General features: G+C 58.9%; 1 protein-coding gene across 1 annotated transcript; it reads right to left on the bottom strand.

The window, feature by feature from the left end:
• Positions 1 to 2,013: 2,013 nt before the first annotated feature.
• Positions 2,014 to 47,591, bottom strand: DGKZ (diacylglycerol kinase zeta). Its single transcript, XM_050897588.1, has 31 exons — positions 47,395 to 47,591; positions 25,705 to 25,813; positions 24,901 to 24,996; positions 23,972 to 24,049; positions 23,572 to 23,628; positions 21,320 to 21,388; positions 20,805 to 20,876; positions 20,378 to 20,494; positions 20,214 to 20,285; positions 19,828 to 19,923; positions 18,887 to 18,969; positions 18,282 to 18,342; positions 17,767 to 17,880; positions 17,214 to 17,354; positions 16,621 to 16,699; positions 16,268 to 16,323; positions 15,136 to 15,198; positions 14,814 to 14,887; positions 14,591 to 14,702; positions 14,079 to 14,278; positions 13,677 to 13,777; positions 13,464 to 13,543; positions 11,918 to 11,987; positions 9,963 to 10,003; positions 9,203 to 9,393; positions 8,618 to 8,649; positions 7,790 to 7,833; positions 7,286 to 7,406; positions 6,715 to 6,751; positions 6,323 to 6,422; positions 2,014 to 3,867 (listed from the first exon to the last, which is right to left on the bottom strand). Exons 1-31 carry the CDS (start codon positions 47,589 to 47,591, stop codon positions 3,751 to 3,753), a joined length of 2,880 nt encoding a protein of 959 aa, XP_050753545.1. The 3' UTR covers positions 2,014 to 3,750.
• Between the last annotated feature and the right edge of the window lie 13,236 nt (positions 47,592 to 60,827).

The raw sequence follows: 60,827 nt of genomic DNA on the forward strand, positions 1-60,827 counted from the left end.
CGGGAGGCCAGACAGACCTCTGGACCTCTGACACCCGGCTGAAAGGGAGAAAGAGGGGATGCCAAGGCCCCTCGGAGAGAAGGGCAGGGCTCTCCCCCGAAGGTAGACTGCCCCTTTCCTAACACCCCTCATCACAGCGGTCGCATTTTGGGACCGCTTCTCTCCCCCACCATAAATTTGACACCGGGGCGGCTGGAAAATTCTCATTGCCATGGTTACTGACGGTCTTCACGCCGAGACGTGGGCCAAATGCCAACGCACCAGGGTCTGGGCACTGAAGCGGAGCGGGCCCCCTCCTCCCAGTCGCACGTCCGCCTGGTCCCTGGGCTGCAGCCCAGGGAGGCCGGGACAATTTGGTGTGCCTTACACTCGCTACAGACCCCCACTGTTAGCTCTGGGCAGGAGCTGAAAGGCTGAAGGCGATGAAAGGGAGGCACGGGGGGGGTGTGGAAGGGACAACGCAGCCGGGGAAGGAGGCTGCTTCTCTGGGCGGAGAGGAGGCGGCAGGAGCGACAGGCAGGCTGCCAAGCTGCCCTCAGGAATCTGAGTTTAAGGTATGAGTATAGCTCCCCATCACCCACCGTGTCCATCTCCGGCTCCCTCACCAGCATGCCATCAGCCAGAGCGATTACCTCCCTTTTGCAAAGGAAACTCTGCAGGAGAGATGGCGTTGGCCGCAGTCATCCTTATGAGTCTGTGGCTGGAAGCAGAACCATCCCTAATCCCCTGCTTTTGTAATTGGAGAGCGGTCCTCCTGCCGGAGTGGCAGAGATAATCCCAGCCCTCAACGCTACAGCCCCAGTGCTCAGCACTGGAGGCAGGACCCCAGGACTCCCCTCTGGAGCTGGGAACCAACAGGAAGAGCCCCCGAGCAGGCTCGTCCCCTGCAGAGCAGCGTGGTTGGGGACAGCTCACCACAAAAAATGGCCAACAGAAATGTTTTGAAATCTGGAGGCTGGATGCCGCTGTGGTACCCACCGATAGCTGTGCAGCTGCAAAGGACATGGCAGGCCTGCTGCTGGGGCTCCTGCCTCAGGGAGGAACCGGAGCAGGGCAGGAACAGCAGGCTGCCAGCTCCTGATTCATGCTTCCAAGCCCTTCTGGATCACTTGGGATGGCTGTGCACTTTCTCCCTGCTCCACGTTACACTGAATATCAATGTACGCCACAGAACAGGGGAGAAGGTCCCTCAGGACAAAGACCCTGTATCCAGCAACTGTCCCAGAGGGATGCTGCGCAGGGAAGCGGGCAAGGACCTGGCCCAACAGGGAACTCCCAAGAGTACCCCCAGTTAGGACAGGGGCAGAGGCCGCAGGGTACAACCTCGCTTGCACCATGTGGGGCATCACTGGTGCAGCACCCACCACATTCTTGTGGATGCAGCGGGAGACGGGAACTAAAACATCCATATCTTTATTTCAATGGCAAGAAACAACAATATCCAAACAGTCCAAGTTGAAAAGCGACGGGAACGCAGGCTCGCGTCAGGCCCTGGGCCTGCTGGAGCTGGCACCCTCACAGAGTTACAAAAATACAGTCCTATGACAGCGTCTAGGAAACACAGACCCAGGTATTGCACAGAACCCCTGCCCTCCGTGGGCAGGGCGACCAACACCCCCTCCGCCTTCGCCGAAATACAAGCCAGGCTTGGAATTGCACAGCAACTCAGCTCACGTGCGCACAGAGGGGCCAGGCAGGGAGGGGGACAGTGTGTCTCTCAACTACCTGTACAAAAACTATAAGGGAAAATACAAAACAGGGGAGAAAGGGCGAAGCTGGGGCTGTAAACGCCTCTGGGCCGGGCTGGGCATCCCGGCTGGGGGGGCAGTGGTTTGGACCTCTGAGAAGATGACAGTGCCTTGTCTGTCAGTGGCCTGTGAGCAGTCCTGATGGGAACTCGGGGCACTACTGGAGCATCCCAGCTCTGAACACATTGGGAAGCTATCGCTATTAATTGCCAATACTGCCGCTGGCCCCTGGCACTCTGCACTACCCTGCGCCTCTGCTCCCCACCACAGCATCCCCCATCCTCCAAGGGAACTCTGCCCCCCGGTCAAAAAGCCTGAAGGGTATTCTGGTTCTCTGTGGTATCCTCAAACCCTTTTTTTGGTATTAGGAGGGATTCAAATGGTGCCACCCAGCAGTACCCAGCGGGCACAGCCGAGTGTGAGTGCAGGTGGGACCACACAGACCCCACGTGGCAGCAGCATCCTCTCCTGGGACCCAAGCTGCGAGCAGCAACCTGCTTCGCAACTGCCGCGCACCCAAAGGTGCCAAGCAGGTCTGCAAGGCCCAGAGCCATCAGCTCGCCTCCTCTGCTGGCACCTCCTGGTCCCAGATACGGTCAGTTCCGCAAAAGCCTTGCTGAAGGGCTGGCTTGATGCCTCTGCAGACGCTCAGCACCCACAGCATCCGCAGGGGAGATGGGTCGTGATGCCTCGTGCCCCATGGCAGGTGGTACGTGAAATGCCATCCCATTGCAGGCATGACTCGGGGCTGGGAGTCCTGATGCTTCCTATGCATCCAAATCCCTCTTTCTGCTAAAACTGGAGAGGGTGAACTGGTGGCCTGCCCAGGGAGCTTGTGTCTGGGCTGGGCGAGCTCCCAAGTTTTCCCTGCAAAGCCCTGCACCCAGTTTGGGAGATGGCAGGAGTCGGACTCAGGGGATGCATGTTGACAAGTTGGGGGGCACGGGGGGAATCCCTGAGAGCAGCAGTGACCCGAGCACTGCCCCTCCAGCCCAGTGCAACGTCTAGCATTGGGGGGGGGAAAAGCTAAAGCAGGGAAGGCAGCCGGATCCAAGTCAGCATTTGGGAAAATGCAACGGGCTCCACCGCAGCCACTGCCCAGGCCAAGTTCAGCTCTCCACCACAGCTACATGCTGCAGTGGGCTCACAAAGAAATGCCCAGCACACACCGGGTGTGCAGGCTGTCCCATCCAGCTCTGCGGAGGGAAGGATGATGGGAGGGCTCGGTAGCCTTCCTCCATGCCATCCCTGCTCTGGGCCACACTGCTGACTGGCTGAGCACTAAAGGCAACTAGGAGGGCAGCGGCTGCCCTGCTTCCAGCTGCGCTGGTCCCAGATGCTCTGAGGAAAGGCTGGGTGCGCCAGGGACTTCCCTCTTACCGCAGAAGGCCCTGGGAGGGCAACACAGAGACCCGAGGCAGCCCCAAACCGACAGGTGGGAGGAGGAGGCAGGGGCAGTAAGTCATGGTGCTTCCCTTGGGGCAAAGTCTGAGGCTCACGGGCTCTGCTGTCTGCCCGCACAGCCTGTGCCTCCCACGGCTGTGCCAGACAGGAGAGCTGGAACAGGACACGAACATAGCCAAGCATCTAAAGGAGGGGCACTGCTGGCAAGGAGAGGCAGCAAGCAACGACATCCCACAAGGATCATAGGTAGAAGCCTGCAGAGGGGGCACTGGCATCACTCCCGTGCACAAGGGTGACCAGGGGCTTCAGCCTGGCCTGCCCCAACAGGGCTGTGGGATGGATCCCATCCAGGGCGGGGAACGTGGTGGATGAGGGGCAAAGGGGGGGACACACAAAGAGCCAGGCTTCAAGTCCCAAATACCCACTGTCCTCATAAACAGAGTCCCAGCCCAGCCTGGGGCAGAGCTCTGCTGTCTCCATCTCCTCCAGGGACCAGGTTGACATCTAGGGAGGGCTGGGCCAGACTCACAGCTCTGCCAGTTGGCATTGTCCTCTTCTCGTCCTGCCTGAGCTGGCTTGGGCTAAGGCACGCCGAGCACTACACAGCTGTCTCCTGGTCCTCCCGCTGGATCATCTGGTAGTGCTGTCGGTTCTCGAGGTAGGCAGCTAAGTCGGGGTCGTTGGCTTTCTCAGCCCGGTGCTTGGGGGTGTCTCCCTGCATAGGGGAGGCAAAAGACGTCAGAGCGTCCAGCACTGCCTAAATGCTGCCTCGGCACCCAAAGGCACCCCCATTCCCCCACTGAAAAGGTGGCTGCAGCTGGGTCCAGCAGAGCCTGCAGCCAAGCCCCAAGGCGGGCAGTAGCCGAATGCCCATGTGCCAAAGCATGCTCCTGAGGAGCCTGACTTCGCCGCAGGGCTGGAAGCTGTCCCCTGAAGGCCCATCAGCCCTGTACACGGGCCAGGACAGAAACTGGCCCCGACTGTCACCAGCCCCCCAAGAGGAGACAAAGGTTGGTCCCCATGACCTGCTCTTCCTTGGCGCTGGGGAGGCAGACGGGAGAGGGTGAGGAATGAGGGGTATGTCTGGGGAATGCCCGGGAATACCAACCCCCCTTCCCTCTCGCAGCCTGCTAGCGCTCCCGCTCCCGGAGGAGGATCACATTTCACCAGCTTATTGCAGCCATCTGGACTGTGTCCACTAATGAACTCCCACACTCCATAAAAAGCAAATCTGTTAACAGCTCCCAGCTCCGTCTCCTCTCCCCTTTCCCTCCCCCTGGCTCCTCGCTCCTCCTTGCCAAGCGCCCGGGCTCTGCCGTGCCGCTGAGAAAGGCCGCGGAAACCTGGCGCTCTGCCGCTGCCATTGAAAACCGTCCCTGGAAGGGATGCCCGGCCTGCCCGGCTCGTCCCCTGGTGCACAGCGGAGCACGGGCGGCTGCGGCAGGGTGCCGGGGCCTCCAGGGCGACCCACAGATGTATTTCTCCAGCAGGAACAATGGTCAGACATGCGGAGCCGCCACTGGGCCTGGATGCGGCTGTGGACAAAAGCCGACCAGTATGAGGCTGCGGAGAGGTGCGATGCATCAAGAAACTCCCTCTTTCGCATGTGCACCCCAAGACTGGGCAGGCCCCGCGGTCCCACACACATCCCCCAGCATGCACACAGCCAGGGGGACGGAGACCGCTCTGTGCTTTGGTGCTGGCTCTCCTCGGGGGCCTCCTGCCCACAGCCCCTGAATACAAGTGCTCATTTAACAAAGTGGGGGGAAAAAACCAGAGGAGGAATTGTGTTTCTTTCCTGTCCCCCTGCAGAAGCCTCGCTGCAACGCTGCCGGCCCGCAGCCTGAAACCGGAGCTGCCAGGGCCCCTCTGCCCGGCCAGGCTGAGGCACGCCAACCGATAAGGCTTGGCCTCCCTCACTGCTGCAGGGTGTGGGATCAGCCCGCTCCAAACCCGTGCTACAGGTCTGACACTAGGGTTTCTAACAAGGTGGGTTCCTGCCTGTGCAGGCAGGCTGTGACCCACAGCCCATGCAAGGTCAGTGCAGCGGCGCAGAGGGGTCCCCAGACAGCTACAAACCCGGACATGCGTTTGCACAGGCACGTGCAAGCCCGGTTCCCCAGGGCAGCCCGTCATGCCTGAGCAGGGCTCCCTTTTTTGCTGGCAGGTTGGGGGCTGCTCCCCTCCTTCAGGCAGATGAGGGGGGCTGGGGGCAGAGAGGGGCCGTGCCCCCAGAGCTGCCCTCTCCCCCTGCCTCTCCCCAGTCACCATCTCACCTGGGCATCGCTGTCATATCCCATGGCTGCCAGCTGAGTCTCCAGCCAGGCCAGCCCCGCTCCGGGTGCTGTGCAAGGCCCAAGCCTTGGCCAGGACCAAGGAGGAGCGATGGGGAGCCAGAGATTGTCTGTACAGCAACTCCCTGGCAGCTGGCAAGGGGGCTGCGCATTGTCTGAGGCGGCCTCCAAGCTCCACCGGCCCCAGCAAGTTTGCACCCCCCAGCTGGGCTCCTGCCCTGTGTCCCAGACCCACAGACTGCACCTTCTTGGCTTGTTCCTACATGTCCTCCACTACAGCCCATTGCTACGAGCCTCCGCCAGATGGAGACGACCATGTCCCCTGCGCAGCACGCCCACCCCGGGAACCTCCTGTACATGGCCTCAAGTCCCCTTCCCGCGACTCCTCTGCCGGGGCTGGCACAACTCCCCGGCACCAAGGCACGTCTCAATTAACTCGGCATGCGAGGGAAAGGGCCTCCACTGCCTGCTCCTGCTCCCCGCGGGCCAGCTTCACTCGCTGAGAGGAGCTCCCAGCGCCCCCATCGCAGCCACCCGCAGGGGAGAGAGGGGGGAGCCCTGCAGCTGGGAGGGAGCTCATAGCGAGACTGTCCTTGCTCTGACCCCGGAGGGTGGGAAGGGGGAGACTGGGATGAGACATTCCAGCCCCTTGATTCTAATTTAATAAAACAACAGGGAGAGAAGCGCAGGGAGGAAAGAGATTTAACCCCTCTGCAGCTGGGCTCTGCTGGGCAAGCATGGGTGCTTTCATGTCAGCTCCTCTCTGGCTGGCAAAGACCCCAGCCAAAGCACCCTTGCCATGCTCTCCTGCTGGCCCCACTCCTGCCAGGCCCCCAGTCCCCCAGAAAGCCCCACTGCCAGCCCTCCCACCATCACCTGCAGGTCTGTCTTCATGAGCGAAGCCCCAGCCTCCACGATGTAGTGGCAGATAGTGCGCTGGCGTAAGGCTGCAGCCTGGTGCAAGCTGGTTTCACCACTGGGGAGGAGAAAGCGGGAGATGTGAGATGTCCCCCCTGAACGGGGACATGCAGCATGTGTGGGTGGCAGTGAGGGACAGCAATTCGGCTGCAGCAGAAGCTCATGGTGGATTGCATGCTTGTCCAGGCAGCCCTGGCAGAGGAGGGGGTGCTGCTCGGAGGCGGTCAGTCCAGAGTGGACTGGGAACCATGGCTGGTAATTAGAGCAAGGGTGGCTGATAAGTGCCCAGACAACTGGTCACCTCGCAGAGGGTCTGGCCAACAGGTAACGCAAGTCAGTCAGCAACTTACTTCTCCTCCTCTGTGGCATCGAGGATTTCTGAAGGGGCTGTGGAGAGAAAGACAGTGCAGGGCGAGTGAGACCTGGCTGCAGGGCAGAGACGGACCCACCTACTCCCCAGTCGCACTCTGCATCTTTCCATAGGGGCTGCTATTTCCATGCTGCCTGCAAAGGTCCTGGCTCCAAAGCACTCAGGCCAGCAACGGCATCTGAGCCCAGCTGAGACCAGGGAAGAAGAGTTGTTGTGGACTTATTATAGAGAAGTATCAAAATAAAAATAAAGCAGCCTGTATTTCAGTGGGAGCTGCCAAAACCAACAGGTCAGCTGCCCTGAAGGCAGAAGCAGGACACTGAGAAATGTTTCCCAGAGAAATGCTTGACCTTGCCAGGATGCAGCAACAGCCATGGGGGCACCCCAGTACTGGCAGACAGATGCCAGAGAAAGCCCATATGCCAGGAGGAGGATGTAGCAAACCCGGAGGGAAGGGATCTAAGCCCAGGAGCACCCCATCTGAGCAGAGGGTTGGGCTTTTTCGGCTGCCGCGCTCCTTTGCTAAGCGTGGCACTCTGGCCCCAGCTCACCGTTCTCGATGATGTATTTGACGATGTCCTTGCTCCCTGATTTGACAGCATGGTGGAGGACGGTCTGGCCTGAGGAGTCTCGCACCATCAGGTCTCTTCCAGCCCGGTGCAGCTCTTGGAACTACAGGATTGCCAGATTGCTCGGGATAAGTTGCCTTTCCCAGCTCCAAGGCCCAAGCCCTGGCATCACGTCCCTGGGGTGCCCAGCAGGTTGTGTGGATATTCAGGGCCTGGCAGGGAGCTTTGTCCAGCTCAGCCACGCCGCCAAGTCCCTTCCCTCCGTGTCCCCCAGGAGAGGAACAAGGCTTCTTGCCAGGAACCTGCCTGGTTTCCAGCCACTGCTCCTGGAGGAAGGCCCTCAACAGGAGCTGCTCCAGGGCAATCGCGGAGTGCGGCTGGCAGGGCTTCTCATAGCCCGAGGGGCGTGCCAGCCGAGCAGGCTGCCGGGCGAGCACCCGGAGCCAGCCCTGGCTGCACATCGCAGCAGGCAGCGGGAGTGCCTACCTTGCTGAAGTTGCCGCTCTTGGCAGCTTCTATCAGAAGGTCGTCTGCAAAGAAGGGAGATGGGTTGGGGTCAGAAAAGCCAAGCTGTAATCCCGTTTATCTAACCAGGGAGCCAAGGGTTGGGCACTAGAGGCTCAGCAGTCAGCTGGAGCTCCTCCAGGTGCTAACCCCTTGGTCAGACTGGTTTTACATGGCTCCCCCACCTTCAGGCATGTGAGGGACAAGCCAGGGGAAGGAGGGAGACCCCATGTAGCTGGGGGCACAGCCAGACCTCAGCCCCAGGGAGGTGTGCATGCAGGGGGGAGCAATCTCTGCCCATGGGCAGGATGACTTGCGATGGAAGCGGGGAGCAGGTCTCCTGGGTGTCAGCCAGCGGCTGAGACGCCTCTCACCCATGACTCACACTTCCAGGCACTAGGCTCCACTCAAGCTCCAGGAAACTCTTTCCATTTGCTCAGCTCCACGAGGCCCCTGACCTTGTGCTCCCACCTCCCAGGCTCCCTCTCAGCCGCCTGGCAGACACAGCCCCCCAACCCAGCCCACAGCACTCGGCTCCGCAGGTGGGGGATTAACCCCTTGGCCATGCCATTTCCCGCACAGCGGAATTGGGAAGGTGCCTGGCCAGGTCACTCCACAAATCACTGTCAGGTCTCTCCTGCCCACCTCTGGGGTCACCTGCCTGCGGGTGCTCTGCGCTCCCACCTAGCACACAGACAGCAGGGCTCCTGCCTGCACGTCAAGGAAAGGACAGGCCAAAAAAAAATGTGGCAGGGACCCAAAACAGAGTGACCTGCGAGGGGGTGAGACAGCGGGTGGGACAGGACTCACCTTTGTGCGGGAGGCAGTGCTCAGGCTCAGCGCTGGAAGGGAATAAGAAAAGGCATAACTAACCCCGCCAGTCCTGGCAGCAGATTGCCCAAAAGGGCACGCCATGGGTAGAGGGATGGCTGTGAAGAAGCCTGCCCGTGGCACTCCTCCAGCAGGCAGGAGCAGAGGCAGGCCAAGGGACTTTGCTGCTCTTTGGCCATGCTGCTTCTTCCTTGATCTATGATTCTTCCCCATTCCCACTCCCACTTCTACTGCTGCTCCCAGCTCCGTTGCTCACCTGTACCCGAGGCTGGCTTCAGTTGGGCCAAAAGACACCCATGCCCTTTGCCCCATGGGCCAGGCACTGGAGCTTGACCCCATGGCTGAGCCACCTGGTGATGCCCCACTGCTTCCAGCACTGCTGGCAGAGGAGCAGGGAAGACAGGATGGCATCTCACCCCTTGGTCTAACTTAGCACTGAATTCCTGCTCGCTTCCAGGGAGCCCCCCTGTAATCTGGCCCAGGGATCAACGCTGTGAAGCCAACCCTGGCTCTCCCATCACTGCCCATCCTTCCTGAGGTCCAGCACCCTCATTCCACACTCACCTGGGGGCAGGAGAGGAGGGTGGGGAGGAGGAAGAGGAGGGGAATGCAAAATGGTGCCCAGTGGGTGCAGCAGATGAGTCAACGAGGTCAGGCATGGCAGGAGAGGTGCCCACGGTCTGGGTGATCACCAGCTCTGGGTCCAGCACATAGAGCTCATCCTGAGAGATCTCTGTCACATAGTTGAGGTGCTCCTGAAAGACACAAGTCAGCCCTCCTCAGAAGCAAGACCTACTTTTGTATAGCTCCATCCCCTCACATCTCATGCCTTGTACCCCACCCACTTGCTCAGCAGAGCGATGGTGGCTCGAAGAGTCCTGGGACCTGTGCCTGGGAAGCCTCTGCATCTCCTTGTCCTTTTCAGGCTTCCCATCTCCTGCTAACTTAGCAGATGACCCATACATCTCATCTCCATGTCCCCCTCATTAAGATGACCCCAGTCGGTGGGTGCCTGGCCAGCCTTGCTATGTTGCTATTCCTTACCCCCTCCACTGTAGGGTCCTGCAGGCAGCTTCCAACTGAAGACTCTGTGCTCCCACCCACACTTCCTCCCTTTCCATGGGAACCTGGAGGTGCTGAGGCTGGTCCTGGGCCAGGCCTGTCACACCACCCCTCAGGGGATGCCACAGGGCAGGGCAGCGGTGCAAGACCTGCACATCCCTGAGGCTAAGCCAGCCTGTTGGTCCACATGAACGCAGGACACCCAAACACCTTCCCAGCAGATGCCAGGGGGGACAACAGTGGAGGACAAGGCTGCACTCACCTGTGCGCGGTCTATCCTGTAGAAGCGATCAGCCGTGGTTGCTGCAAGACAGGGACAGAGTGAGACAGGGTTATTCTTGACATGGGATGAGGAAGATGGCCACTTTCCACGACTGAGTGATAGTGAAATATCCAGCCACTTTGTGGCTTGCACAGAGGGCACAGCAAAGCAAACAGCACCCACTGACCAGGAGCAGCCCCCTTCCCTTCGGGACCCTGCTGTTCTCTTTACCCTAGCGGTAGCCCCTTGGGCCTGCAGACCACCATGCCCCTGTGCAACATGCCTTTGCTTGCTATCTCCTGCTCAATTACTCCTGGCAGGGAGCCACAGGGAAGACAAGAACACACCTAGCTGACACTGTGGCCCTTCTGGGGGCTTTCGAGTGCTCCAGCCTTGCAGCTGCAATGCAGCATTAGCCCGAGCAGATGAAGCTCAGGGCTGTGCAGTGCACGTCTCAGCACTCGCTTGCACCAGGTGAGGAACTGCTCCAATTCAACATGATGCACCTCGTTGCAGAGCACACAGAAATGGGGGCACTAAGCAGGGCAGGGAGAAAAGGGAGCTCAGCCTCCCGCTGACTTGACTGAGTAACGTCCCACAGACCACCACAAGGCCACGTCAGAGCTTGTGACTGCCAGGTACAATGGAGCATGCCACCACCATTTGTAGATCCAAGTCCCTGTCTCCTAGGACAGCAGGACAGCAGCCTGTTGCTGGCAGCAGCCTGTCCGAGTGCATCCCTCTGCTCATCCCCCTTCCTTAGAGGAGAGATCCCCACAGCAGGAGAGGAGCTTCTTCAACACCAACGGAGCAAGTGGCTATGCTGGAGCCAGACCCACGCAGCCACCACCCCCAAGAGGAGCAGGGAGGGGCTGGGGACTTACGGCATCACCAGTGGAGAGCAGGACAAGCAAGAGCACAGCGCCAGGAAAATTGGGTCCTCACGCAGCGTGGCACTTCCCCTGTGTCCCACCAGACTGCTGGTGCCTGCCCAGACGAAATTGCTGTGGTGGGACCCTTGGGGACCCAGGGAATTCTCTCCGCAAACAGAGCGGGGACGGGCCAGAGCAGACGAGAGGAGTGAAAGAACCCCGTTTATCCTGTCCTGGCTGGAGATTTACAGCCAGGGAGCTGCTGCTGAAGGCCTGTAATTCAGCCGCTTGAATGACCCTGCGCTGTCTTGAACGAGGCTCTGGCCTCTTTCCTGACACATTTTCCTGAGTCCAGAACCTGCTCCTGGGAGACTGGCAGGAGGAGGGAAAGCGGTCCTGGTACAGCAGTCCTGGTAGCAACACCTGGGAGCAGCAGCGCCAGCAGCCCCACACGCAGGGCTGGAGCCTTGAAGGGAGAAGCTACATCCTTTGTGCCTAGCACAAGGCTTCCCAGGCCCACTTTGCAACCCATGGCTGTGCTCTTCTGTGCTCTACGCCCTGCTACTGGGAAGTCAGGGAGATGAAGTGCCACCAGCAGTCATTTCTATCAGCCAGCTTCCAGGTACAGAGGGAGAGCTCTGGAACCTCTTGGTCAGTGAAGGCAAAGGGAGAGGAGAAAGCTTCAGGCAGGGGAGAAGAAGCAGCTGGAGCCCAGCAGGGAGCCTGCTCCCATACCGCTGGGATGCTCACAGTGAGCCTTGCTCCCGGTGTGCTGGAGCAGGGGGCCCCCTGCCTGCATGACACAGGAGAGCAACCCCAGCAGTCCCGCAGTGACGGGACACATGCTGCCAAGCTGCCTTCAGCTCTGGGGGTAGAAGACCAGCAGACGTCCCTCGCTCCACTCGTGGTCGGCAGCCAGAGGCACAGCCTGGGGCAAACCACTGCTGCACTCGGACGCAAAGACCCCAACATCCATGAGTCCCAAGTCCCATATGGCTCTCAGTGGCTTGTCACCAAGGGCCTGTCCCCTCACCCCACCAAATTCAGACACAGTCAGGACTCCCAGGGGAAGATGATACTCACAGTCCAGGAAACACCACTTGGGCGACAGCTTCTGGGATGACAGTGTCTTCGGTTTGGCTCCATCTCCCTCCTGCATAAAAAAAGAGAGGACAAAGTCATGTCTCTTGGCCTCCCCATCGCTCCCCAGAGCATCCCTCCTGCTCTGGGAGGTCCCTGCAGACATGGAGGACCACAGGTGCTTGGATGGAAAGGGGAACTTGGACGCAGGCACAGCACACAGCGACAGGCAGCAGCACGGGACAGACTGGAGCCAACACACACCAGCTCACTGGAGAGAGAGGTGCCACAAAACGAGCCCATGAGACCAGCATGGTGTACGTGACAGATGGGCCTGGGGGACGGAGTGAGGCCATACACACCTGAAAGAGCAGGCGCTCTAAAGCAGAGGGCTGTGGAGGGAAATCCTGCAGAAAGGCAAGGTGTGCCGTTACAGCCTTTGTCTGGGTGGCCCCCCAGCCCCTCTCTCGTCCCACTGGTGTTGCTTAATGTGCTGCCATATCTGGCTTTACACACTGCCTGGCCAAGGTCCCTGGTCCCTGCCCTCCTTTGAGGCCAGAGCACAGTGGTTGCCCAAGGAGAGAGAAGAGGTAAACCACAAGGTGACCGAGGAACACCAGCCTCAATGCACAGATTTAGAGGTGCAGGAGATTGCAGAGGCATCAGTCTACCAGGTTGACGCCATAGGAAAGCATTACGCTCTGAGCCCGAGAGCTGCTAGCCACGTGCCTGTCTGCGTGTCCTCACCAGTGCCTGGACACAAGGCAGGCAGGGGACAGGCATGCAGAGCAGGCAGAGCAAGGAGCAGATGCCAGTGCGCCAGCCTGGGCAAGCAGCTCTCCAACTCGGCCCCGCAGGACACTACGCACACGCTGGATGGGATTCCCTCAGGCACAAGAGCCAGCTAACTGGGGACTGAGCAAGGTCCCTTCAATCTTCTGGGAGAAAATCAGACTGAGCAGTGTGGCACCAGGAGGCACTGGCGGGCTCAGAAGGCATTGCTCACCTTGCTCACCAGGAGCAAGGGTTACGCAGCCCATGCCCGGGTCGCGCTAGCACACCGGCAGGAGCACAAAAGTTAGCACTTGCAAATGAAAAGAGCTGGAGGGAGGACAACCCTAATCCAGGCACCTGGTGAGGGCAGAGCTGTACCAGGAAACACAGCCTGCAGGGTGCTGAAGGAACACAGCACAGTAAACAAAGGGACAGAGGAAAGGCCTCCCCAAACACGCAGGGAGTGATAGGCCCCTATAGAATGTGTGCTGGCTTTTTCCACTGCCCCATAATTTTTCTGGGCCACCGACACTCTGGTCCTGGAGAACAATGTCAGAAGAGCAATGCTGAGAAAGAAGCTGCCAGAGAGCAGGGAGCAACAAGCCTCCAGCTTGGGATCCTGCCTCCACCACGTGGCGAAGGTAAACCGTGACCTGCTACCAGAAGCAGGAGCGTGTGTATTGGTGTGTGCAGGTCAAGGAGGCTTAGAAATCCCTTCCCTGAGCCCCTCTATCCTCAGCATCCAGTCGTGACCACTTCCCACGCAGAGGCTCACCTCCTGCAGCCTCTCGATTTGGGTCCGGCACAACTCCAGGTCGCTGTCTCCTGGAACCACGATGATCCCCAGCGGCACAGCTGCACAACAGGGCACAGACACAACTCAGGGACCAGCCTGTGCCCCATCCCCAACACCTCACACAGCTTAGCTGAATGCACAGCCATCGGGGACTGTGGCTGCCACCCCCTGGTCACTCAGCTGGTCACTCACAGGCTTCCTTGAGCTTTTCCTTGTCGTAGTGCAGTGCCTCGTAGTCGCGCATGCTGATTCGGCTCACCCGGATCCGCAGCCGCTCAGGCACTGGCTGCTGGCTGTGTGCAGGGGGGAAGGAAAAGGGAAGGGATCAGAAAGTGACAGCCCACTTTCTCCTTATCCCACTCACCCCTCCAAAACAGGCAAGAGCACAGTCTCGCGCACCAACTGGAGCGGGGACCTTGGCACCAGCAGCTTCTCCAGCATCAGGGTCTGGCCACACTTCTGTGACCTGATCCCTTCCCAGGCCCTCCTTGAGAGGACTGAAATGCCTCTGGGAGTGATGGATCAGTCCCGTCCCTTCTCCCTCCACCCCTCCTGCCTTGGATAGGAGGTGGTAGATTGATCTGAGGAACCTACTCATTGAGCAGAGGCATGGAGTTGCGGCGCTTGGTCTTCTGCACCATGTTGGCTTGGTTGCGCAGGGAGATGTGGATGCAGGAAGCTGCCAGCTTGCAGGGCTCTCCATCCACCTGCATGGGGATGGCCTTGGATGTGGTGAGAACCACCTGCCGACACTGGCACAGCCGCTCCCCATGGCCGCCGACCTGCAAGGCAGCCTGTGAAAGGGTCCAGAGTGAGAGCACAGCACAGACTGAGGGGTGGATGGGGGGAGCACCCATTATCAGCCAGATGTTGCAAGTGAACCAAGTTCTGAGAGTCTCAGGCCTGATCTCAGTGGGAAGGGATCCACAGAGACCAGGGCACAACAGCATCTTGCCTAAATCTCAGAGAGCAGACACTGTCACACAGGCCAGCACCACAACTCCTCAGGAGAGAATCTGTGGAGCTGGTGGACTGGCTGACGCCCAGCCAATGGGACCAGTCGCTCCTCTGGTTGCTAGCTACAACCACCAACAGCACCAACTCACCAGGGATGTCATGGTGAAGCCGATAACTTCAATGCAGCCATCATCATGGCGCTGCGGCTCGAAGTCGTGGTGCTCCCCAGGGTTGCCCCAGGGCATGGTGCCTGCACAGTACCTGTGAAGGGGTGGCAAGCGATGCATGGACAGGCGCCTCAAACCCGGGCAGGGATCTGTGGCATAGGGGTGAGGAGCCCAGCATATGAGGGCAGGTCCTGGGGCTGCTCACCTGGGGATGTTCAGGAAGACCAGGCACTGGGGCTTCAGGTCCTGGATCTTGGAGGTCAGGTCTGTCCCATCACACTGGAGACAACACAGGGGTGTTCAGGCTGCTGTAAGGGGGGCCTGGCCCGGCCCACCCTACCCACTTTGGAGAAAATGGCCTCCCCCCTCTGCTCCCTACAGTGACTGTCCTCCAAGCCAGGGGAAGCTGATGCTCCCAGGAACACATCCTCTCCCCAACCCTGAGACACTCAGTGTGCCAAGGGACCGCTCCTCATGCCTCCACAGCTCACCCTCCTCCCTGGCCCAGAGCACCCCTGCACACTCACAACCAGCTTGACGTGCTTTGCCAAGTCTTTGGAGCTCCCGGTGAGGAAGTCAGAGAAGGCCGTCTGCCAAGGTAAGAGACAGTGTTAGTGCCCAGACGTTCACCAAAATGGGCAGCCAGGAAGCCTACCACTGACCTTCAGATCTCAGTTGCTGAAAGCAGCAAATCCCCTCCTCGTCCACTGGCAGAAGCCCTCTCCTCTCCCCCTCCCAAAACAACCTGATCCATTCTGCTTGCTGTTTTGCCTACCAAAAACCTTGGGGCACCTTCAGTAACATGCCCTAGTATTCCATTGCCAGCCCAGTCCTGGCTTTAGGGAAGAGCTCGCAAGGTGGGTCTCCTCCAGTGAGAGACTCGAGTCACAAGAGACAAATTCAGTCTCAAGCTGTAATGAAGTACCATAAAACAGAGCTGATGTGACCCCATCTAGAGATACCAGGAGAGACAGTATGGCCTCTGCTACACAGACCCTAGGGTCCCATTTGGGTTTAACTGTACAGAGATGAGGGGAGACACAAACAGGAGAGATGTGAGATGGTACAGAGCAGCACCTGGCCTTTAGTACTGCTCAAATACCGGTCACCCAGTCACCTGGGTAGGGAGGCATATTGAGGATGGGGGGATGGACGAATAAAGACAACACTGAGACACAAAACTCTAGAGGTGAGATACAGGAGGGTGGCATAATTAGCCAGGGAGCTGTAACTGTCTGAAGATATAAAATCAAAGACCAAAGTAGCGTGGGGACTCTATGGAAAGGCTTCCCATTGCTCTGCAGGGGGGACAGCCTGCCTCCCCACAGCTCTGGGGAGGTCCTGGCTGGGTGACCGTCCATGAGCCAGAGAACAAGAACAATAGTGGCAGGAGATCAAGACAGCAACTGTACTGCAGGCCAGAGAGCAAGCTGTACCACCAGCAGCGCTTGCAGCCAAAGAGGAGCTGTGACTCCCTGGGCTGCAGCCTTTCTCCAGCAACTCTCCAGCTTCAGGGGGGCTCAGCTTGGGTGCACGTGAAGGCCCGTGTAATTTGGATGAGTGAGTTTAGGGTGTGGACAGGAGGCAGGGCCATGCCTGTGCTCCAGCTGATGCTAAGGCTGCTATGAAGGCATGCCCAGATATCCTCCACACACTCACCCCAGCATAGAACATTTTATTCCGAAACCGGCTGTTGAACTTCTCTGGGTTGGCCTCTAGGGAAAGGAGAAAAAAGTCCAGGTCATTGGCCTGCACATGGAAATACTTCACTTGCCAACTTTCCCCAGACACGGCTCTCCAGCCAGCCTCGGCCAGGAGGCAGCCCCCAGCTCTCTTCCCATGCAGACACCCCTCTTCCCCCTCTGCAGCCTCCACTTACTCCTCAGGTTTCACCTCCAGCCCTGTCCCTGAGGCAATCCTCTTGTTCACTTTCCTGAGGAACATTTTACGGGCCCACCTCTGGGGCACCCCCTCACCACAGACCCTGCCCCAGCCCTGCCACTCCCCCATACCTCGGGATTCGTGGAACTCCAGCGTCACCCGTGCGTCAAAGCCGAGGCTGAAGTAGTTATTAAAGACATCCAAGGGGAGCTGAAAGGGAAAGGAGGAATAAGGACGAGGCTGCCAGCATGCGGCCATGGCAAAGACGAGGTCAGGCTATAGCAGAGCCATGTACAGTGCTCATGAGGCTGAGGGAGCCCGCTTGCCTTCCCCCCAGGAAAATACAGAGGTCACCAGCCTGAGATGATGGATCGACCCCTGGCTCCTAGGGGTAAGGGATGTGGCCCAAGGGGACACACTCTGCTCTCCAAGATACCTGCAATCACCCATGTTTCTGCTAAAGAAACAGTCTCAGGGGACTGGGCTTATACCTGTTGCAAGCTGTGGTTAAAAACCTCTGGTGGACATTTAGTTCCGATCTCTACATGCCTCGCCATGAGTGCTCTGGGTCAGAGCCCCAAGGAGAGGAGATGAATTGGAGCAGGGAGAAGGAAACACCAACCCAACGCTGGAGCCCCAGGTGCTGGGGCTGCCTGAGCCAGTGGGAGAAAGGAGAATGCAGACCCCCAGCGCAGGGAACAAACACGGAGAGGAGGTGTCCCACCTTGTCAGCGGCCACCTCATCCTTTTCCTCAGAGTTCGCATCAGGGTTTGGCTCCACATGAAGGTTCCAGCGATCAAGCTGCACAATGTTCCCATCTTCCACGTGCGACAGGATCTTGGACAGAGGCTCATCTGTGTAACCCTGGTGAAGAGCAGGACCCAGTGAGTCTCCCACCTGCCTCCCGCAGAGATGCCCCAGAGACAGTGGGCTTTGGGAAGACATCCCAGAGCAAAAGATGTGGAAAAGATTGATTCTACTGGAATGCACAACAAAGTGGGACTTTAAATTTAAAACAATACATCTTCCTTCTAAAAGTCTCCCGAAGTTTGAAATAATGATTGCTTTTGTTAATGTCCTAATAGATTATAATCCAATGCAGAATAATTCAAATGTCAGAAGAACAGTAACATCCAAATGGCACTTATTTGTTGGTCTGTATTTAGGGAAAGTCAAAACACCCAGCCCATGCAAATCCCCACCCATGTGTCTGGAACCGGAGTCAAAGCGCTCAGTCCCCCTCTGCCAGCAGTGGGCTCTTGTGCCTGTCACTTACCCCACCCCAGTTCAGTGTCCTGGCCAAGTCGTTCCCTGTCCCCAAAGGTAGGATGGCCACAGGAGGAGGTGGATTGAGGCGTAACTGGTCCAGAATGGAGAGTATCCAGCCCACCTGCTCGAGCAAGAGAGTGCAAACAGTTATTTCAGGGACCGGCAGGCAGGTGGAGGTGACTCGGAGCACTAGTGATGGCAGAGAGGCAGAGACGGGATCCACTTAGCCACCACCAAGGCTATTCACAATCTTTAATGCTCCAAACAGGTGCCGCAGGAGGTACCAGTAACCCCAGGGAGGACACTGGCCCCCAAAAGGGCTACAAATCCAAACATGCCACAGACTAGCACTCCCAAGAGCAATGCATGAGGGGACCCACAGTATCCAGTGCCAACAGCTGTACCACGGACACAGTGCGCACATTTTGCCCCGTTCTGGATTACAGCGAGGAGGGCTGCTGCTGGCACCGGAAAGGCCTGGGGCGAAGGGCACCACAGGCACGAAAGGGCTGGCGGACTCACCGTGCCGTCTCCCCCACATGCCAGGATCCGGAGGTTGTGGACCTTGCGGTACAGCTCCAGCCTGCAGGGAACAGGGAGGGTGAGGAGGGGAGGGAAGAGGCACCGAAGGTGTCACGCAGCAGCTGCAGAGGTCCCTGCCCTCACAGAGCCCTCGGCATTCACAAAGCCACATGCGTGTCTCCCTCCCCATCACCACAGCAGTTCACAGCAGTGGGCAAAGCCACAGTAACTTTGGCTTCACCAGCTCTTGTGGAGGAAGAGCGGGGTGTCCACAGTCTGCATACACATAGATAAACCAAAATGCAGCAAGCAGATAAGACTCACGCGACATTAATTGAACATAACGAACTAGGTCTGGGAACCTCACCCCACAGCTGGTCTCTTCGCCACTAGCCTTAAGATTAGACCAGCCCTTCAGCAGGAAACACTGACTGACTACAGGGTATCCTATAGAGAGGCCTCTCAGAGCGTGAACTCGTTGGAGGTCTCTTTGCACAAGGGAGCTATGGAGCATCAGGCCGCTGCCAATCGTGGGAAGAGCTCTGGGGAGGAATCTCTGGGGCAGGGATAGGGGAGAGAAGGACGCTGCCTCCATCAGTACTCACGCCTCCTTGGGTCCACCCTGGCTGAGGTCGAAAACTTGTCGTGGGTTGAGATACCACATAAAGGATTGGATGATCTTGGCTCCCTACAGGGAGAAGAAAGACTTCAGTTAACAGGGAGTTCCAGTGGACGGCTGAATAAGGCGTCTGGTCCTGGGGATAGGCCAAGACAACATCATTCTGGGGGGACTCAGGCAAAGCCTGGCTGTCCTGGTTTTGGCTGGGATAGAGTTAATTTTCTTCTTAGTAGATGGTATAGTGCTGTGTTTTGGATTTAGTGTGAGAATACTGTTGATAACACACTGATGTTTTCGTTGTTGCTAAGTAGCGCTTATCTTAAGCCAAGGACTTTTCAGTTTCCCATGCTCTGCCAGCAAGCAGGTGTACAAGAAGCTGGGAGGGAACACAGCCGGGGCAGCTGACTCGAGCTAGCCAAAGGGGTATTCCATACCATAGAATGTCATGCCCAGTATATGAACAGGGGAGAGTTGGCTGGGAGGGGCGGACCGCTGCTCGGGCATCGGTCAGTGGGTGGTGAGCAACTGCATTGTGCATCACTTGTCTTTTCTTGGGTGTTGGGTTTTTTTTTTGTTATATTCCTTTTCATTACAATTATTATTATTCTTAGTTAGTAGTGTATTTTATTTTACTTTAGTTATTAAACTGTTCTTATCTCAACCCATGAGTTTTACTTTTTTTCCCCTCCTCCCCACCCCACTGGGAGGGGGGAGGGGGAAGCGGCTGCGTGGTGCTTAGTTGCTGTCTGGGGTTAAACCACGACACTGGCCTAGGTGGGAATTGCCGGGCAGCAAACTGGCATTGTGGGGGTTGCCTTGCCTCTTCTGCAGCTGAGACATCACCAAAACTATGATGAGACCTCAGCAGCTAAATGGCAATGCCCTTACAGAGCTGCCTTCTCATGGAGATGTAGGACAAGGCCATACCTGATTCCCACCGCTCTTGGGGTTCACAAACACCAGCAAGGGCTTCATGAGAGGAGCTGGCATGGGCTTGATGACAAAGGGTTTCCACCTCCCTTCCTGCAAGAGACACCGCAGGTCCTTCAACAAACCTGGGGAAATGCAAACTCCCACCTCCAGCTGAGCCCTAACATCACGCAGGTCAGGAGTGGGAGGAAGAGAACATCCCAGCCACCCCGTAAGCCTTATAGCTGGGATTTGCCCTGCCAACAGGCACCCTCCCTCCACCTCACCCTCCTTAACCTCAGCGCAGACCCAGCAAAGCCCCCTTGTTTCCCAGTCTTGCTCCTCACTGCCCAGTCCCTCTGCCCGTCCAAGACAAGGTCATTCCCTGTCCCCTCATCTCTTACCTCGGCCCCCTTTTTGCTGGATTTCCGCTTGAACGATGTCCTCTTCTTCTTCTTACTAGATTTCAGTGGATTCTAGAGAGAAAAGAAACAAACCCAAAAACTCCATGAGGAGCTGCTGGGCAAGCAGGAATCGTGAAAGAGCCACAAGAGCTGAGGTGACTTACCTGGGGCCGCCGGACCCGCAGAATCCAGGTGGGAGGAACGACGACAGCAGCGTGAGCCCCCAGTGAGCAGGGCTCTTCGATGTGTTGCAGCATGAAACATGATACTTTGCTGTGATACTGGGGAAGGAGAAGACAGAGAGAAAACTCAGCTGCTCAGTTTGCTGCAGACAGCCACCTTCTCCTCCTCCCAGCTCCCCCATGCCAGTGCAGGGAGTGCTGGAGGAAACCATTCAGGAATTTTGTAATGGGAAGGCAATGAGGAGAAAGTTTCTCGTAGGAGCTTGCAGCTATCACAGTACAGCCTCTCCCAGCAAGAGGAGCTGTTAAGGGCAGGCTGCAGAGAAGCAGCTTGGGGAGTCCCAGCAGAAAGCAGAGGTCATTAGGTGCAGAACAGGCTGGTAAGATGTTCAATGGGGGCTTTGCTCACCGCTTGCTTGCACCAGGAACAGCTGATGGCTACAATCTCTTTACTGTGGAAGGCAAACTTCTGCTGGAAACCCTGTGGAAGGAAGGATAAGGGCCTTAGGGAATTCCCTCACAGCTTTCTACCATCCAGCAGGACTTTCCCACCACTAAGAGAGATGTTAACAAAGTGTGCCTGCAGCTGGAGCCCTCTGGATCCCTGTCAGATAGCCCCAACCACCACTACAGCACTAGGGAGGCCACTGTGCTCTGCAGGGGTGTCCCTATTGCTCAAGGAAAGCATGTAAGGAAGACAGTCCCCTCCAGGATTGATTGGGCCCAGGGGGAGAACAACTCTATGTGGGAAGCACTTATGTAGTGCTTCACTGTGCAAAACAGGGCACGTGTCTTGGTTTTGCTGTAGGCGGCTGCTGCCAAACAGGAATGGTGGGATGTCCCTGGTCCCCAGCTCTGTTCTTGTCTCTGGTTTGACCTTAGCTTTCCTTCAGGCTGAGAAAAAAACCCAAGATGCCCTCTCACCTTGCCACACTGCCGGCATTTCCCTTCCTGCCGCCTCCGGTGTACCCAGTGGTGCCGGACAACGATGGGCTAAAGGGAAAAGAAAAAAAGAAAAAAAAAAAAAAGGGAATGAAAGGCCCAGTATATGAGGGAATGCAGGAACAGGCAGGAGGAATGGACCTAAGCCAGCCAGGACCTCTGCTTTTGCAGCAAGCCCACTGCTCACATGCACCAGCCCTAACTCTCTGTGAGAAGGCAAAGCCAAAGAATCAGGGGGCAAGAGGCCAAATTAAGGTGCTCAGAGAAGAAGGAATTAAAACCAGAAAAAAAAGGAAGGAGGGGAGGGAAACTGAAGACTGAGAATCACACAAAGCAAACCCAACAGAGAGTGGGCAAGCAGTAGCGCGGAGCACTACTTCGGCCATAAATCACATCTCCATCCCTTAACATCTCTGCCCGGATGCCCCCAGTGCCAGGTGAAAAACATGCTGGTGGAAGGTGTGAAAATCCCCAGGGAGACACAGTTTGTGCCCACAGCAAGAAGACTGAAGTGCTTGCAGCTCAGCAGTGAACTGCCTAGCTCCACATTCCTCGAGGAGAGCAGCGGCCCCAAAACCCCCCACACCCACTTCACCCTGCTCTTCGCCCCAGGCCAAGTCCTGCCAGCCTGCCTCAGCCCCTGCCCGCCTGCCCACGGGGAGGGGAGCAAGGCTGCTCACAGGCACCTTCTCCCCGCCTGCAGCCTCACGGTGGGTGAGGGCTGGGACTTGCAGGAGCGATTGTGAGGGGGTCAGAAGTTTTGTAACGGAGTACCACATTTCCTAAATCCCACCCTCCTCCTCCAGCCCTGGATTGGGAACGGCATTGCAGGGAGGGCAGCAAAGAGAGAAGAGGGAGTGCGAGTTCACAGCCCAGCGCGGTAGGGCCCAACACCCTGCTCTTGACAGCTTTTGGGATCATGATGATGATAGAGGCAGAAACTGGCAGGAGATTTGGGTCAGCTCCAGTGTTGCCTGCTCTGAGTGCAGCACACGAGAGAGGACGAAGAGTCCTGTTGGCTTTAGCAGACATTAATCCAGTGGGAGCAGAAGGGGGGCTATGCCCTGAGCTCAGCTGTGGGTCCCAGCAGGCACATCTAGGGAAAGGGCTGACCCTGAATGGGATCCCTGGCAGCACAAAGGCCAGAAGAGCACCTTTCTAGGGAAACAGGAGGGAAGAGCCCTTGGAGGAACTGAGGAGCATTAGAAAGACAGGATGGAGAAGCAGGGTTTGTGAGAAAAAGGAGGAAAACCAGGAAAGGGGAGGGAAAGAAAATTTGTAGAGGTTGGAGAGGGGGGGAATAGAGAGAGAAGAGTGAGCTGAGGCAGAGAGTTCTCGGCAGAGCCCAAAAAGTAAAGTGAAGGACAAATAAGGGTGCTGGGCTAAGAGTGATATGGGAAGGAGGCATGGCAGGAGAAGCAAAGGAAGAAAGGAAGGTTTAAAGTGATGCTGAAAGCTTCACCTTACGAGGTCACACTGGCATTTCTGAGCAGGCAGCCCTGTGTTTGAGTACCTTTCCCCTAATGCATCTGCTGTGCCAGCACAAACACGGTGTGGGGGCAGCAGCTGTGTTATGAAAACGGCCCGTGACTGAGCCATCCACACCCACTCCGGAGTACTGCATGGGCTACACTGGCTCCACAGGCTGGAGGGTGAAGCATGAAGGCTGACAGGTGCTTCCACCAGTGCAGCTCAGCAGACAGGTCCCAGGCCACCACTTATGCCCAGTACGTTAAAACACAGGCTAAAGGGGTCCAACAGCACCACTGCTGGCATCTTCCACTGCTACCTGGAGTACCTGTGGCACGCAGGTCAGGGCTGAGTGATAAAGCCAGAAGTGAGCCCGTACTTCTTCCTTCCAAACTGTGGGAGACTCAAGGACCTGCTGTTTGCCACAGCCTCCTCTATGTGCTTGGGGACCAGCACAAGGGGGAAAAACTCTCCCAGAAAACACTGTTTGCAGGTTCCCCCCATGCAGATGCAGGAGCTTTAGAACATGCAAATCAGCAAATGCTCTGCATTTGCTGCCTGCAAGCCCCTCACTCCTCATACCCAGTCTGCACTGCTGCCTTGCAAAGAAACATCCCTTTTACTGTGCCCCCCCCGCCTTGGAGCCAGGAGGCAGCACGATGCCTGCATTCTGATGGGCAACACGCTGGCAGCATCTGACGTTTTTGCCACCAAACCAGAAAGGGGGCGGCAGATGGGGGCAGTGTCCGAGGCACATCTCTCACCTCCCGTACGTTCCGGGATCCTGACTCCCTGAAGGAAGGTTTGCAGCGGAAATTTATCTGTAGATTGAACACACATGAGAGGAATCAGTAAAACCATCACACCTGAAGGAAACCTACTGGAGTTTACTCTACTACATTAGGCCTAGACCCTCTGGAGATGTTCGGTGCTTGCCGCTAAACCCCTCACATCTCTCTGTTACTGAACAAAATGGGGCCTAGGGTCCCAGTCACGTCACTAGATACTCCTTTTGGTATTGTCTCCTCAGAAGACTCCTCTTTGCAATGACACATTGCAGTTCCCCATTCTTCTTGTGTTTCACTACCCAAGAGGAAGGGCTGCCCAGGAAAAGGCTGTTACAGCTTTGCAAGCCACAGAGAGGGCTTAACAGGCTCTACTCACTTTCTCCAGCTGTTCGATGCAGGGTGTATGCACTACGATCTTGCAGGCTGCACACTTACGCCTGGAAAGAGGTTTTTGCTGGAGGATGAGAAAAGGGGAGGAAAAACATGCATGTAAATAGCAGTGTTCAGAGGCTGGCAAGCTCAGCCACTCTCATCACACCTCCTTCATATATTTCAGGATGCAGAACAAGTCCCATAGGAAAGTTAGATACAACCTAGACTCCTTGCAAGTGAAGGGATCTAAGCATATGCCTAGAGCAGATGCTCTCAAGTCTGGGACAGAGCAGGGACGTGCTCTCCCGCTGTCCTGTCCTGCAGTCCTTGGCCTCTTCTGACACTGCCTGAGAGCACCATGGAAGCTGGTCTGGGAGGCACCTGCAGGGCTCCCACGGTAAGCCCCATGGGCAGGCACAGGATGGCATCAGTGCTCCGCGTCCTGCACCACAAGCAGGACTGAGCCTGAAAGCTGGGAGGGAGGACTGCAGCAACCCTGTAAGATCAGTGCTGCCCGCAGGGTCAGGAGGCAACAAGCCTGGGTCTCCAGCGCTCACTTTTCTCCTCTATTGAAAGGTCTTGGATGCAGATTGTCCCTCTAAGGCTGTGGGATCCCAACAGCCTCTCCCTGGAATATCATCGTATGACCTCCAGGCAAGCGGCAGCTGGGGGAGTCAGGTTCCCATTGCAAACTGAGCACCAGCACTGGCAGAAATTGGTGACGCAGCCCTCCAGCACGCAGAGGTAGGAGGGACACGCTCCCCACCTTGGCAGCCCCCACACCCCCGCACGTCCCCCAGCAGCAGCAGCAGCAGCAGCAGCAGCAGCAGCAGCAGCAGCAGCAGCATGGCCTTCGCGGCCTCCCCGCCGGGTGGCAGCACAGCCCGCGCCTGCGGCCCTTGCCGGGGAGGCGGGTGACCCCAGGTGACTCACCAGCAGCTTTGCCATACAGTTCTGCTCCCCAACGTAGCAGAAGTCCCCAGAGACATTCGTCTCAAACCAGATGTGCTCCCCATAGACTGCAGTCTCCTGAAAGGCACAAGACAACACGTTTCTCTGAGAGCACACCCAGACAGGCATTCGAGCCCCTAAAATGCTTTGTGTGAGGGACAAGATACTGGACAACGCTGGGGGGTGGGAGGTTGGAGCTAGGTGCAGGCCAGGAGACAAGATGCACAGAACAGCCAGGGCCAACACCTGGACAGAGGAAACCTCACGAAGCTGCTGCCATGGCCCACCTGTTGGAAACGAGAGGGCCCCAGGAAACTGACCTACAGCACACTTGCAGTGTCCTGCACAGGGGAGCTGCTTCCATCATCCCCTGAGAGGAGGCATCGGGGCAAATTCAATGCAGGGGACCCTCCTGAAACACCTTCTGTTCTATGACCTCAGGGTGCAGCTTAAAACCTGCCGGGCTTTGCCCGCAAAGGAGCAGGGGCTTGCTCCTGTTGCTTAGCCCCAGCCACCAGAAGACCTCGGCTGCCAGGAGTAGAAGAGCTGGCACTGGAGTAGCGATGCCATCCTCCCAGGAACCACCTGTGCCTGCACAGCCTCTCCTTGCAGCATCAAGGGGTGCTGCCAGCAGCACAGACGCTGGCACCAGCTGGTGGCAACGGCAGAGGCCATAAATGTGTCAAAGCTGAAATCACCTGGGAAGCCTCAGCCTGGGAAGAGCCTGCTGCTTCTTGGCCAGGAGCCCATTCCATGCAATGCCCAGCAAACCACGCTACAACTTACGCTCCAGTCCACAGTGCTGCGTATCTGCCTCTCAGAGTCGCTCCTCAGGGCTAGCGCAGGGTTTGGCTGGGCTACCACGTGCTGGAGGCTGGACTTGGCAATAGCTTTCCTGGAAGACACAGGAGGGCTGGCTATTAGATCAGGGGAGGAGGAATATGTGCAAAGCACAATCTGCTTCCAGGATGGATGGTGAGGCTGAAGCAGAAAAGCATCCTCAGGACCAAGTTGCTGGAAACGAGGTGAATCTCCAGCACCACTGGCCGAGGAGTACCCACTCCTGTAAGGCAGCCCTGTGGGATGAAGAGGTGCTAGCCACATCGCTGACGGCTCAGCTAAAGACACCCTGCACCTGGCAAAAGGCACAGCCTGGGCCTGCTGGGTCAAAGCCCTCAGGGATGACAGGTCCATTGCAAAACAGCGTGGGACGCTCCACCGAGCTGTGGTGGTGGGGCTGCCTTTGCAGGGACAACCCAGAGCCCTTGCCCCACAGAGGCTTCCCACAGCTCTCACATACCAAGGCACCTCAGAGCCTCAGGCATTTTTGGGGACCAGCACAACTGGCCGGAAAAAAAAGCAGCTGTTTGTTTGGGGCTAGCAAGCTTCTCCCAGATGTGCTAGGATGGAGCAAAGGAGCAGCAGAGCCAGCCAGCTGGAGAAAGTATGCATCTCCAGCCCACAACCAGGCCTGCCACCTCCCTCCGGCCCCAGGCTCGGAGGAGGGGATGCCCGCAAGCCCCCGGGGCTGCACCAAGAGCATCAGAGGCAGCGCCGGCCCAAGTGGGAGATGCTCAAGGGACACGAGTAGCACTGCAAGACACCGATGGCAGCCAGGGCCAATGGCACCGAGCCCCTTCCCTCCTTCCCCACCGAGCCTGGGTCTGCACCCAGCCTCCCCTCCCTGAGGCGTTGCCTGCTTGCACACCGCCGCCATACATACAGCAGCCGGGGGTTCCAGCCATCCGGGGCGGCGTGGCGGGTGGGCTCCGGTCCCAAGCACTCGGGGAGGGCCGCAGAGGGGCACCCGGCTCTGGCCGCCCCTGCGCAAGGCTGGGCCAGTAGCCGTGGGTGGCCGAAGGGGAGCTGCCCGGGCCGGGGGGTGTCGCTGGAGCGGCGTCGCTGGCTGAGGCGGCGGTATCGTCCCGGCAAGCCGTAGGCAGCCCGGCCGCACATGAGTTCGGTGGGCAGGCGGTGGGAGGAGGCACGCCGCAGGCAGCGGGGGCCCCGCGACAGCAGCCCAGTCTGGAGTGGCCGCAGCCGGGGCAGCATGGCCAGCCACCTCTCCTCGGCCCACCGCTTGCGCCGGCCCCACTCGGCTCCCGCCACCACGCCGACGCCGCCATCCTCCGGAGACTCGGATCCGGAGCTGTCGGTGCGGGGCGCCCCATCGCCCTCCTCTCCGGTGGGGATGAGGCTGGCCAGGAGGACGGAGGGACCCACCAGGTGGGCGTCGATGGCTCGCGCCCAGCCCCCGTGCTTCGTCTGCACGGCAAACCTGGGGCTGAGGCAGGGCGGCGTGGTGCTGGAGCGGCGGCGGGGCCCAGGGTGCCGGGGCAGGCCCAGGCAGGAGAGGGCTGGCAGCGGGGTGCCCGAGCCGCGGCGGCGCTGGGCCAGCGAGGCGGAGGGCAGCCCCACCTGGGAGCGCCGCCTGGCCTTGCCCGTGGGCACGGCCACCGCGCTGGTGCGCCGCAGCCCCTTCCTCCCAAAGTGCCGCCTAAAAAAGGTTTCCATTGCACCCGGACGGTGGCTGTTAACACAGAGACCACGAATTAAATAGGCTCCCCCGTGAGTCCCCAGGCCAGGCTGCGGTGGTCAGGGCAGGGGACGGGGGAATGGCAGGGGACAGAGGGCAGGAGCGGGGGGCTGGGGGGGACACGGACATGGCGATGCCACCTGGGGTGCGCGGCAGGGCTGGGACCCGCGTCCTGAGTAGACGCACCGCTGGGGCTCCTGCTCCCCACAGCTCTCCCACTCCTTGAGTTTCACGGCTTGGCCCAGCGTGCTGTGATGGCAGGGCAGGTGTCACTGCCTGGCCAGGACCCTCTGCATCCCCTGCTGACCACTGTGGGATTGGCAGAGGCCCTGCACCCTGAGGTGCCGATCAGCCCAGGCGACTGCTCCCACCACTCTCCTGGTGCTGGTCCACCTGGTTTCCCCACAGGAACCGCTCTGGCTCAGCACCAGCCCCACCAAATTTGCAGCAAATTGAAACTAAGCCCTTGCAAATCCTAAAGAAGAAAACCAACCGGCCAAGTAAAAGCAGGGCAGGCAGATTTGGTAGAAGCTGGCTGGGAGAGCTGGAGGCTGGGAGAGCTGGGAAAATCATCCCATTCGTCCTGCGCAAAACTTCCCTCTCCTGGTGGAAAGAGCTTTACTGGGGCTCTCGAGCTTTCTCTGCCCAGCCCTCAAAGCTTGACAGGCTGCCTGGACGTTGCAGCAGTCCATGGAAAGCCCCAGGCCACAGGTGGAAGGTGCTGCAGCAGTTTCAGCACTGGCGGCTTGGCATGCAAAGGCTGGACTGGAAGGGGCTGAATCTGGCTAGCTCCAGCACTCCCCTCCTCCAGAGCTAGTGCTTCACTTCCCACCCTCCAGCTGCTGCCTCTCTTCAGCCGCTAAATAGAGAGGATTTATATGAGGGCAACTCAAAAAAACCACCAAGACCCACAGTTTGGTAGAAGCAAACTTCCAGCTCTTCAATTGGTCCCAAGGCAGGGGACCCTAGATCATGGCAGCCTGCTGGCACACACAAGCCACCACTGTCACTCTCAACAATTTCCATGCTGTACAAGACAGTTCCTCTACCCATCACAAGGGTACAGGCATGCCGCTCACCACTGCACTAAGACTGGCATCTGCTCCACTTGCTTCTACCTTCCTCCCTTCTCATGCTCTTTTACACGCTTGCAGGTCAGCAATACCAGACGACCTTCAGGAGAACACCCTGGCCCAAATCCCCACTGCCCCAAGGCCCACACAAACACGCAAATTTGTCAGAAGCTTCCCTTTTTGTTTGGGAAGTGCATGTAAGATGGGACATATGTGTTATTTTCTGGACCACAAACTGGAGCTTTTGCTTAGTGCTTGTAGCGCAAGCAACCCATTGGGCTGTACCTCTATTTCTTTTAGATGAGTACAAAGCTGAGTTTGTATTTTTGGAGAAGGCCAGGCTTGGTTTGGTCTCCTCCAGCCTGGTAGGCAAGGAAGCCAGCTCTTTAGTTTCTACAATCTCCTTGCCATGCCTGTACTCAGTAACGTAGCACAAGGAGGGAAGGAAGGACAACAATGCCCTCCAGAGAGCAGCATCAGGGCAGCTAAAGCCTGGTTGAACTGAAAGCAAAAACAAAGTGCCACCTCCTCGGAGGGATTTCTCAAGTCCCACCACAGTGAGCAATGCAGGTACTTGGTCACCAGCAGGTTAACTATCACACCATTGAGGCCCTTGCAGCTTTGCTGAGGGCAAAAGCACGTTTTGCTGATCACCCTGCTTCCAGCCTGTCCCCGACACTGTAGTGCTCCATTCCTGTCCCTTCTCCCCATCGTCTGCAGGATGATGCACAGTAAATTGCATCATTACCAACAGGTGTTAAAAATCGTCTGAACAAATAAAACGCGTTAAAAAACCCAACAGAGGACACTGCCTGGGCGTCGCACACTGCAGCAGACCCTTTTTGGCTGGCTTTAGCTGCTGGGGGAGACGTACTGTCCAGCTACATCCCGAATGAGCTGAACGGATGCTCCCTCCTGCCCCAGATATTCCACTAGCATGAAGCTGCTGTACTGCATGCTGAGCTGCTGCTACAGGCAGGAAGATCTCTCAACACAGCTTCCTTCCTTTTTGCACCACAGTCTCGTGAGGAAATCTGCTAGAACAACCTTGGCTTGACATTTATGTTTGGGTACTAACTGATTACGGCCCTTTTTATCTTCAGGGCTGTCTGCAAGTGGAACATGGACTCACACTCCAGCCACCAGTGGTGAAATTATTACCAGGCAATCATCTGACAGTCCACAACAGCAGCACATGGCAGCTCAGATATGATGGGTGAAGATATCCCCATCTCTTGCAACTTACTTCCAATCTGAGCTCCAAATGGTGTATCGTAGGTGTTGAGAGCTGCTGCTGGCGGAGCAGATGGACAGACTGCCGGGGTGCCCAGGGTTGATGTGCATAAGCAGAGCTGCGTGCAGAGCAGCCGGGGAACCACGCACCAGGCTGAGAGGAGCCTGAGAGGAGATAAGCCCTGGAAGCCCCTGGGCTAACACCAGCACATCTCTGGGATCTTCACTGTTTGTCGCTGAGACAAGACGGAGAAGAGCCGGCACCTGTGGCTGCTCTGCAGACTGCATCACTCGGCTCAGTTAGGTAAGGAGGCTGGATGGAGGCTGCCTGGCATTTGCAGGGTGGGAGGGAAAGGAAGTACTGCTGCACGCACTAGGATATCAACTCTACTTACGAGCAGCTATGCACTATCATTTCAATCTCCTGTGAATGAGGAAGGAGACAGCAGCTCTGGTCTGCTCATGATCTGCAATCAGAGCTCATGGGAGGTGTTTTTTTCCTAACCCGACCTCTCAGAGCTCCTCAGCCTCCTAAGCTCCCTGCCTGGCATTGGTGGGCAGAGATGCTGCTGAAGCAGGAACGTGTCCCAGAGCGTAGGCAGGCAGCAATGCTGTCCTTGAGAGCTGGGGGAGGAGGGGGCTGCTGCAGGAAGCTCCCTGGGCACTCAGAGCAAGCTGCAACCTCTTACTCTGAGGACAGAGCTAACCTCGGTGGCAGGATCTAAATGCCCTTGGAAAGTCAAGCAGGGATTGAAGAGGAAAAACTTGCATCTCCTAACTTCAGTGGACACAGAACTTGTAGATCAGCTGATATGGAGATCCTGCTCTCCGGACAGCCAGCAGCCATCCCTCCTGTGGTGGTGGCAGCTCCAAAACCAGACAGGCTGACTCCTAGGACTAAACATGCAGTGTCCCTCAAGGCATAGGCTCTGCCCACATCAGCAGGAGCTTCTTGATATTCAGCTCCATTATTCTGCTTTGCTTCACTAGCCTCAAGCAAACTCCCATGTACCACACTGAACAGGCCCTCTGTGCCCTTAGACATGTAAAGGGATGCTGTGTGATACGCCTGCTCAGCCCTTTACGTTATTATTCCCTCTGTCCCTCCAGCAGCCTGGTCTATTCCTGCCAGCACCCAGAAGCAAGAGAGATCCCAGGTTACCTTCATACAGTGCCAAATCTGGCACCCCTCTCCTGGCACCAAGGATGGCAAGAGGACCCTAGTGCAGAACACCACTGGCAGCACAACGCACAAGCCTTGAGCCCTAGAGAAGTCTGGACTTGAAAAACACCACCAGCTCCTCCCGACCTTTCAGCAAACCTCCAGTTAGTCGACTGGAAAGCATTTTTTCCAACCACGGGGCTACAGCAAGAGAAATGAGTCCAAGAGTGTCGCCCTGCTCCGTGACGAGCGCCTGTCCTGATGGCAGCTGGCTGCGTCCCTGCGTTCTGGCTTGCTGTGGGTGCTGGGGAGCTGCTGCAGCACCGGAGCTGGCAGCGTGCAAGCAGGAGCCCGTTTCAGTTTACAAGCTGTCTTCCCCTGGCAAGGACGCTTGACTTGCACAGCTCAACCACAGGGAAAATGTGTTATTAATAGCCACCCCTGCGCGACACCAAGATCTCCTGAGCTTCTGCCTCTCTGTCTCCTCCCTGCCAGGACACTGGAGGGACCGAGGGACAAAGAGCCCAGGAGCCCACCCAGAGAGCTGCTGCTCATCCCCACCCCGCTGACATACCACCACTTGCCTTCAGCCTCGGTTTCCATCACAAGCTCGCACCCCTGCCCCTCCTTTCAGTGCTCTGACAATCTTCCCATGTACACTGCCGTCCCTGCACCACCTGTGCTGAGATCCTGTCCCTGTTCTCCTGTCCTGCTCCCAGGCATCAGTCACTGACCTCTCCTCTCCCTCGGGCTCCTCAGCCAGCCCTCTCCAATGCGCCATGAAGAGCAACCTGCACAGATGAGGTCTGCTGAGGAAGTTGCCCCCGTGCCAGATGGGGAAGGGAGCACGCTGGTCAAGACGTGGTGCAGCCCTCAGGGCTTTGGTTGCGGTGAGGTGAGCAGTGAGCAGCAAGTTCCCAAACTGCGCAGTTTGTTTCTACCCAAAATTTCCATTTCAGCTGTAATCTCTCCTACATCATGCGAATAAAACAGAGTCAGGAGCTCCTCCGTGCTGGGTCCAGCATGAGCAAGGAGATGCAGCTCCCCCCAGCACAGGGGTAAGGAGGCTCCATCCAAACCACGAGCCTTTCAAAGCATTGCAAGGGGTGAGCTACGGGCTGTGCTCTCCTTCTATTTTAGGATTCATTCATTTGACCTACTGCAACAAGTGCCACTGCCTACATGGGCCACAGCACCTCACTCCCAGGCTCCCAAGCTGCAAGAGCATGGCATTCCCAGGGCAAACCATGGCCAAGGACATCCTCAGGTGTACTGTCACGCTCATACTGTGGAGGAGGACATTACTGCTGCAACCTTAAGGTTGCCCCTCCAGGCTGCAGAAGGCAGTTTCTGGACTTGCAGGGCCAGAAACAGAGAAATAGAAAAAACAGAAATAGAGGGGAACAGGTCCCCACCTATCTCTCAGTGAGCCCCGGGGCTGATGCAGAGGACTTCAGACCTCCCTCCTAGTGAGAAAGCAAGGCAAGGGCTAAGAAACTGGCTGGTGGTCACAGGCACACAGCTGCAGAGGATCTCCTCCCAGCCCTGAGGTCTCTGCACGTGCAGCCCCAGTGACCCTCTCTGCAGGGAGCTGTGCAGAGGCCCCTGCCAGCGCTACTGGGCACGGACAGCGAGAGCAAGACACCCCTGGCAACATCTAAGGGCTTTGCTAACTTGCTCAGAAGCCTGTCAGTGCTACTAGGCACTTTGGTTGACCAACCTGGAGGCCGCAGGACTGCACTGCTTCACAAGGAATGGGCAGCTACGTCAGTTTGGCCTCTTTGTACCCATCTTGCACGTGGCCGAGAAAGAGCACAACTCGCAGCCTCCTGCTCCAACACATACACACCTCTGCTCCACAGCGTCGCAGCAGTGCCAGCGCTGTGGACCCAATGCAAATACCCTGACACACCCCAGACACGAAAGGGTAATGGGATACCCGCACTTGATGGTCAGGAGCAAAACTCGCCCACGGGCTTTATTTCAGGGGACAGGAATTTCACGGCACACCCCAGCTGGCAGGGACAGCTCAGCATCACCAGTTCAGCATCACTTCTGACTGCTGGTGCCCTCGGCGGATCACCATGCAGTCCACACCAGGGATGAGACACAGCCACTAACTTTAACCCCACACCATTTTGTGGGTATTCACACTCTTTCGGGAGCTGGGGACGCCACACGGAGGAGATGCAGCCTCTAAGCCACCTTCTTTGAATGAGCAAGGCAGGGGGACAGATGCAGCACCAGGGACCAGCAGCTGCCTTGCAGGGGGGCTGTAGGCAAGGCAAAGAAACAAAACACCACAGCTTTGCAGCTTGTCATGGGAAGCTTCTCCAAGGGGCAAAGCCAGGTGGAAGGAACTATCCAAGGCCATGCAGCAACCTGAGCACAGTCCCCACTGCCTGGCCCTGCCTCTATCAAGGCAAGGCAAAAGGGATCAGCCATCCCACCCTCCTGCCTGGGCCTTCACAAGAAAATGCTCTCAAGTTCGGTTTGCTGGGAAGAGCAGGGGCTGGGAGCAGAAGGGCCTGAGACTTTTTTTACAGTTCCTAGCATAACCCCCACATCCTTCTGGTGGCAGCTCCGTCCCACCTCTCCCCGTCCTCTGCACGACGCCCTGGTGCCACCTCCCCTTCACCGCCTTCTCAGGGCCAACCTGAGATGTGCTTTAAGGCACTTCTGCCAGACTAGCTCAGACCCTCCACTTACGCTTCATAAAGTCAAGAGTTTGCCAGCCCTAAGGCTCAGAGTAATGTTCCCATTACAACAATGTGATTTCCTTCCCAAAATCCATGGAAGACAGTGTTTTGTCTTAATTTAAACCAAAGCTGTCTCCTTGGAGGCTCCTGGGCTGACTCTGGGTGTTCATATCCCTTGACAACTTTCCACCATCATAACATTATGAAGTTTATTTGCCACTACAGTAAATAATCTGCCTCCTGGTTATCAAGAAACCTGACAGCACTGATTTAAACAATCTGTTCCTGTGTTTGGCTGGGGAGCCAAACGGCAAGACTGACAGCCTCAGGCAGCAAATTAACCAGGGATGAAACGCAGAGGGTGAGCCACCACCATCAGTGTGCTGGGGCTGAGGCAGAGCAGGGGTCGGGGGAGAGGTCGGCCATGCAGTTTCTATTTTGGTCCCATCAGCAGGACCAGCGATGCAGGCTGGGAAGGACTTTGAGAATTTCTTCTCTCTCTCTGAGCTCCCTTTGCAGAGCGACATGCATGAAGCAAAGCGGCAGGGGGGGCTCAGCAGGGCACCCCAGCAGTTTGGGTGCCCAGCTCATGGTTTCTTTAGCAGATTCCCATCGTCCTCCCCAGGGCTGGTCCCCTCCTTCAGTACGCACAGCTCTGCACCTCCCGTAGAGGAGGGACATGATGGATGTGCTATTTAAAGGAAGGCCAGTCCCACAGCCCAGCTGTCTGATCCAAACTCCCCAAGCAGCCCCAGAGTGTTCCCCCTGTACATGGGGACAACATCCCAGCATGGTGCTGCCCTAGGCAGGGCGACACGCAGTGTCTGCCCAGGGCAGCAGCCCCAGGGAAGAGGCGATGAACTCGGCGTAAAGATAAAGCTGCAGCGTGGCAGATGCAGAGCACAGGCAGCAGTTCCCAGGGCTGGGAAGTCTTTGGACATCCCAAAGGCATGCAAAGACCTTTGCACCTCCCAAAGCAAAGCAGAGACAGCCTCAGGCACTCAGCTACAGGCACTGATAACAGAAAGATGGGAGCCACATGCCTCCCTCCAGCCCACGGCAGGGATTGGGAAGGGCATCCCACTGCTCCCAGCAAAAGTAGGGCACCTCACTGCCACCAGCACCAAGGGAGATGCCAGGAGCCTGTCCTGCTTCCCTAAACTATCGCAGGGCAAAGCAGCCAGGGTCCAGGGGTCCCAGCGTGGCACAGGCTGGCTCCCCACGCCGCTGTCCTCTGCCACCTGCAGATTTCCCACTGCCATCCCCATGCCACACAGGCTGGCAGGATGCAGCCAGTGCCATAACAGGCAGCAAACTGGGTGGCTGGAAACGCAGTTCTGGCAGGGAAAACGTCTGCTGTCCTTCCAAAGGGGAAACAACAGCCAGGTGCCACCGAGTGTCATGGCAGCTGTGTTTCACAGAGCCCTCGCCTCAGCCCCAGGGACTACTCATAGCCCTACGGGCTCGCTCCAGCCTCCAGGAGCAAACACAGCTCAGCAGGAGCAAGGTTGAGGGTCTCGGGGATGACTCAGGGGTCTGCCTCACCCTGCCTTTCCCCAGCAGGATGGGACCTGGTAGCTGCTCAGACCATACCCACGAACTAAGGGCTGGCTCCCCCGGCCCCCTCCCATCCCCCGCCCAGCACAAACAAAAGCAGCAAAACGTGGGGGACGAGGTGGAAGAGGAGGAGGAGAGAAGGGGAGAGCGTGGGGAAAAGCCCCCGTGACCTGATCCGGAGCGGCGCGTGGGTCCCTGCAGGTGCCGAGCGGGTGGCGGTGGCCGCGCAGCAGCGGCGGGCCAGCCCTCCCCAACCAAGTCCTAGTTTGGAGAGCAAGCGCTCAGCTTCTCCCTCCGCCTCCTCCCCGCGCTGCAAACCCTGACAGCGCTCGTTAAAATAACCAACTGCACTTCCTCTCCGAGCAGCCCCGAGGCCGGCTCGCCCCCGGCCGGAGGCGCATGCACCAGAGGGGGCCCAGAAAGAGAGGGGTCCCCCCGAGCGCCCAGCTGCCCTCCGATCACCCAACTGCAGCTAGGGGATGCCACCACTTCCCTCTGAGCAGCAAGAGGAGGATAAGGGGAGGAACCCGCCGAGGCGGCGATTCTCTCCCACCTCCTTGGGACCTCGATAAAGATAAAGGGGTTTGCATGGCTGATGAGAGCCGAGCCGCCTGCCATGGAGAGCCTGTGTTCGTGCACAGGAGGTAACTTGCTCCTGAGTTACGGACAGTGTCTGGTCCAGGTGGGCTCCACAGACATCTCAGGAGCTTTTTACCTCTCCTTGTTGCTGCAACCCCCCCATGGGACCTCTCGCAGCCAGGCTGGGGAATTCCCCGTCACGCTTTGCTGCTATCTGGGTCCCCCAGCCGCCCCCAGGGACCTGCTCCTGGCCGAACACAACCCAGCTCCCTTTTGGGGCCACAAAACCCATCTCCGCTTTGGCCTTTGCAGAGTGAGGAGGGGGGGTCACGCCGAAGGCCACAATGCCTGCAAAGCGTGAGTCACCAGCTATTGTTATTTTGGTCATTTACTTGGTGATGGGAGCCGATAGCCACGCACGCGGCCGTAGTGAGTCAGCGCGGGCGGCTGCAGCTGGGACCTCGTCCTTTCACACCCTGCCTCCTCCTGCCTGCCCCTTCCCCTTGCCTACATGTCACAGCTAAAATTAGACAGGGAGCTCTTCTCCTCTGTATGTAGGAGCGTGCGTGCGTTTGGACCGTGCCCAGTGCTCCTTGGGGCCTGGAGAGAGACTACAGTACAACGATCATAACAAAACGTCAGAGGAGGTTGCTGCCAGCGCAGCGAAGGCAGCCAGCTGCCTTCCCCGATGGATATCTTGAAAGCGGTTCACAGGAAACCATTAACCAGAGGGGAGCCAGGCCCGAAGGCTGAGCTACTGCCACCGCTGCCATCTCTGTCACGGCAGAAGGAGCGAGTGGCCTTTGTGAAGCGGCGGGAGCCAGAGGTGGGTAAGGACACATGAGCAAACCTCTCCACTGCCAAAGCTGCTGCGGGGGTTGCGTTCAGCTCTTTTCTCACAGTGCCAGAGGGGAAGGGGAGCTGGAGATGCCCAGGGCAGGCAGGAGGAGATGTTCACCCCTGCTCAGCCCTCTCTGCCCTCAAACCCAGCAGCTGCTGAAGGATGGAGGGCTCTGCCCCTTTCCCTACACAGGGTACATGTCCTTCAGACTTCCCTTCCCAGTGCCAGGAAAGGGCCAGCTGCCACTAGCAGCTGAGCAGGTCCCGGCGTCCTTGCAGCCCCAGGGTGGCCACGGTGCCAGCTTGACCACAGGAGGAGGAGAGGCTCCAGAAAGACCCCTAGGAACAGTCCCCAGTCCATTGCTGTTAAGACCCACTTACTGGGATTGGAAGGATGTTTCATCAAAGAGGAAATTAAAATCATGCCACCCATTCAGAGCAAAGAAGCCTGGTAAGAGATATGTGCGGTTCCTCCCCAGCCCCATCTCCAGCTAGGGGAGCGCGTCTCTAACTGCCCCGTGCCCACCCTGCCCTCCCTGCCCCCCACGGTCTATGCACAGCACAGACCCCCGCTGACACCGCCTGCTGCTCCTCACCCCCACCACAGTCCCACCTCCCTCCTGGGCCGGCAGGACCCGGATTTGCAAATGGAAACAGCCCAGAGGGATGCCCAGGGTGGATTCTAGCTGGTCCCAAAATCCCTTCCAAGTCAAGCAGACCAGCAAGAGACCAGGTCACTGGTTCTCCAAGTCCCTTTCCCAGGAGGCAGCGGGAGCGGGAAGCCCAAGAGCCCTCTCTCCTCAAGCCAGCCATGTAAACCTTCCTGCTGCCGTTCTCCTCCTCCCCCGTGACTTACTAAGCCCTCACCCTGCAAACATGCACACAGACGAATGGGCGGCAAGGGAGACCTTCAGCTCCCTGTGCTGCTGTCACAGGTTTCAGTCTGCTGTGTTCAGCAGAAACCGCTGTTCCGAGCTGAGAGGCTCCCTAGCCCCACACAGCCCTGAGCAAGGCTTTCCAAGTGAGGAGACCCTGGTCCCACGCACCTGAAACCACACCACAGGTGGCAGCCCCTGCAGGTGTCTGCAAGGGGGGGACGGCTCAACATCCCTGAGAAACCCAGTCCCCAGTGATCTCCCCCCTCCCCCCGCAAAGCCTGAGGCTAAGACAGGAAAGACACCTCCTATTTCTGCATCCCAAGCCTTCATTGTGACCCTGTGACTAAGCAAAGCGCATGCCGACTTGCGACCTGAAAGGCATTTGTTGGTTTAACTGTGACCCTGTTACTGATATCAGGTCTGATCTTTGGTTTCACTTTTTCACCTCATGGCAGCGAGCTACTAAGTCTTTTTCTCCCTCACCTCATGTCAAAATTAAAGTAACTCCTTTTAGCAATGTTAAATCTATCACTTCTTGGTTTTGCCAAATGTCAGCTTGTCCCTCTGCTACAAATGGGAGGGCAAGAGAAGTTGATTTTTTTTATCCTCCACCCTCTTTGTTCTAAATGCCCTCAGCCCATCTGCTCTTACGTGCTTCCTTTTCTTCTCTCATCCTAACATCCCCACATCTGCCAGCTTCTGCAGCCTCACCGACAGACTCTTTTCTCCCACCATTCTTCAGAGAGGAGATCGAAGGGGAAGAGGCGCTGCTGGTGCAGAGAGTGACCACTCTCCCCCTTCCCAGCACGGGGCTAACACTTCGCTGCAGACCGGTAGCGCAGGACTGCCTCACTCTGCTCCCCAAGTTTCTCTGCTCCCACTCCCACAGGGTGACACCGGGTGCTCCAGAGACCACCGGAGCGAGGCGAGCAACCCGTGCTCCAGGTGCAGAGGTTGGGCGGGTGCCATCGTGCAGCTCCGAGTGCTACCAGGACATGCAAGCCTGTGCAGTGGCGAGCTGGCTAACAGCTGCCTTGGGTGGAGGTTTGCCTCGGCTGGAGGTTTGCCTCTGAGCATTGGCCAGCCCGCGGCAGCGGCTAAACAAGTTTAAGCCAGCAAGCTCACCAGCCGCTTCACCCATGGCAGCTCAAAAAAAAAGCTCCACGTGGATGCTTTGCAAAGCCCTCCCTTGCAGAAGAGAGGAAAGCAAAACCAGGAGCGAGGCGACAAGGCCAGCAACCCTGCAGAGGGGACATGCCACAACACCCAGCTGAAGCAAGCCCCAGGGAAAGGGCCAGAGCTGCACAGCAGAGCGCCGAAGAGCTCAAAGGAGCGACCGTGCCCTCTGGTGTTCAACCCACGGCATTTTGGGCCTCTCCAAACCCCATCCGCCTCCCCTGTGCGGAGCACTAACCAGCCATGCTGCCTCTCGCCCCTAACACCTCCAACCACGGGACTCCCAAGCGGCACTGGGACACAAGACTTTTGTGTCTACAAGATCAGGCAAGCTGGAGACCGAGCGGGAAACTCAGAAAGGCCCAGGACACCGTGCAGATGGGGTGATACCCAGAGAAACCATTTAGCAGAAGCCAGGAAGCAGCAGTCCTCAGTGAGGGTCCTTCACTGCAACGCTTCTGCGCGGCACTTGCACAAGTGCAGCCAAATCCTGATCAGGCTGATGTGCTGCTCCACAAAGACCATGGCGTAGGGAGCCTGGGAACAGGGCCTGGGACTTGTCCCTACCTCCACATCTCCTCGGGAGCACTTGTGAGCCCCCAACACCATGGCTAGCCTAGGTATTGGCTCCCACACAGCAACTATGTCCCAGCAATCGTGACTGCCTCCCAGGCCCTGGTTTCCCACCATGTCTGGCAGCCCCAGCCCTAGTGAACTTCAGGCTGCTTCAGCCATTTGGCTAAACCACCCTCTGGGCGTTGTCATCTTAGCTCTTCAAAGCGCTCAGCATGTACAGGGTCTAGGTGCTATGGCCCTCACGCCCACAATGGCTAGGACATGGAGGAGGAAGACCTCAACTCACCTTCACCCCAAACACCAGCAAAATGAGGGCTGCCACGTTAGCCGATGAAAGTCCGGCAGCAAGCTGCCCTCTAGAACAAGGTTAGTGACACAGGCAGCAGGCAGGCAGCCTGGCTTTTGGCGGCCTTGGTTAGTGCAGACACAAGAGGGTGACGTGGGGCAAGACGTGGGTGGGAGGGAGGAGAGCTCTTGAGCAGAAACGTTGCAGCAGCTGCTGGGACTGCACAGCCTGTGCAAGCCAATAAAAATACCACGTACTTATACACCGCCGGCCGGTGCTTTATCCTCCTGGATCCCCATCGGCCGGGCTGGCTGCCCTGGAGACAAGGGAAGACACCTTTGTGGGGCAGGTGGAGTCTAGGGACACAAAGAGAGTGGTCAGCAAGCCCTCCCCATAAACACGCCTGGCAGCCCGGCACACAGCACCATCCTCCCTCTCCACGGCTTTGCTGCCCCGGTGCCATCCCTCCACCCTGCACGCTCTCCCCACGGCCTCGGCGTTTGCAGAGCCCAGAGGCCCCAATGGCACCCACACCACCGCCCCTGCTGTCAGCTGTGGAGGTCAATGCAGGCAACATGCCCATGGAGCTGGGGTCAGCAAGGCCGTTTCTCCCTTCGGAGCCAGTCACTGAACATCAAGCACCACAATCTGGCTTCTGGGACGCTAATCCAGCCCAGTCCAGAGTCACCTCCAGCCCGACCCAGTCAGCTGCAAGAGCCTAAGGGTGCCCAGGCCCTGCACCTCCATGAGGTGCACGAGTCAGGGACCAGGGCCAGGATGGCACAGAGAGGGAGCCCTGCTTCCCTCCCTCCTCCCCTGCGCCGGCCCAGCTCCTGGCAGCCTTCACCTCGACCGCTGGGTCCGGGCATGGATTTGAATTTCAAATAAATCATGAAGGCACTTGCCAAGCTTTGCATGGAGGAGCATTGTTTGGGCAGGGCAGCTCGCCTGCTCCCAACCCTCTGGCCCCTGCGTGCGGGCACCGAGCCCTGGGAGCCCCGACCCACCACCAGCCAGGGGACAGGGAACAAAGCTCTTGGTGACCCAGCACAGAGGGGGAGCACCTTTCTTGGGACCTCTCTGACACCCGCCCCCACCACATCTGCTTCCTCCGCAGTTCAAACAACAATAAAACTTGTGGGCGGGTAACACGGTTGTTCGAGCCCAGGCAGGGGGTCCTTGCTGGCAGCCTCTGCCAGAGCATCTCCTGTCCCCAGGTCAACCTGTAGCCCAGCCAGGAGCCAGGCTGGGGAGCAGAGTGCCTCCGACCATGCATCCTGGCAGCTCTCACAGGACAGGAGCTGCACTGCCTCTTAATCCCGCCATCTGCCAGCCTCCGACGGGTGCAAAATCCCTGCAGAAAACATCCCTCCCTGCCACATTTCAGCGGCGGCAGCTGCCGGGTGCCTGCCACCAGAGTGCCCCACGCCATGTCCCCTTGCGTGGTGACCTTGGGCTTGGGCGGTAAGAGGCTTAGTGCTGGATCCAAGCGGCTCCCGGCCAGGGCCGGGGCGGCAAGGCAGGACGAGATACAGATAATCTGATTGAGAGGGAACTTTCACATGGAGAGGCCGGGACGTGGCCAGCCGCACGGCTCCCCACTCCCTCTCCAGGCTGGCTATGAGCCGTGCCTGGAGGCCAGGAGCCCAGGAGGAGGCTCCGATCTGTCTTAGGTACTTTTGCCCTGTGACTCTCCATCCTCATCCCGCCGGTGAGTCCTGCCCCAGAGAGGAGGTGGGACCCCCCCAGCCAGGGGGTAGCGGGCAGGAAGGAGTCCCCCCGCTCTCTGGCTCCGGATCCACACCTGGGCTGCCAACGGTAAGCGAGGGACAGGCTGTTCTGGCACCCACGTTTCCTGTGGGAGCCGAGCTGCGCCAAAACGAGGGGAAAACCCTCTGCAACGAGCCTCTTCGTTAGCTGCCCTGACTTCCTGGGACAGCCAGCCAGCGGGGACACGTGACTTTCTGCAAAGCCACAGCATGTTTCGGAGACGAGGCTGCTCCCGCCCCGCAGAGAGCCAAGCTGCAGCTGGCGAGCAGGGGAAGGGAGATGGGGTGAGTGGAGCTAGGGAAGGAGCGAACGCCGACCTCTTCCCTGCTGGTGCTGGGTGGGATTTTCACGCCTCTCTGGCTGGGAGCCCCCCATAGGGCTGGGACTGGGCTGCGGTGCGGCTAAAGCCCGCCACGAGCCGGCATCCCGCGGTAATGCCAGGGGAGCGGCAGCAGCAGCTCAGCCGTGCCCACTGGCAGCAGCCGACGAGGCACACTGAAGGCATCTCCCACCGACGCGGGGCACATGGAGGACAGGGTGGCAGGCAAAGAGTGGGACTACCTCTGGCCAGACCTCTGTCTGCCCCCAGAGCAGGGCCTCCCACACCAGTGCCACATACCTACTGCCCTGAACCCACATCTTGGGCAGCATCCCCCAATCCCACAGAGACAGGTCCCCAGCTCCCACTGGTCCCTGCTGGTTGGGCAGGGCTTCTCCGAGACAGAGGATGCTTAGCTCATTTTCCCAGGCCCTGAACCACTGGGAAAGACTGACAGCCATGAGATGGGGAAAGCTCGGGCAGGCTGTTCCCAGGCACAGGAGCAACGGCCACAGGTAGAAACTGGAATTGGCAGCCTAACACAGACAGCACAACCTGCCCAGCAGGCAGGGCTGAGGCAGGAGGCCCATTAACTCCTACTGTCTGAGACAGCAGGGACTGGGAAGAGGTCCTCTCAGTTAGTCCCTGGTGCGATGAGGAAGAGTTTCCCCTGGGGGCAGAGCTCACAGTTAACTACAAAGTTAAGACCCCCAGGCATCAACCCCTAAACCACAGGCAGGAGAACAGTGCCGGGTCTAACACATGCGTCCGGCGTGGACTGGAGGACTCCATCTACCCTGGGTGTTGGCCTGGCCAGCACAGCCTCATTGCTTGCCTTGGCAGAGCTTCACCCTCCACCTGATGTCCTGATGGGGAGGAGAAGAAAGTCTCCCAGCTCCCGAAGACAGACTGCAGCTGCTGCTGGGCCTGCAAGTTGCAACAGAAACACGGGGTAATACCCCTTTTGTAATACTGGAGAGCTGGCCCAGGGAAAGCTCCTGGACTCAGGATCGCAAAGACAGAGGCACTTCTTCCCTCAGAGCCTGGTGCCAGCTCAAGAACCAGCAGGACGGGTTTCCCCTATTTCCACACCTTGTCCATGTCCCCGAGTAGGTCCTGCATCAGAGTCCCTACCTCCAAAAGTCTCCAGCAGAAGCAATTCACCTCCTGCCAGTCCCCATCTCTTCCGAAAAGGATGGTTTATGGGCCCAAGGGTCAAGGAGCCTAAGCCTCAGCCTGTAGCCCTAGCTCTGCTCCTGAGCTCAGCATCTCAAAGTCAGCACCCGTTTATGGGAGCCAGCAAGCAAGCGAACGCATGGCTGAAAGCTAACTCAGAAGCTTCAGCTCACGGAGTCACCTGGGAAAAAGAAACCAGAGCTCCACCGAGAACGGAGCTGGAAGTTATATTCAGAGGCTTTGCCAAGTCTCTGGGGGGACTGTCTGCTCCCCAGGCAAGACACCAGGAAGAGAGAAGGAAATCCTACACTGCATCCCCCACCACCTGCCAGAGCTCAGGCTGCCTTCCACAAGAGCGTCCCCCCCATCCCAGAGGGCTGGCCTCACCCTACGAGCATCTGCTCTTAGTCCCCAGGAGGACCCATGCAATCAAACAGCCCCCCAAAACTTTCCCACCTTGCAACATCCGCGGCTCTGCCTTTCCCCTCTCAATACCGTCTCCTTGCAAAGACCCGTGCCTGCTCCCAGTACCACCCTACCCCTCCGCTGCCCTTCTCTCTTCCCATCGTTTTTGTTCAAAGGAGGGAAGAGGTCCCTTGCCCTCCCTCCTCTCAGCCCCTTGAGGAGATTACAGTGTTTCCTGGAAGGGATGCTCCAACTCTTAAGCAGATTAGAGGTCCTGCCACCTTCTCCAGTACAGGCGCATGGCGCTGCGGCAGCCCCTGCTCTGATCTCGGGAGGGCAGCGGAGCTGCCAGCGGGTGCCCGGGGCTGCAGAGACGAGGCAGGTGGCAGGCAGGGACCATGCTAGGGAGGGCCCCAGCCTCCGGGAGCAGCTGGGCCCCCCCGCACTCTGATCCTTCCCTGCCTCATCCCAACAGCCCCACAGGGAGGCTGCGTTGGCTGCCAACAGGCACGGCTGCTCAGCCTGCCCAGTGCTTCCCCCCCCGCCCCGGCAAGATCAAAAGTCCCCGAGCTGCCCTACGGGAGGTCAGGCCCGGAGCAGAGAGCGCAGAGCAAACATGGCAGCGGGAACAGCTCTCCCAGCACATCCCACCTGCCCTGCAAACAAGCCCAGGTGTCGCCGCAGGGGACAGCTGGGGACTCCCACGGGTGTTGCTGGCCCAGGCCCAGCTAATGCCACCCATCATCACCTGTGAGCTGGATGGGGAGCAGAGGGTGGAAGGTTTCAGAGCTAGAGGCGTGCAAAAGCTGCATGCGTGGAGGAGGAGGAGGATTGCTCAACAGCTAGCTGGCAGCAAGGTGCATTGTGAAAAAGCCTGTCCCGAGGTAAGCGCTGCTCTCAGCCTGCCAGCATGCGGATCGCAAACTTCAGGCTCCTCAACACCATCTGCCAGGGCGCCTGCAGCTTACCCCACCGCACCCCCCCTCTACCGCACCCATGCCAGGGGAAAGCAAACCCAAAGCCCTGCGCCCTGGCTGGACCCACTCACTGGCCAAGGGCCAGCATATTCGAAGGGACACGGCAGTACCCCCCACACAGCAGGGATGGGGAAGGCTGGGCTGCCGTCCCAGCAGCACATCTCCTGCAGCTTTCACATGGGTGTGAGCGTCAAGCTGCAAGAAAGACGGTGACAAGCGACATCCCAGAAAGACGTAGGCGGGTGCTCGGCTCAGTTTCTCGAGTGCCGTTTACCCACACGCCATGCCACCCACAGACCTTCCCTGGGGCAATGGCAGGCGCCCCCAGGCTCGCATGCAGGCTCCAGCGCTGGGCCTGCCAAAAGACCACAGCAGAAAACTTGGTGCCACGCTCTCTGCAGGGCAACCGCCCACCGGCTGCCCCAATGGCGGCTACGCTCCCTGCTTACGCTGCCGCAGCAAGCCCGGCCATCACATGTACCTCCTCTGAAGCGGGATGTGTTAAAGACCCTAAAGCCCACAGGGAAGACCCATTTCAGCATCCCACCTCTCTGGCATGGGGGAGAGCAAGAAAGGGGCTTTGTCCCCAGCACTCACACTCCCTCCCGAAGTACCCCTCGGAAAGGGTAAACTGTGATGTTCACTCACAGCACAAGAAACGGGGCACCTAGGAAGGAAATTTAATCCTAACCACCTATTATCTGATCAGCCCCAATCTCTTTATCAGCCCAATTAAAAGAATTACCCATCCGTGGCCCGGATGCACGTATTGTGCACTTGTCTCCGTCAGCTCTGGAGGCAATTACTCCACCCTCCTGCAAGGCAATTACAAGGTACAGAAATAAGCCCGCTTGCAAAACACAGTGGACTAACGTACCACCAGAGGCCAGAGCTCGGGGGCTCATCCCTCTCTTGCTTCAAATCCCCTCAGGGCTCACCTGCCCTGGGCACAAGTCAGGCTCTCTTGCCATTTTGTGGACCTGTCCCTCGCCTGGCCATGGCCATGCCTCCCGGTGTCGCTGCGGGCAGAGCCCAGCAGCGCGTGCCCATCTTGGGGGGCCTCTCTCCTTGAAGCCGGGGCTCTCCAGAGACTCACCACTGCTAGCAGGCAAGCTCCTGCCCATTGCCTGAGTTTCCTCTAGACCCACCTCCCAGCCACATATGCTCTGGCTAAAGCCCAGAATCGAAGGGGGTGCAAATTTCCTCATCGATGGCTGTTGGAAAGCATTTGGGGGGGTAGGGGCTGGCTGTACTTCTCACCAAAAGAAAATGCAGCGAAGCCTTCCCCCTGCAATTCCCTCAGAGAAGGTGGAACTTCACATCGCCCTCGGCTCCGACACTCAGGTGGGCACGAATTCGGCAGCGTGCATCCAATTATCCTGCACGGCTTCCCACCAAGCCTACCTCCCATGGGTGCGTGTGGGAGCCCCTTCCTTCTTGGAGGCCCGTGGGAATCTCTCCTCACACCCCTGCAGCTCCGGGTGCTGCATTCATCACCCCGAGCCAGAGGAAACTGGGTCCACCGTCAGCGGAAGAAGAGCGAGAGAAGCATCCACGCACCAAACAACCCGAGCGGCATTTCCAGCTGTCCTGGTGGGCATGCTGGCCCCCTCCAGCTCAGCACCTGCTGCCTGTCCCACTTTGCCTCTCCCCCACGTGTCCATGCTGCAGAAGGTTGTTCACACGTGGAGGACTTCCCCTCGGTGTAGGCTCTGATATACTTTTCAGGAACGGCAACCCGAACCCCTGGGAGCCAGAGAGAGATGCCATGCAGTATTTGGGACAGGCCAGAGACTGCCAGGAGCTCCAGGCAGCCACTGCCACCAGCTCTGAAACCAGAGCAGAGGAGAGCACTGCTCCATGGCGGGGTGACCTTGCAAGCCGTCCACTCCCAGCTCCAGCTTGGCTGTGGAGGTTGAAATTGGGGCCTTTCCCCTCCATCCAGCACCTGTGACACCACCTGGGAGCACTGCATCCTGCTTTGGGCCCCCCCGTATGCCAAAAATGCTGATGAGCTGTAGGAAGTTCAGCAGAGGGCCACTGAGATGGTTGGGGGCAGGAGCTATCAGATACAAGGAGAGGCCGAGATAACAGGGGTGGTTTGGCCTGCAGAAGAGAAGGTTAAGGGGGAATATTATTACTGTCTTCAGCTACCTGATGGGAAGGTACAGAGAAGACTGAGCCGGACGCTGCCCAGAGCTGCACAGCGACAACCTGAGAGACAATGGGCACAGGCTGCAACAAGGGAAACGCTGAATAGATATCAGGGAAAAAAAATCCCCAGGAGCTGAAGCATGGGAGCAGGTGCCCAGGGAGGCTGTGCGGTCTCCACCCTGGTGACACTCAAAACTCAACATCAGCAGCCTGATCAAATGTGGCCCTGCTTCGAGGCGGCAGGGTGGACCAGGTGACCTCCAGAGGTCTCTTCAGACCTCAGCTATTCAATGTTTTTACACACCTCTGAATGGCAGGGGCACCCCTTTGCTTATGACGGCTGAGAATCCCCCAAATCCACGAGGCCAACAGCAAGGCTGCGGGAGGCACAAGGAGCCCGGCTGACTCTGGGGAGGAAGTGAGTGAAGCTGGGATCCCAGCAGCTGGAAGCTGGGATCCCAGTAGGCAGCACAGGACCGGCACAGCCATCGCCCTGGCGCTGCAGGACTGCTGGTCTCGCAGCCGAAGCACGGGACGGGTGTGCGGGGATAGAGACAGGCGGTTCTAAGCAGGTGGAAATGAATTCTCCAGAGATGAGGCTCTGACTTCTCCGGAGAGGAGAGTGGGCGCAGCGAGGGCGATGCTTCCCAACTTCCCATTGCTCGTGTCAAGAGCTCAAAAGGAGGAAAACGCAAACTCATCCCCCTCCATCCCCACACCATGTCCCGCATCCCTTGGTGGTTGCACTCAGCCAGTTGCCGACTGTATAACCGGGGTCAGCCCCCTCTGCGGGGCCTGGTGCGGCGGGTTCGGGATGCGGCTGGCTGCTGACAGCTGCCCGGCGGCGGGAGGCTCCCCCTCGGGCGGAGGCGAGGCAGCGGCTCCGCAGCCTCCGTTCAGGATGCTCCAGCCGCCCGTGGCCAGTCCTTGCCCCGGGGGACTGGCCTCCTCCTCCAGCCACCACCCCCCCCCCCCCGCGCCTCCAGGTGCCCAGGCGGCGGGGGAGGCGCTGCCCGCAGCCCGCCCGGCCGGCGGCCCCCGCCGTCCCGCTGCCGGCCGCCCGCCCCGCCCGGTGCTCACCTGCGCCCGAAGAGCTTGAGGCCGGTGAAGCGCTTGTTGCTGTGCCGGCGGCCCAGCGGAGGCGGCGGCGGCCCCCGCTCGGGCTCTGCGCCGCCCGACGCCCCCGAGGAGGCGGCGGTGGCGGCGGCAGTGGAGGGGGAGGAGGAGGCGGAGGCGGAGGGCGAGCCGCCGGGCGGCGGGGGCCGCGCCGCCTCCATGGCCGGGCTCGGGGCTCGGCGCCGCCGCTGCCGCCGCCCCGCGCCAGGGGAGGGGACTGGGGGCGGGCGGGGGGCGGCGCGGCCGGCCGAGCCTCCCGCCCCGCCGGGGCCGGCAGGAAGTGCGGCCGCGCACCGGCGGCCCCGGAGGCCGCGCCGAGCCGCGCCGCCAGCGCCCCCTGCCGCCGCCCGGGCCGCGCGCGGAGCGGGGCTGGGGGCGCCCCGCCGCGGCGGCGGCGGCGGCGGCAGTGGGCCCGGCCCCGTGGCCCGGCGCCCGGTGCTGCCGGCTCAGGAAGTCGAGTGTCAGCCCCGCCGCCGCCCCGCGCTCGGGAAGAGGCTCGGCGGCAGAAGCGGAGCCTCCCCCCTCCTCCTCCTCCTCCTCTGCCTCCCATTGTTCACCGCCGGACGGAGGGGATGGAGCCAACAGCCCCGCCGCCGCCACCGCCCTCTCCGGGGACCGGGAGCCACCGCCGGCCTTGCCGCCGAGGCGGACGCTGCGGCTCCCTGCCCGCGTTTTACCCAGCCCGGCGAGCCGCCTGCCCCGCTTCTCCCTGTCTCCCAGGGGGACCCCTCCGGCTGGGCGGCCGGCAGGCTCGGAGGGCAGGGGCTGCTGGCCCGCTCCGCACGGCTGGCGGTGCTGAGGCTGCCTTCAGCAAGGAAACGCTCTCCCTGCCTGGCAGAAGCGATGGGCAGCCCTCTTTTGCATGGAAAATGAGCTGGTCGTGATGGCTGCTTTCCCCCGCTCCCCCAAGGGTGCCGAGCCAGGCTGAAAGCCAGGGCTGCAGGGGCTGCCCGGGCAGGGTCCCGGCTGCCAGCCCAGCGCAGCTGCTGGTGCTGACCCGTAACCCCCTTGGGGCAGGTCCCGCTGGCCACCTCGAGCACCAACCGTTCCCAGGAGGGCTGGTGGGGATGGGGACACACCTTTCAGCTCCCACCAGCTGCAGGAGGAACCCGACAGCCGAGGCAAAGCCCCGCTGACCCCGTGCACTCGCAGGCTCGGTGTCGAGAGCGCCCGTGCAGCCGTCTGACATCCCCGCTGGGGAGGTTGTGCTGCGCAAGCCTGGTGCTGGCACTGGGAGAAGAGGAGGGGATTGCTGGCGAGGCACTGGGAAAGCACGTCAAGCCTTTCCCCCAACCCCCAAAGCACAGGCTGTCAGCGCCAGCCACAGCACCTCAGTCCCCCAAGAGCAAGAGGAAGGCGGCAGACCCCGGCTCGGCGGGTACCTCGTGTCTGCGTCCCCCGGAGGGCTCTGGGGAACGTCCCAGGAGCGGTGCCGCCACATCTGCCACAGCACGAGCTGATGCGCTCAGCCGGCCCGGGGTTCACTCTCGCTCTTCCTCCCCCGGCGGCCGCTTTCCGGAGTCATCCCGAGGGCAGGTCCCTGGCAGTGCTCCGCCACCCAGCCGCCCGCCTGGGGCCCCGGCTTTGTTTGCACCCTCCACCTGGTTCCTCTCTCTGCACTTCCTGGAAGTGTGAGGGCGGCTGTCATCGCAGCCGGCTGCGCGGCACTCTTCCCCCGGCAGCCCACAGCATGGGGCCACCTCCTCTGCCGGGCCCTCTCCAGAGAAGCCTCGCGCGCACCCTCAGCAAGCAGGAGCACGCCCTGACACGCTGGGCTGCGCACCGAGGAGCCGCACCTCCCTTGCCTTCGAAAGCCCCCAGGCTCGAGACAGCCCCCTCTCCCGAAGCTGCCCTGGCACCACCACGCAAACCGGGCCATGGCGGTGGGGTTGTCCTCCTGCCCACCTGCCCACCCTGTGCCATGCGCATCCTCACCCTGCACGGCACCGCAGCGCTCACAACCCCCCAGCTGTATGCATCCTCCCTGCGCGGCAGGTCTCCAAACACCCTGCGCGGCAGGTCTCCAAACACCCTGCAGCCATGAGCGTCTGCTCACCCTGCGCCAGGGTTTGTGGAAAAGCCACCTGGGTAAGACAGATAGGGGGACCGTGGGAAGCGCAAGCCTCTGGGAGGCTCTGGGCCAGCCTCCAAAGAGCGGAGAGATGGACTGACATTTGTCATCCGTCCCCCGGTGTGGGTCTGCAGGGCAGAGCATGAGCCTGCAGGCTCAGCCTGTCCCCAGCTCCAAAAACCCCAGCTCTTCACAACCAGACACTGCTTGATCTGCTCTGGCTCCAGCAGACCTTCAGATCAGTGAGAGGGTCTGTGGATGGCTTCTGTGCGGCCAGAGAAAAGCAAGCAAGCAGAGCCAGCCCCTGCAGCCCACACGGATGGCATTTCTAAAGGGGCACATGGTCTTGCTCTAGACTCCATCATCAAAAGAAAAAAAAAAAAAAAACATCGGCAGACCTTGATCTCACCAGGCGAGCTCTGAAACCGAACACAACCCACTGCACTAATTACCGTGCAGAGGGAGGAAAAGGCAGGTCCTGGATGCCTAACTCCAACTCAGAGATCGGGGAGGGGAGAGGTTTTGTTATCACTGAAAGGGTTCGTCATCCCCGCCACTTTGCATGTCATGATGGGTTGGTCGCATTTGCTCCCTGCCTGCAGACATTTCCCTTTCACGTTTCGTGCTGCCCCACGGCGCTGACGTCCAGTCCTCTTACCTGGGAGCACCGGGGCTTGGTGAGGCTGTCGAAGTAACACACCCTGACCCGGGACCTTCACCCTCCTCTCTGTGCTGTCTGTGTGTCCTTCCACAGTCCTGTCCCTTGAGCTTGGTGCAAAACCACGGGTGATCCCACAGAAAGCCCAGTTCTGGCTGTTCTTGGTCAGGAGACCAGAGGGGACAACCCTGCTGGCACGGGCTTCTCTGCAGGCAGCACTGGAGAGGGATGGGGGTCACTGTGCTGGGTGGTTTTGTGATCCAGCACGCCCCCGTCTCTCTGTGCTAGTGTGTGCAGTCCCCTGGTAAGGAAAGGGTTAAGCTGCCTGCTTAGCCCAAACCTGGCAGGATACCTGCCCTCAGATAAGGGAGAGGATGGCCACTATGGCAATTTTTGGTTTGGGGATCCCAGGTCTCCCCACCCATGAGTGTGCAGGTGCAGTGGAGTCCCACCTCATGCTCCCCCCGCACACCCCCACCACGCGCAAGGCTGCGGCTGTGGCTGTGGGGACAACCAGGGAAGGCTAACAGTGTCTTCTGCTGCCTCAGGGAGCAGGCCTGGCCCACCCGATGTGGAAAAACATCAGCAGGAGGGAGGACAGGAGCATCTGCATCCCTTCCGGCAGCAGCATGGTCTCGGATCGGCTTAAACCAGGGAGCGTGTCTGGTTTAAGATGGGGGCTTGGGGCCGCGTTATGCTGCCCTGCCCTGCCACTGCTGCAGGCATGTCCCTGGGCTGTACCCACAGCCTCCCAGTTTCTCCAAAACTGCCTCTTGGGATATTTCCATCTCTTGTTGCACAGAGCCCTATCCCCAGTTTACCACTGCCTTGCACCTAGGAGCATCCAGGATGAGAGCCGTGGAGCGAATACACACCAGCACTGCTCACCGAGCACTGCGTGATGCTGACTCCAAACCCATCCCACCCCTGTGTCCGCCAGAGCCTGTGCCTGACAGTGGGGCCAACCGCTGGCGGTGGGACTGCCACGGCGCCTGGGAGCTCTCACAAGCCCTGTGCCCAGCAAGCAGAGCTTGTCTCTGGCTCCGAGGAGGGTCAGGGCAGGGGATGGTGAGACACCGGCTTGTCGCCCCCGACCAAGGTCTGTGAGGAGCCCCCCGCTCATTAGGACTTTGCCGCGCTGAGCTTCCCTCCAGCCGTGCCAGCGGGTGCCAGCCATCTCCTTTCCCCAGCTGCACAGAGGGACACAGAGACAGATGTCTCTGTCAGAGTGGAGCGGGCTCGGCTTGCTGGGAATGAAAGGGAATTTGATTATGCTGCTCTGCACAGCCAGGCTAACACGATTAAAAGGCTAGCAGGCAGGACTCAGAGGATGGAGGCCCCCTCTCTGCTCCTCTGACCCTGCAGCTGGAGGCTCTCCTTTCCTTCCTCCCCAGCCCCTGCCCTGCCCAGCTGGGACAGAGGAGCTGCACACCCTCTGCCCTGGGACTTCACAAAAGGCCGGCCAGATCTGAAGGCAGAAGGAATAGAAGGCGGCAGAGAACTGCAACCAGCTCGCCCTGGCCCCTCAGGGCTCCCACCTCCCTCTCCCCAGCAGGCCCTGCCAGCTCTCCCCTCTGCCCTGCCTGCGCCTGTGCCTGTGACCAAGCTCCCTTGCTATTTACATTACAAAGCACCCCCTCTGCTCTGCTCTCTGGGTTATATTTAGCTCCCTGGCACAGAACAGCTTGTGAGATGCATTAGCTGCATCCTATCTGCCAGCCGGGGACCACGCTGAGCCGCCGAGGTGCCCCACATCTTGCTAGCAGGGATGGGAGCTTGTAAGGGGACGCCCCGCTTTGCTCCTCAGGGGCTAACACCAGGCTGGGGGGCACAGAGGGCCACAGGGACCCCTCTTCCCGCTGCCGCAAGATGCCTGTGAGGAGCCCTATGGTGTGGGGGCTGTGCCCGGCACTGCCTCCGGAGGTGGCTGAGAGCAGAAGGGGACTGGTCTGACGCCCGGCACGTCCCTTGCCCCATAGACATAGCCTGCAGGGAGCCCGTGCAGCGAGCTTTTGTGCGCTTGTGGTTTCCTTTCTGGGTAAACACCGCTGCGGGCTGGGTTGCTGGGAGCAGTGGTGCTGCAATTATCACCCCAAAAGCAAGCGGGAAAGTGTCAAAGATGAAAGAGAGCCCAGAACTGCACAGGTCCCCCGCCACGCTGGAGAGGCTGCAGGGTGCTGCTGTGGCCAGCCAGCACCTGTCCCAGGCCTCCCCGGCTCCAGGTCACAGGGTTTTTCCTAAAGCAAAGTTCCCCCAGCCTCTAACTCACCTTATTGCCACTGGAGCTGCCCCACTCGGGGAGCTAGAGATGCTCCTGCCCCACCACAAAACCTTGGTGGAGACACCTGAGGCTAGCAGGAGCTGACTTTGGACTCCCCTTGGTTGAAGCAACTCTCCAGGGAGCAAGGCATAAAGCCCTGGTGCTTGCTCAGGGTTTGCTGCGGTGACAGAGAGCACGGGGTCCTTCTGGCATTGCAGAGGCACCTCCCTACTGGGAAAATTGTCCCAGAATGTGCAAATCTGGTGCACAAGCCAGCATAATTAATAAGTTTGGCACGAAACTGCTACTCAAAGCCCTAAATATAACCTGAGCGCTGAGCTCTCTTCCACCCGCCCAAAGTGCCTCCATACACCACGGCAGCTATTTATGGAAGGAACTTTATTTCCATGGGCTTAATATCATTTCTGCTCATTTCAAAACCTTTATATAGCAGCTCATGCCACCTGCCCCTTGTGATGACTAATGGGTCCCAGCAGGAACCGGCAGGTTGGCAGCAGGAGGACCGGGGCTTCCAACCTTTGCTTGACATTCAGGACACCTGTGATGCCCACAGCCCATGGAGGAGGTCCTCCAAACTCCATACCGGGGTTCGGTGAGTGCCTCCAGAGCCAGGCAGCACGGCGAGGGGATTTCTGTCAGCCCCCCTGGGCTGCTTGTGCTGCAGGAGGGGCACCTGATGAAAGGTTAGCCCAGCTCTGGGCAACAGCTCCATCACCGCCTGACTTGCCCCAGGGAGCAGCCAGACCCGACCCTGCATGGGTGTCACAGGACAGCACAAGCAGATTTCCACCCCCAGACACTTCCTCTCCCATTTCCCCTTCCCTTTGCTCTGCTGCTCGAAACGGAGGGTGGAGGAAGCAGCTCATCCCAAACACTGCCTCCTTTCTTGCTGCTGGCCTGCAGGTAGCTGTGGCATCCGCTCTGACCCCACCAGACTCCTCTCTTCTGCAAAGCCCACGTTGGATGGAGCAAAGCCTCTTGCAAAGAGACCTGTTGTGAGGGTTGAGGAGGGCAGAGGTGCTTTGCGGAAGGACGGAACGGGCTGGAGCGTGTGTCAGCGGAGCCGCCTGCCTGGGGCGGCCGGGGTAGAACGAGCAGGATGTAAACAATCCCCAGCAACCTTAGACAATTCTGGACCAAATTCAGGCTGATCAAATTAGGTTGCAATATGGTCCCTTCCTCCCCTGGGGAGGCTGGATAATTGCAGCTGGCTAAGCCGTTTGCAAAACACACCATGCACATCTGGAGGAAGACAGCTAAGAGGAGAAAATCCTGCTCTGACCCCTCTGCTTGGCATGGTAATCCCTCATCCTCGGTGGTGTCAGGGCAGAGACCCTCCCAGCTCTGCCTGGCACCTCAGTGAGCAGCCCCAGGTACCGAATGAGAGCCAGGAGGGCTGCATGTTGCCCCAGCTCACAGCAAGGGATGCCGGGCTGCCTCGGGGAGGACTCTGCCACCCCAGCTCCTGTTCGCCACCCACTGCAGGAATAGCAAGTGCTTGAGATGAGTCAGCTCTAGGGCCCCTCCTGCTCTGCAGGCACTAATACGGTTTCCTATTAGTTCCCATTACCGCAGTATTAGGGAGTAATTTGCTCACAGTTTGCACCGCAGCCTTTGCAAGGGGGGAGAAGGGCTGCTGTTTGCGTGGAGGCGCAGCCAGGGGTGACTGATAGCTCCTGCCCAAAATCTGTCCCCCAGCAGAGCTCTGCGCCCCGGGGTCCCCGGGTCCCAGGCTGGCGGCAGGAGAGCCCATCCAGCCTCTGCCTGCCACAGCAGCAGGCATGGCACCAAGATCCTCCGTGCCAGTTTTCTACCTGCTTGTAAACTACCTGGCGCTTGCTGAGCACAGTATGACATGGTGACACTGAGCCCAGAAGGACACAGAGACATCCCTGGGCCAAGCCAGCTCAGGAGAAGGGTAAGGAGGTGGCTCCTGCCTTCTCCCCTCCGCTCGGTCCCAGACCCTCACAGCAGCCCAGGGTCAGTCCTGCAAGCGCTCACCTGCAGGCACAGGGTCGAAGGGTTTCTCCTCACTTACACCTGAGAGCAATTCTGCAAAGTTCAGGGGTACTAAATGGTAGAAGGGCTTAAACAGTGAAAAAAAGAGGAGGGTGAGACACCAGACCTTATTCACTGTGAAGAAAGAATAGAGCTGAGCTCCTGGAGGTGCTGACCCAAGCAGGATTTTGGACAGTATGGTTGGAGTTGGGAATAGGAGCTCACCTGAGCATCACCAGGCACTGGCTCCCATAAGCTCCCTGGGAGCTACGAAAACCGCTCTTTGCCTCCACTGGCTTTGCTTGGCTGTAGCAGGGGTGGGTAAGCAGAGCAGTCCCAGCAGAAAAGTCGCACCAAAAGCCGGGACAGATACTCCTCTTGCTGCAGGGTGCCCTCAAAGGGCACATTTCCAGCCTAAGCCCCAATCTCAGCCCCTTCATCTTTGCATCACTGCTCAGTCTCCCCAGGTGGGATCAAGGTTTCTGGACCTGGGAATCAAGCAAGGCAACATTTGCCTTGGCGCAGAGGAGGAAGAGGAGAATCGATGTTATCAGAAGTCCCTTGTATCCAGTGCCTTGAACAGTAATAAGCCAGCGCTGCAGAGAAATAGGGAAATGTCCAGCCCGTGCCCCATGCCAGAGCTCGTAGGAGGCTGTTGGGCATGGGCCGCCTGGAGAGGGGCCTGGGAGGCATCACAGCCCCATAACAGGAAAGGGGAGTTGGGTAGAAGGAAAAATAAGGGGGCCTGCAAGGGTGACAAGAGGACTGCCACTGCGGAGGGGGCTATTGCATGGGTGGGGAGGGAAGGGGCTAACCGGTCCCCTTGTCCCTGTGCTCAGATGGTTTCTGGTGGGAAGGCACTGGTGGCCAGTGGGAAGAGCCAGCCCTATCCCTGTAGGGGGGAGATGTCCCCAGGACAGGGCACTCCTCCGCCCCAGCCCAGCCCTGGCGCTCGGGGACCCGGGGGCTCCTACCTGTAGGAGACCTGCTTTCTGATGGCCAAGTGCAGGAACTGCTCCTCCACCTCCGCCACCGCCTCTGCCCCTCTCATCTCTTCCCAAGCTGGATCCACGCTGCGGAGGCCCAAGCATTGTGCTCGCCCGGTGCTCTCTGCATCCGCCACTCCCCAGAGGCTTGCTGTGGCCCCCCTGGCTGCCTCGCTGTCACCCCTGGCCGGCGTGAAGTCTCTCCAGCTCCGTGGACCTTCAGCCATGCTGGAGTGAGGTGTCTCTCCAGGCGGGGAGTCCTGCTCTGCCCCCACAACCTCTTGGGCAGCTCGGTCCGGCCCCACAGGGTCCCACGGTGCTGCCCCGCTTCGCCTCCCCAGGGCCGTGGGACAATCCCGGCAAGGCTTAACTCCCTGGGGAGCACAAGCACGGAGAAAAAGCAGCGTCCAACTTTTTGCAGTGGTATTTATCGGCCTCTTGGTAGCAGTTTGGGCAGCTCAGGCGCCGCAGCTCAGTCTCCCTCTGTCTCTGCTGCCCTGCCACTGCGAAGCGGAGGAATAGCTGACAGAAACCCGGAGACGGTGCTGCTCCTCGGAGGTGCCGGCACTGCAAGGGCAGCGGGAAGGGGGCGGGAAACACGGCGCTCGCTGGAGAAGGGGTCTCAGGAGAGAGGACGTCCAGGGATGGCGATGCTCGCAGCGAGCGAAGGAGAGCTCGGGGTGCCTTCTGCGAGGTCCCCCTGGGGCCAGGCACGTCCCTCGGCGTCCCCGGCAGCAGCAGCCGAGCGGGAGAGGCAGGCAGAGGTAGGCAGCAAGGAAGGTGCCTGTGCACGGATCCTGCAGCAGCCCTCAAAAGACAAAGCAGAAAGAGAGTGTGTGCATGCGTGGGGAGGGGGGCTGCGGAGGGCTGCACCGAGCGAGGCAGCCTGGTGTCACCTTAGAGACACTCGGAAACTGGCACTTAACCCTTCGGAGGCCAGGGAGGCAGAGGAGGGTGACAACTCAGCTGCCCCTCGCTGCTCACAGCCCAGCTGGCATCTGCCTGCGTGCAAGGGCTGCTCAGGGAGCTGGGTCTCAGCCGCTCATCTTAACCAGACACACAGTCAGGTGAAGTCAGGCAGCCTGGAAAACTGCGTGACAGCAGCCCCAGCAAAGTACCTGCTGCTCTGGCCAACCATCCAACACGGATGAGATCTGTCCGGGGACAGGGTCCCCAGCTTTGGGCAGTGGTACCCAAGGAGAGGTATGGCCGTAGCGCGGCTTCCCTCCTCCCAGCAGGCTCACTCAGCTCCTTGCCTCTAGGGAGGCCACATTATCCCTGTTTTTTACTAATTCAAGGCATTTTTTCTCCAATCCTGGCACCCAGAGGTAGAAAGGCCCTTCTGTCTTCTGTCCACATCCATCAGGAGAGTTGCATTGTCTGTCTGTCCTGGGCTGGGACTAGACTTTGTGACCCCAGTCCCAGCTCTGGCCTGCCTCAGCCTTGCCCGCCCCAGTGCTGCGGATGCCAGCTGGGGTGAGAGATCCCCACAAAGCTCTCATATGTGCCTGGCTGCTTGTTTTGGATTTGTTCTGCCCCAGATTCGTACACTGAGGCTTTACCTGCTGGGCACTGGAAAATTTGAGCTTCAGGTCTATAAGAGCCACCCACTGCATCAGTTGCCCATGGTAAGGTCCTACAGTTACGTATTACATCAAGAACACATCGCCGTCACCCCTAATCCCAGTGTCTTCCCATGAAGGGCTGGCATGATGGTAGCTGGAACATGTCCTCAGCCTGCTCTGACTATTTTATCACCTTGGGAGTCGTCAGGAGCAGCTCATCCCTCTTGCCAGCACTCCCCATCACCTCCATGCGGCCCTGTGGCACCTCCGCTGCAGGGTGCCGTGGCAGAGCACATTCCCATGCCACTCCTGACCCCAACCTGGGAAGCAGCAGGGGCTGGAGAAGGGCTGTGCCTTTCCCTGGGAACCACAGCCCACTGGCACCTCCAGTTCAAGTTACCGAACCTTTGTCTGGCCCTAAATGTCACGATGACATCTCCCCTGGGTCCTGTGCCTGCTGGGGGATTTGTTACTCCCAGGGGCACAGCAGCCCCTGAGCCCACTCCTCTGCACAGTCGTGACTTGCAGGGAGCCCCGCACCCTCCTCGCTGCGTGACTCAGCCCCTCCAGCCCCCACAGGGGTTTTGTTCCCCTTGAAAGCCGGAGTGCCGCTGGGCGAGCCCTCGGGGAAGCAGCTTCACCCTCGCTTGCTGGGATGCAGACCTGCCCAGGAGCTTGCCAGCGCTCCCCGCACCGATGCACGGCCCTGCTCCGTGTCCTCCTGCCGCCCACGGGCACCGCGGAGGCTGGGAGCAGGCTGTGGGAAGGGAGAAGCAGCGGGTACCTGGCTGATGCAGAGGGACCTGTGGCACCCCGCTGCTTCTCACCACCCACTGGGTGATGCCTCTCTGCCTGCCCCAGGGCTCACCCTGGCCTGGGGGTGCCCCCGTTGGCCATGTGCTATGAGAGCCACCTTCACCCGCACTGGCTGGGCTGCCAGGGCAAGGCAGAGCTGGGCTGCCCAGAGGAGCTACGGGGGATGCAGGGCGCAGGTCCACTTGCGCTCCCAGGAGATTTTGGCAAACATCTGTCTTGTCCCTCACAGTTGAAGGAGTCACTAGCCGCTGTGCTGAGGAAGGCGATGGCCAGGCTGGGCTGGATGCGAGCTGGAGGCTAGGGGAGCGTGGGGTCCGGCTGCGGGAAGGAGGGGAGAGCCACCTGGGGGGTGTTTCTCACTGATGGCTGCGTCAGTGCCATAGGAAAGGAGCTTCAGGGAGGGAAGCAGAGGCCCTTGTTGCAGGAAACCTCTCAAGAGCCAGGCACAGCAGAGCCCCGGGGTCACAGCACCTCTGGTCGAGGCAGAGAGAGGGGCAGGACAGTGGGTGCCTCCTGCCTTCCCACGGGGGCTGATCCTGTGCTGCAGAAAGCCTCTCTGGGGGGAATAACAGCCAGCAGAGGATTTTGCCCCTTTCTACCCATGTGCCAAATTGTACAGCTGTCACACAGGCAATGTGTCCAGATTTTGTGTGTCTGGAGAAGAGGAGACATCACGGGATATGCCTGCATGAGGGGAGGTAAAGGATTGCTCAGGCTTCTGCATCTCTCTCCGCCCACTTGTCTCTGCAGGATGTTTCACATGTCTGTCACTAATGGGGTCACCCTTCCCATGGAGGATGCCATCAGAGCTCCCTGAGGACCTGGGAAGAGCAGGCAGAGCTGGCTGGGGACAGCGTGGCTGGGCGGTGGGGTTGGGTCAGTCCTGTCCTCCTGGCACCCAAGGCAACCTTCACCTGCTTACCTGGGCCTCACCCGCTTACCTGGGGCACAGGCAGGAGAGGGCCTCTCCTGTGCCCTGGGTAGGGATTTCCTTCTGCGTCGGCAGGCGGGACGGCGCGAGGGCAGCTTGGTGTCGCTATACGGACCCCGTCCTCGCTTTTGCAGGCACAGGCAGGGCCCGGGCTTTCTAGGAAGCAGCATTTCTACCGAGTAAAGCTCTGGGCGTACAGTTTCCTCCCCTGGGCACAAGAAGAGGAACCTCCACCCTGCTCACCTGTAAGCCCCGTTTCAGCCACCAGGTTAGAAAATCAACACGGATTTGTTGAGGCTGAGGCAGGCTGGGTCAGCGTCCAGCCAGGTGCCATCGCTATTAACAAGCCCTCAGCACCTGGGGGGTGTCAGGAGGTGTGACCACCCCGTTCTCCCGAGAAGGTGTCCAAAAGCCCAGGCTCCTTGCCACGCAGCAGGACCGAAGCCTGCCAATCCCATGATGGACCTGTGTGAGAAATGCTAGCATAGTCCCAAACGGCGACAGCAAGAGGGACCATGCCGGGCTCGGAGAGTGGGGATGCTCTCCTTAGAGCCCTAATAGCACATGTCCTTCTGTAACAAACTCAACGTACCCATCAGGCTGCTGCCATGCACCGCCAGCGGCCAGCTCGGCAGCGGCGAGCTGCAAAAGCCAATTCTTTTCTCTTTTTTTTCAAGTTGGCCTGGTAACAGAGAACAGTTGGGAATAATTTGGCTCTGAAAAATTAAGCCCATATTCTGTTAGCGTTCTGTTGTTCAGGGCTTGTACGTATCGACAGTGCAGAGGCTTGTTAGAAATGTGACCCTAAATGGGCAAAAGCCCGGCTTGGCGTGGCGGAGCTTGGCTGGGGGCGTTTGGAGCAGACTCAGCGTAACTGACTGAGGCTTGAAGGTGACTTGTAAAGAAGGTGCCCTCTCACTTTGCTAATTCTCTCGTTCTGCTCTAATTAGTCACTGTAGCCAAATTGGTAGGTGTGGTTGTCTGGCTGCGTTTCGGGAGGCATAGCGGGGATCAAAAGATCCTAATATGCCCGTTTTGAGAGGCTGAGAGTTATCCGGTAGACTGCAGAATTAGGAGGATTTGTCAAGATGAAGGGAAAGTTGCTCCTGACGGACGGGGGTTCTGGTTGCTCCAGCCGCATCAGTGTTAAAGGAGCCAAAGCATGAGAACTCATCCTTTTAAGAGCTCCCCTCTTGCACCCGTTTCCCTTGGTGTTTTGGAGTGTGCATGAAGGGTGCAGGCCAGAATCTCCCTGGAAGGCAATGCCTGAAGAGCCGGGTGATGTTTCACGGGGGCGAGCAAAGCAGGAGCCCCTCCCTCAGATGAAATCTGGTGGGTGCGGGGAGAAGCCTGGTTGCACGGTGTGGGAAGGTGCATCACAGTGACGCAGGGGTAGGAGGCTGCTTTTGGACAAGGTGCCGCAGGGAAAACGTCAGACCCTCGACTTAAAACTAGTTCTGGCCCAGGGCACGAACTGCAGGGCAAGGTCAGGAATTTCCTTGCATCTGTGGGTGTGTATAGGGGAAGGGAGCTCTGCAGGGGTCCGTAAAACCCGTGTCAGACTAACCCGTCATGGATCCCCCGTCAAACTCCCTCTTGGCAGTACAGACCCAGCCAAGAAAAGAGAGCTCCTCTCTCTCCCAGCCACTGTTCAATGGCCAGCCCTGTCACAGCAGGGTGACAACAGATCAGTGCTTTACTCCTCTCCACAAAGAAATCATAATCCGCAGAAAGAGATCTTTGCAAGCCCCAAGCCTCATATCCTCCTCCTGTGGCAGACAGAGCCCTGCTGTACCAGCCCAGCCAGAGGCGGGAGATGGAGCCACCTTTTAGCATCTCTGAGAGGGGCTCCTGCTTGGGCTGCCTTCCAGACATGGAGGGCCTGATTGCAAGGAGTTGTTTCAATGGCCTAATCCTAACGAACCCACTTGGAGCTTTCTAGAAAATGAAGATTAGTTTTCTAGACCTCCTGTTGCCTTGTGTTTCACACAAAATCAGGACAAAACCTATCAGTTTTCACAGATGTAAATGAACTGTCAGAGGTACAGGCTGACAGACAGCCAGGTCCCAAGTTGTTACTGATCTGAGCGC

The sequence above is a fragment of the Gymnogyps californianus genome, chromosome 5 (assembly GCF_018139145.2).
Source record: "Gymnogyps californianus isolate 813 chromosome 5, ASM1813914v2, whole genome shotgun sequence".
Lineage (NCBI taxonomy): Eukaryota > Metazoa > Chordata > Aves > Accipitriformes > Cathartidae > Gymnogyps > Gymnogyps californianus.

What these genes read in the sequence shown, in the direction of transcription:
- DGKZ (XM_050897588.1), bottom strand. Translation starts at nt 47,591, where the DNA reads ATGGAGGCGGCGCGGCCCCCGCCGCCCGGCGGCTCGCCCTCCGCCTCC. An exon ending in GATCCCGGAACGTACGGGAG is followed by an intron (nt 21,389 to 23,571) that starts GTGAGAGATGTG and finishes TTTTCCCTTTAG; the next exon opens with CCCATCGTTGTCCGGCACCA. An exon ending in GCTTCACCATGACATCCCTG is followed by an intron (nt 14,279 to 14,590) that starts GTGAGTTGGTGC and finishes ACCCTTTCACAG; the next exon opens with GCTGCCTTGCAGGTCGGCGG.